At 39.6% G+C, this 72,089-nt stretch overlaps 1 protein-coding gene across 1 annotated transcript; it reads left to right on the top strand.

Moving 5' to 3' along the window:
• Window positions 1-20,241: 20,241 nt before the first annotated feature.
• Window positions 20,242-44,843, top strand: LOC132403640 (uncharacterized protein DDB_G0292642-like). The gene is made up of 7 exons (XM_059987133.1): window positions 20,242-20,261; window positions 26,719-26,846; window positions 32,263-32,352; window positions 34,729-34,826; window positions 34,922-35,095; window positions 40,539-40,954; window positions 44,753-44,843. The coding sequence occupies exons 1-7, from the start codon at window positions 20,242-20,244 to the stop codon at window positions 44,841-44,843; spliced, it is 1,017 nt and encodes a 338-aa protein (XP_059843116.1).
• The last annotated feature ends 27,246 nt before the right edge of the window (window positions 44,844-72,089 follow it).

Here is a 72,089-nt window from a genome sequence, read left to right as displayed (position 1 = left end):
GCGCGTGGGAGCAGAGTGCTGGGCTTTGGCGCAAGAGGACTTCGGTGAGAGGAAATCAGTGAGTCTGAGTATGCGCTTGCTGAGGTTCTTTTTTCATTTATTTTGACTAATCTGGGATCAGGTAATGGGGGAGACAGTTAGAGCAATGGTGTGCTCCATATGCAGTATGTGGGAGGTCAGGGACAACACAGTTGCTCCTGATGACCACACCTGCAATGGGTGCATCCAGCTGCAGCTCCTATCAGACCGATTTAGGGAATTGGAGCAGGAGCTGGATGAACTACGGATCATTCGGGAGGCAGAGGCAGAGATAGATAAGAGTTATCGGGAGGTAGTCACACTGAAAAGACAGGAGGTAGGCAAATGGGTGACAGTCAAGAGAGGCAGGGGGAGCAGACAGTGAGAGCAGAGCACCCCTGTGGCCGTTCCCATCAAAAATAAGTATACCGTTTTGGATACTGTTGGTGGGGATGACCTACCAGGAACAAGTTGCAGTGGTCCTGTCTCTGGCACTGAAGTTGGACCCTCAACTAGGAAGGAGAGGAGGGAAGAGAAGCGAGCGGTCGTGATAAGGGATTCTATAGTCAGGGGGGTGGATAGGAGATTTTGTGGGGAAGATCGGAAGTTTCGTATGGTATGTTGCTTCCCTGGTGCCGGGGTCTGAGACACCTCAGATCGGGTGCAGCTTATTCTTGAGAGGGAGGGCAAGAATCCAGATGTTGTGGTCCATGTAGGGACCAATGACGTAGGTAGGATGAGTGAGAGGGTCCTGTGTAGGGAGTTCAGGGAGTTTGGTGCGAAGTTGAAGAGCAGGACTTCCAGGGTAACAATCTCAGGTTTGCTACCTGTGCCACATGCGAGTGAGGCAAGGAACAGAAAGATTATACAGATTAATATGTGGCTGAGAGGATAGTGCAGGAGGGAGAGCTTCAGGTTTTAGATAATTGGGCTTTGTTCCAAGGAAGGTGGGATCTGTTCCGAAGGGATGGTTTACACCTGAACTGGAGTGGTACTAACATTCTTGCAGGGAAGTTTGCTAGTGCTTCTTGCGGGGGGGGGGGGGGTGGGAGGGGTTTAAACTAAATTTGCAGGGGGCGGGGATCCAGAATGTGCAAGAGGATAGTGAGAGGAAGAATAAAGGACAGGTGGGGACTACACGGTTCCAGAATATTAAGTGTGCAGTAGAGAAAGGTGAGGCGGAACAAGTGATAAGGAGGACACGTACAGAGGGATGGTCTGACGGAACATGGAGTTAAATGTGCAGAAAGAATAAGTAAATTTAGGAAGGACAACAAAATTCTAGGGGCGTATAGCCCGATGGGAGTTCGGGGAGCTGGGTTAAGCACAATAGGCAGCGATTCAAACAGAGAGAGGAGAAATGGGCTAAAAATTCTATATCTGAATGCATGATGTGTCAGAAATAAGATGGATGAACTTGAAGCTCAGGTATGAATGGGTAACTATGATGTTGTTGGATTAACGGAGACATGGATGCAGGGAGATCAGACCTGGGAAATGAATGTACAAGGGTATACGTGCTATCATAGGGACAGAAATGTGGGCAGAGGGGGTGGGGTGGCCCTGTTGGTGAGGAATGAGGTTCAGTCCTTTGCAAGGGGGGACATAGGATCAGGAGAAGTAGAGTCTGTGTGGATAGAATTGAGGAACAGTAAGGGCAAAAGGACCCTAATGGGTGTTGTCTACAGGCCACCAAACAGTAGCATGGATATTGGGTGCAAGTTGAATAGGGAGTTAACATTGGCATGTGGCAAAGGTAATGTCACGGTAGTTATGGGGGATTTCAACATGCAGGTGAACTTAGGGAATCAGGTTGGTGCTGGACCCCAGGATAGGGAGTTTGTAGAGTGCCTACGGGATGCATTCTTGGAACAGCTTGTACGAGAGCCGTCCAGGGACAAGGCTATTCTGGATTTAGTGTTATGTAATGAACAGGATTTGATAAGTGATCTTGAAGTAAAGGAGCCATTAGGAGGTAGTGAACATAATATGATAAGTTTTTATCTGCAATTTGAGAAGGATAAGGGCAGCTCGGAGGTGTCAGTGTTGCAGTTGAACAGGGGAAACTATGGAGCCATGAGGGAGGAGCTGGCCAAAGTTGACTGGACAGGTATCCTGGCAGAAAAGACAGTGGAACAGCAATGGCAGGTATTCTTGGGAATAATGTACAAGGTGCAAAATCAGTTCATCCCCTGGAGAAGGAAGGATTCAAAGGGGGGAAAGGGGCCATAGTGGTTGACAAAGGAAGTCAGAGATTGCATAGCATTAAAAAAAAGGAAGTATGACAGAGCTAAGGTGAGTGGGAGGACAGATGATTGGGAAGTTTTTAAGGAACAACAGAACTTAACTAAAAAGGCAATACGGGGAGAAAAAATGAGGTACGAACGCAAGCTAGCCAGGAATATAAAGGAGGATAGCAAAAGCTTTTTTCGGTATGTGAAGAGAAAGAAGATAGTTAAGAACAACGTTGGGCCCTTGAAGAATGAATTGGGTGAAATTGTTATGGGAAACAGAGAAATGGCAGAAGAATTTAATGTGTACTTTAGATCTGTCTTCACTAAGGAAGACACAAGCAATCTCCCAGATGTATGGATGGGCCAAGGACATAGGGTAACAGAGGAAATGAAACAGATTGGCATTAGGAAGGAAATGATGATGAGTAGAGTGATGGGACTGAAGGCTGACAAACCCCCAGGTCCAGATGGTCTGCATCCTAGGGTACTAAAGGAGGTGGCCCTGGAAATTGCGGAGGCATTGGTAATCATTTTCCAATGTTCCTTAGATTCAGGATCAGTTCCTGAGGATTGGAGAATGGCTAATGTTATCCCACTTTTTAAGAAAGGAGGGAGGGAGAAAACAGAACTATTGACCTGTCAGCCTGACATCGGTGGTGGGGAAGAAGCTAGAGCCCATTATTAAAGATGAAATAGTGGCATATCTAGATAGCAGTGATAGGATTGGCTGAGCCAGCATGGATTTACCAAGGGAAATCATGCTTGACTAATCTGTTGGGTTTTTCGAGGATGTAACCAGGAAGTTAGATGGGGGAGATCCAGTGGATGTAGTGTACCTCGATTTTCAGAAGGGATTTGATAAGGTCCCACATAGGAGATTGGTGGGTAAAATCAAAGCTCATGGCATTGGGGGCAAGACATTGACATGGATAGAAAACTGGTTGGCAGATAGAAAGCAAAGGGTAATGGTGAATGGGTGTTTCTCGGAATGGCAGGTGGTGACTAGTGGGGTGCCACAGGGCTCGGTATTGGGACCACAGCTGCTTACGATTCACGTCAATGATTTAGATGAAGGCATTGAGAATAACATCAGCAAATTTGCTGATGATACTAAGCTGGGTGGCAGTGTGACATGTGATGAGGATGTTAGGAGAATTCAGGGTGACTTGGATAGCCTGGGTGAGTGAGCAGATACTTGGCAGATGCTGTTTAATGTGAATAAGTGTGAGGTTATCCACTTTGGGAGTAAGAACAGGAAGGCAAATTATTATCTGTTAGGTAAGGGAGAAATACAAAGAGATCTAGGAGTCCTTGTTCATCAGTCACTGAAGGTGAATAAGCAAATGCAGCAGGCAGTGAAGAAGGCTAATAGAATGTTGGCTTTTATTACAAAGGGAATTGAGTACAAGAGCAAGGAAATCCTCTTGCATTTGTACAGAGCCTTGGTGAGACCACATCTGGAGTACTGTGTACAGTTTTGGTCTCCAGGGTTAAGGAAGGACATCCTGGCTGTACAGGAAAGTGCAGCGTAGATTCACGAGGTTAATTCCTGGGATGTCTGGACTGTCTTACGCAGAGACGTTAGAGAGACTGGGCTTGTACACACTGGAATTTAGGAGATTGAGAGGGGATCTGATTGAAACATATAAGATTATTAAGGGATTGGACAAGATAGAGGCAGGAAATATGTTCCAGATGCTGGGAGAGTCCAGTACCAGAGGGCATGGTTTGAGAATAAGGAGTAGGTCATTTAGGACAGAGTTAAGGAAAAACTTCTTCTCCCAGAGAGTTGTGGGGGTCTGGAATGCACTGCCTCAGAAGGCAGTGGAGGCCAGTTCTCTGGATGCTTTCAAGAAGGAGCTAGATAGGTATCTTATGGATAGGGGAATCAAGGGATATGGTGACAAGGCAGGAACCGGGTATTGATAGTAGATGATCAGCCATGATCTCAAAATGGCGGTGCAGGTTCGAAGGGCCGAATGGTCTACTTCTGCACCTATTGTCTATTGTTAATGTAATATGACCAAAACCAAAGATCTCATATATTGACTGCACAGTAATAAAGCCTAAAATTTGTTAAAGCTAAACCTCCATTCTTTTTAGCTTTTTGAAAGTGAACCTTATTTAATCAAGAATGTTTGTTTTTCCATATATACAAAGATAGAATTTAATCAAGAGAATGAAAAAGGGACTTAAGAATAAAAACGGGTAAGACCTGAAAAAGGTACATAAATTTAGGCAGGATACTCATTTTAATAGAGTTAATTCAACCAATCAATGATAAAGAGAGGGGCAACCAGTTTGATAATGCCCTTTTCACATAATACAATACAGTAAGAAAATTTTCTTTATGTCAGTGTTTATTCTTCTTAGTAAATATTACACCCAAATAGGTAAATTGATTTCTTACAATTTTAAAAGGAAGCTTAGTGTTAGTTGATACCAGATTATTCAAGGGGAAAAGTTCACTCTTATGTAAATTCAATTTATATCCTGAAAACTGGCTAAAACAGGAGAGTAAAGAAAGCATAGGAGGTAATGAGGTCTCAACATTAGAAATAAAAAGCAATAGATCATCAGCATAGAGCAAAACTTTGTGGGTAGTACCTCTCCTTAAAATATCAGTGATATCACTAGATTCTTGAAAAGCCACAGCTATGGGTTCTAAGGCCAGATCAAAGAGCAAAGGGCTCAAAGGACATCCTTGTCTGGTTCCATGTTGGAGGTTAAAAGGTTTAGAATTCTGAAAATTAGTAAGAATCTGAGTAGAAGGAGATAAATAAAGTAATTTAATCCATTGAATGAAATTGGGCCCAAAGTTAAAGTTTTCTAATGTTTTAAATAAATAATTCCATTCAACCCAACCAAAAGCCTTCTGAAAGTCGAGAGATATCATGCATGCTGATATCTCCTTAGAAGGAGAATACATAACATTCAGTAAATGACGAATATTGAAATGGGAATAGTGACAGATGGTAAAATACTTCCAAATTTACAAGCCAAAACTTTGGATAGAATTTTAGTACCAACATTAAGTAAAAAAATTGTGGGGGGGGGGGGGTGTTCCAGTGATGTCACCATCGAGAATGGCAGCTTAAGTCACTAGCTCCTCCAGAAAAATGCATATTAAGCCCTGTTAACCCATGAAATATAATATTTTTTGAAAAATATTTGAACTGAAAAGAGGGGCAAGAATGGGGAAAAGGAATGGAAATAAAAAAAGCGACACTGTGGAGCCTGCGGTCAAGAGGAGTGCAGCGAGCAGCTCTCCTACCCAACCGTGTGCTAGTGGGACGGAGGCTGGGCCTCATTCAGGCAAAGCGGTAAATATGTTTGAAATCCTGAAAGAGATAAGAGAGTTTCACAAAGAAATAAAGCAGCAGCTCTGTGATATTAAATCAGAGCTCACCAGCGTCAATCAAAAAATAACGGTGGCAGAGACTCGAATTGAGAAGGTGGAAGATCACATATAAAACGTGGAACGGATACTGCGTAAGGCAATAAAAATATTACATCACCAAGAAGGTAAACTGCTTGACCTGGAGGGAAGATCATGGTGGAAAAATATCAGAATCTACAATGTTCCAGAAGGAGCAGAGGGCTCGTCTATGATGGAGTTTGTCGGAAAGTTACTGTGGGACATGCTAGATCTTGCCGCGGCTATGAAGCTGGATGTCAAAAGAGCCCACCGCGCGCTTGTCCCAAAACCTACCCAGGATAGAAAGCCATGCTCAATAATAATTAAATTCCTTCAGTACAGCACCAAGGCAGAGATTCTACGAAGAGCCTGGGGTAAGAAGAGAGAGTTTTTAGAGGATAAGTGAATATATTTTGACCAAAATTACCCCCCCCCCCCACTGTCCTGCAGAAATGCAAAGAATACTCTGAAGTAAAGTGAATACTAAAGCAAAACAAGATTAGATTTCAAACTCCTTACCCTGCTAAACTTTGAGTGTTTTATAACAACAGGACATGGCTGTACCAGACAGTGGAAGAGGCGATTACAGACATGAAGGCCAGAGGGTTGCCTTTCAGCATGACCAAAATGAAGGAAAGCCTGGCTGAGGAATAGTCCTGCTCCACTTGGGAAATAGTGTGAGAATCGAGAAGGCAGGCGACGGGAGGAAGCCCAGAGAAATAAATCAGGATGAGACTGGGAGTTTCCCAAATACAGTCCTAACCCCCTTCAGAAGAGACATAAGGTTTGGCTAACTCTAAAAATGTTAAATGGTTAAAAAGGCTAAACGGAAGCAAAAGTACACGGTATTATACCAATCTCGAGAAATACTTATTATAATGTGGACTTTATATTACTTAGTTGTTATTCTTTATTCATTCACTTACTCCATTTTCCCCACCAAAAAGAGAATATATATATGTGTGCATATATGGGTATGTTTGTAATATGTGTGTGTATATAGATATATATATTTGTGTGTGTGTATATAATTATATATATATACTTATATATAGGACGAGTACACAGGGAAATCTTTCCTGTGTAATGGATTTGTTCACTGACTCTTATGAATACTGCAATGGGGGCCCTCAACTCACAAGTAGCAGGGGTTATCCCCCATAGCTAGACATTTCCTCTAGCTCAACACAGGGTCATCTACTAGAGACCTCAGCCTTGGAATCACACGTTCATTGCCATTTTTGTTATTATTTGCATTTCTTGGTTCTTATTTGTCCAGGGAGAAGATTGATTAAGTTTTATTCTAATTTCAATGATACATTGACAGATAAATACAGATGGCTAAGGACAAGGTAAAATTCATTTCTTTTAATGTCAATGGGCTATTAAATCAAATCAAACGTAATAGAATTTTATCTGAAATGAAAAAAAGAACAAGCCCATGTAGTATATTTACAGGAAACTCATTTAAGTGATAATGAGCATAAAAAACTAAAGAGAATGGGCTTCACTAATTTGTTTTTCTCCTCATATAAATCAGGACAGAGGAGAGGAGTTGCTATTCTTATCTCAAGTAAGCTAAATTTTGAAAAAGTATTCAAAATGGGAGATAAAGAGGGCAGATATATTCTGGTAAGGAGGAATATATATGGAAATTCAGTTACTCTATTGAATATATATGCACCCTTAGGAAGTGATATTGGTTTCTTTCAGAAAATTACTGATATTATGGTAACAGAATCAGAAGGTCTCCAGATATGTGGGGGAGACTTAAATTTACAATTACAACCAAACTTAGACTCCTCCAATAGAAAAACCTATGAAACAAAATCCTTACATAAGAAAGTTGATACACTTTTTGAGGATGTTGGTTTAATTGATATATGGAGGGACCTTTTCCCTGACAGAAGGAATTACACTCATTATTCTGCTCCCCATTCTGTATATACAAGAATAGACTATTTCATAACATTTGGAAAAGACAAAGACAAAATAAACACCTGTGGAATTGGGACAATAGATGTAAGTGACCATGCACCTCTGTATTTATCTGTTGATTTTGAACTACAACCAAAGAATACTATTTGGAAACTAAATTCAAGTCTACTCAATGATATGTACTTTAAAGAACAAATTTGAAAAAAGAAATTGGTCTCTACTTAGAATTTAATGATAATGGAGAGGTTTCACCTCCCATTTTATGGGATATTCTGAAGGCGGTCTTAAGAGTGAAAATTATAGCGATATCTTCATATAAGAAAAAAATAAGGAATAAAACAATAGAGGAATTACAAAATAGGCTGAAGGAACTAGAGAAAACTATTGATAACCCATGGGTGAAATTGACTGTGAAATTGATATGTTGGTGCAACCCATCATGTGACGCTCAATGGAAGAACATTGAGGAGCAGGTACTTCCCATCCCCATACAAGCAATTTTGGCTGATAACAACCTGCAAAGGTACATAAATACTATTGATAACCCATGGGTGAAATTGACTCTTAAAATATGGAAAAGTACTGTAAAAGAATATAATCTAGAGGGAGATATTGCTATTCTTAAATGGTGTGCATATGACTCAGATTTTACACCAAATAAATTAGATGCTAGATTTAAGGACTTGGCAGCTAAAGGAATAACAGTTTTTTGCAACATAATGAAAGAAGGAACACTGTTCAGTTTTGAAATGCTTAAAGAGAAACACTTATTAGAAAAAAACAAGATTTTTATCGGTACTTACAGATGCGACAATATGTTAATAAGACACTTAAAATATAACCAAGGCAAATACATGCATGATCGAGCTCTTTAGAAAAGCATATAATCATTTCAAGCATGTATAAGGGGTTGTCAAATCTTAAAGCACATTCGACTTCATACATTAAAACAAAATGGAAGAAGGAAGGAGGGATAATTATATCTGAGGAAGAATGGACAACAATATGGAGATATCAATTGAAGTGTACCAGTTCACAGAAATGAAGGGCGTTTGGATGGAAAAATTTGATAAGATATTTTATTACACCCTCTCAGAAATCCCATTATGATAGTAACCTCCCTGTTTGCTGGAGAAATTGTGGAAATCAAAATGCAAATCATTACGATATTTTTTGGGACTGCTCTGTTATCAAAAACTATTGGAGGGGGATACACAATGTCCTACAAGACATCTTTTAATGTGAAATACCCTTAGAGAGTACGACCATATATTTTGGATATATACCTCAGGAATGGTTGAAAAGAGATAAATATTTAATGAATATATTGTTGGTGGCTGGTAAAAAGACTCTTACTAGGAAATGGTTACCACAGGAGAGCCCAACTTTAAATACATGGATGGAAATTACAATGGACATTTACAAAATGGAGAAGATAACAGCATCTGTTAATCATAAGCTGGAACAATTTGATTCATACTGGGAAAAATGGTTTAACTACATAATGCCTGATTTTATTCTCACAAATCAATGAATCTGTTGTAAAAAAAAAGATCACTCCCTACTTGTACATAGTTCTTTCCTTTTGCTTGTTTTTTCTCTCCACTCTTTTCTATAAGTGTGTACCTCAGATAAAAACTTTGTGGAGATTTGTGATATATATGATTATAAGATATATATGTACAATGTCTGAAATACATCTTATGGAAATGTTTGATGATGAACTTCAATAAAAAAATAAATTACAAAAACAGTAAAGAAATTGGTGTCTATATGAAGAGTATTCAGTTCGGTTCTTTTTTTTAAGAATAAGTGAAATGGAAGCTTCATAAAAAGATTGTTGCAGCCTACCCAACTTAAAGGAATCTGTAAAGATAGAACATAAATGAGCAATGAAGCAATGAGGAAAAAAGCTTTGTAAAATTCTCCAGAAAATCCATCAGGACCCGGAGTCTTCCTGGATTGCAATGAACATACAGCCTTGGCAATTTCCTGATAAGAAATAGGTTGATCCAACTGCTTTCGATTATCAACAGAAAGTGCAGGGATGTTTAATTGGTCTAAAAAGTTATTCGTTACATTATTATCTTTAGGAGAGTCAGTTCTATAAAGTTTAGAATAAAATTCTCTAAAGGTATCATTTATTTCTAAATGATCAGTTGTCCTATCGTCATTAGCTTTACAAATTTCTTTACATTGTCAATTAACTATAATGATTTTTAATTGGTTAGCCAATAATTTGCCTGTTTTGTCTCCATGAATATAGAATTGACTTTTATCTTTTATGAGTTGACTTTCAATTTGATATGTTAAAAGAAGATCATATTTAGTTTTAATTTCAACACGTCTTTTATATAAAGCAGGATCTGGAGCCAACACATGTTTTTAGTCTAATTGTTTCAACTCAAGTCAAGTCAAGTCAAGTCAAGTCACTTTTATTGTCATTTCAACCATAACTGCTGGTACAGTACATAGTAAAATCGAGACAACTTTTTTCAGGACCATGGTGTTATATGACACAGTACAAAAACTAGACCAAACTACATAAAGAAAACAACACAGAGAAAGCTACATTAGACTACAGACCTACACAGGACTGCGTAAAGTGCACAAAACAGTGCAGGCATTACAATAAATAATAAACAGGACAATAGGGTAAGGTGTCAGTCCAACCTTTGAGTATTGAGGAATCTGATAGCTTGGGGGAAGAAACTGTTACATAGTCTGGCCGTGAGAGCCCGAATGCTTCAGTGCCTTTTCGCAGACAGCAGGAGGGAGAAGAGTTTGTATGAGGGGTGCATGGGGTCTGTCATAGTGCTGTTTCCTTTGTGGATGCAGCGTGTAGTGTAAATGTCCATGATGGCGGGAAGAGAGACCCCAACGATCTTCTCAGCTGACCTCACTATCCACTGCAGGGTCTTGCGATCCAAGATGGTGCAATTTTCGAACCAACAGTGGATGCAGCTGATCAGAATACTCTCAATACAAACCTTGTAGACTGCAATGAGAATGGGGAGTGGGAGATGGACTTTCCTCAGCCTTCTCAGAAAGTAGAGATGCTGCTGGGCTTTCTTTGCTATGGAGCTGGTGTTGAGAGGCCAGGTGAGATTCTCCGTCAGGTGAACACCAAGAAATTTGGTGCTCTTTACGATTTCTACCGAGGAACCGTCAATGTTCAGTGGGCAATAGTCGCTCTGTGCCCTCCTGAAGTCAACAACCATCTCTTTTGTTTTGTTCACATTAAGAAACAGTTGTTGGCTCTGCACCAGTCCGTTAGCCGCTGCACCTCCTCTCTTACAGACTCATCATTCTTGAAGATGAGACCAACCACGGTCGTGTCATCGACGAACTTGATGTTATGGTCAAGCTGTGTGTTGCAGCACAGTCGTGGGTCAGCAGAGTGAACAGCAGTGGACTGAGCACGCAGCCCTAGGGAGCCCTTGTGCTCAGTGTGATGGTGTTCGAGATGCTGCTCCCGATCTGGACTGACTGAGGTCTCCCAGTCAGGAAGTCTAGGATTCAGTTGCAGAGGGAGGTGTTCAGGCCCAATAGGCTCAGCTTTCCAATCAGTTTCTGAGGGATGATTGCATTGAATGCTGAACTAAAGTCTATGAACAACATCCAAATGTATGTGTATTTTTTGTCCGGATGGGTTAGGGCCAGGTGGAGGGTGGTGGCAATGGTGCCATCTGTTGAGCGGTTGAGCGGTTGAACTGCAGGGGGTCCAGTGAGGAGGGCAGCACGGTCTTATTATGTCTCATGATGAGCCTCTCGAAACACTTCATGATGATGGATGTATGTGCAATGGGACAGTAGTCATTTAGGCAGGACACTGAAGACTTCTTCAGCATGGGGATGATGGTGGTGGCCTTGAAGCATGTTGGAATGGTGGCACTGCTCAGGAAGATGTTGAAGATGTCAGTGAGAACATCTATACATCCTCTGAGCACTCTACCAGGGACGTTGTCTGGTCCAGCAGCCTTCCGTGGGTTGATCCTGCACAGGGTTTAACTGATCAGCTAAATCAATTCTCTCTTTATTATCTTTTTTCTTAACCCTTGCAGTATAAGAAATAATTTGTCCTCTGAGATAGGCCTTAAAAGCATTCCATGTAATAAGACTAGAAGTCTCTTCCAGCATATTCTCTTAAAAAAAGAATAATTTGTTTCTCCAAAAATGACAAGAAATCGTTAGCAAATAGCAAAGTTAGATTAAAATGTCAAAATCTACTTGTTTGCGGGAGACCAGGAAGGTTTAAAGATAAAAGCACGGGAGCATGATCTGAAATAGCAATCTCTTTATATTCAGAGGATTGAACTAATAGAATCATTTGACTATCAATAAAAAAAATCCTGGAATACGTATGGTGAACATGGGAAAAAAGACGAGTACTCCCTATCTTCTGGATGTAAAAAATGCAAAATATCAACCATACCACATTTTATATGGAAAGATTGAATAAATAAAGAGGATTTTTAAGAGTAGCTGGTTTGGAAGATGACTGATCAAAAATTGGATCTAATCAGCAATTAAAGTCTCCTCCCAAAACTAATGAATAAAGACTCAAATCTGACTAGAGTGAAAAAAGCACACTCAAAGAACCCTGGGTCATCTATATTCAGGGCATGCAGCCTAGCAAATACCATTAATTTATTATCTGATTTTCCTGACACTATAACAAAACAACCATTAATATCAGACACTAATTTATGTTGAACAAAAGGAACAGTATTATCAATAAAGATTGACCCCCCCCCCCCAGATTTAGCTCGAAAAGTGGAATGTAAATGTAGTCTTTTCCATCTGCTAACAGGCATGGATTCTCACATTTATGTACATAAGAGTTTCTTGTAAAAAAAATAATTGGGACCTGGGACCTTAAGTTTTTTAATGTAGGCAAGAATCTTATTACATTTCACAAGTGATTTAACCCTTTCATGTTAAGGCTAAGTAAATTAATAGTTTGATCCATTTTTTTCCCACTGAGGCTAGGGGAGAAAAAAAAAAGTACATGGGTTAAGGGTGAAGGGGGAAAAGTTTAAAGGGAACATTGGGGAGGGGTCTTCTTCACACAGAGAGTTGTGGGAGTGTGGAATGAGCTGCCAGATGAAGTGTTAAATATGGGCTCACTTTTAACATTTAAGAAAAACTTGGGCAGGTACATGGATGAGAGGTGTATGGAGGGATATGGACCAGGTGCAGATCAGTGGGACTAGGCAGTAAAATGGTTTGGCACAGCCAAGAAGGGCCAATAGGCCAGTTTCTGTGCTGTAATGTAATGTTCTATGGTTTTAATACTATTTAAAAGAAAGGTTAAAATAATGACCATGTTGTAATGTATGTTAACACCAGACATCGAAACTTGAGATAAGGTAACCAAGCAACAGATTTGGCTGAGAATCCAATACAGCTTCCAGAAAAAAAGCACATCCCTCCCTCCCAAACCAGAAAGCCGACCAATATATAGCCGGCAGCTACGACTAATAACGTTATCCCACCAAAAAATCCTGCTGATTTAGCTCCAATCTATATCAAGGTTAGCTGCATTCCAGCCCAGACAAAACAGCAGAGAGAAAAGAACTTAAACCTCATACCAAAAACACACAGAAATTAATTATTGTAATTCCAAAATGATAAAATAATAAATACCCATACTAAGCCTTATTAATAGAGGAAAAACCCCTCAAAATATGTATAATATAAAATATCAAAAAAAAATCAAAAATTAAAATACATGAACACTCAAGGTATTAGCTCATTAAGACATTATTCTCTTCGTAAGGTTAAAAAAAAGAGAGTTAGCTACAAAGGGTTACCAAGAGTATGAGAGGCAGATATTCATGTAGAATGATACTGAGCAATTAATATTCTGATTGCAAGAACTCTTGAGCATCTTGAACTGAATGGAACCACTTCTTTGAGCTATCTTTCAATATAATTATTTTCTAAAAAAAATTTAAATTGAATTTTCAAATAAGTTACAGAAAGAAAATTAAAATTATCAACCCTTCCCCCCTCCCCTTAACCCCATTCCCCCTAACATATCCCTATAGAAAAAAAAGAAGAAAAAAGAAAGAAAGAAAGAATGCCTGGATATCGGAAGATCCCCACATGCTCCATGGAGTTCATAATAGCTTTAATATGTATATTTATTTCTTTCCCCAGATGACCAATAATTTTATCTTTGGAGCACCTATATATTTAATCCTATTTTTTTGTAAATAAGGGCGCCAAATTTTCAGAAATATTTTACATTTATCTCTTAAATTATAAATAATTTTTTCAAGTGGAATGCAGCTAAAAATTTCATTCTTCCAACGATCTATACTTAAGTATGAATCCAATTTCCAAGTAACTGCAATAGCCTTTTTGGCTACTGCCAATGCAATTTTTATGAATTCTTTCTGATATTTATTCAATTTGGATTTCGATTTTATCACTTCAATATCGGCTAGTAAAAATAATCTTGGATTATGTGTAAGTTGTATTCCAATAATTTATTCCAGTAAAACTCTTAAATTTGTCCAAAAAGGTTGAATTTTAAAACAAGTCCAAGTAGAGTGTAAAAAAGTACCAATTTCTTGATTACATCAAACACATTGATCAGATAAATTTGAGTTTAATCTATTTTTTTGTGGTGTAATACATATTTGATGTAGAAAGTTATGTTGTACTAATCTTAGTCGAACATTTATTGTATTTGTCATACTGTCAAGACATAATCTTGACCAACTTGTTTCTTCAATTTTAATATTCAAATCAGTTTCCCATTTTTGTCTTGACTTATGAATTCCTTGTTTAATTGCGTTTTTGAATCAAATTATACATACCAGAAATAATTGTTTAAATTTTTCCTTTATGAATTAAAGTTTCAATTTCATTAGGTTTTGGCAATAACATTGTTTGATCCAGTTTATCTCTTAAATAAGCCCTTAATTGGAAATAACAGAAATGAGTGTTATTTGATATTTTATATTTATTCTTTAATTGGTCAAATGGCATTAATATACCTCCTTCAAAACAGTCTCCTATATATCTAATCCCTTTGTGAAACCAGTTATATATGTTACGTATCCCGTAACTGGATAACTCACCAGCAAAGATAGAGAGGTCCGTTGGAGTCTGATGGCACTATTTTTGAACGTTTTTATTCATAAAGGGGGGTACAAAAGTAAGGTGAATACAAACATTCAGAACATGTACATCGGCAAAACTCAATCTAAAGCGCGGGTATAGTAATAATCATCATTAAGAAATAATCTCGACTGTTGTCTGGGGGATAATATATTGTCCGTTGGAAATATAAAAGTCACTCAGAAGTCTGCAGGCTTCAGTCTTTTTGGGGAATCGCTGGGTTTCACGTGTTTCAGAGAAAGTGAGGAGAAATGACAAAACTTGCCTGGGTCTTTGATGAAGCAACTCCGTTGAATCAGGGGAGCGCTGTTTCCCTGTTATTAGTTCGATGTCCTTCTCGGTATTATCAGCCACCTGCTCCCCAGGCAGAGAAGTTACGGAGCGCACGTGGCTTTTGACTGGCTTCCAGCTATCACGGGAGCATTGAGCGATCAAGTCCTTCTGGTGCGTCTCTCTGGGGTACCGCCTTCTGCAGTCCCCTTTTATCTTGACTTGCAGAGTTGTAGATGTCCATCAAAGTAGGGTGATGCAATCCCCACCCCCACATTGCCCGAGGGTGTCCATATCCGTGGTAGCTGCCACGTAGCAGGGTCATGCACTTAGCACAGGTGTCTCTAAGAGCCCTGGCCAAAACCATTACATTGTCTCTCATTTGCCTGGGTACGAGACCCGAATTAATAGTGCTCTTGCGATTCTCCGGAAGGAGGGGGCTGCTCCCACCCCTTCGGCCCCTCAGAGCTGTGGTACATTCATAACATATAAAAGTTGATTATCCATTGTAAAAGGGATAAGTTTATTTTGAATTAAAGGTCTCTTTGCTAATAAAGATTTCTTTATCCCATCATCAACATTTATCTTATTCCATAAATCAATCAAATGTTTTAGTATAGGAGATTCTTTCTTTTCCCGTATCCATTTAGACTCCCATTTATATATAAAATCTTCTGGTATATCTTCTCCTATTTTGTCTAATTCTAGTCTAATCCATGCTGGTTTATCTTCATCAAAAAAAGATGCAATAAATCTAAGTTGATTTGCTTTATAATAATTCTTAAAGTTTGGGAGTTGTAACCCTCCTAGGTCAAATTTCCATGTCAATTTTTCCAACGATATTCTTGACATCTTACCTTTCCAAAGGAATTTCCTCACACATTTATTTATCTCTTGAAAAAATTTCTGCGGTAATTGTATTGGTTATGCTTGGAGTAAATATTGTGATCTAGGGAATATATTCATTTTTACAGCATTGACTCTACCTATTAATGTTATTGGTAACATCATCCATTTATCAAGATCCTCTTGAATTTTTTTCAATCATGGAAAATAATTTAAGTTATATAAATTCTTTATATCATTATCAACTCTTATACCTAAATACTTTATACCATTTATCGGCCATCTAAATTGAGTTATTAATCGACATTCACTATAATCTCCTTTAGTAAGGGGTAGAATTTCACTTTTATCCCAATTTATTTTGTACCCTGATATTTTCCCATATTCTTCCAATCTAGAAGATAATTTACACGAATGTAATGGGTTAGTTAGATAAATCAGAACATCATCAGCAAATAAGTTAATCTTATATTCCTCCTGATTAACTCTGAAACCCATAATATCTGAGTCAGTTCTAATTAATTCAGCTAATGGTTCTATCGCCAACACAAATAAAGCAGGTGATAATGGACAATCTTGTCTAGTTGACCTTGTTAACGGAAATGATGTTGAAATTTGGCCATTTGTCGCCACTTTAGCTGTGGGGTTAGTATTTAAGGTTTAAATCCATTTTATAAAAGATACTCCTAATCCATATTTTTCTAATACCTTAAATAAAAAATCCCATTCTAATCTATCAATTGCTTTTTCTGTATCCAAAGCAACTGCCACACTCATTTCTTCCCTCTTTTGTGCCAAATGAATTATGCTAAGCAACCAAGTTGCATTATCTGCCGATTGTCTATTTTTAATAAATCCTGTTTGTTCCATGTGTATTAATTTTGGTAAGTATTTAGATAATCTATTAGATACAATTTTTGCTATTATTTTATAGTCCGTGTTCAACAAAGAAATAGGTCTATATGATGTTGTCTTTTTTTGGCAATACTATTAAAATAGCTGTCGAAAAAGATTCTGGAAGTTTATGCGTTCTTTCTGCTTGGTTTATTAGCTCCATAAAAGGAGGAATTAATAAATCTTTAAATTTTTTTGTAAAATGCAGGCAGAAAACCATCTTTTCCTGGAGATTTATTACTCTGAAGTGATCCTAGAGCTTCTTCAACCTCTTTTAATGTAAAAGTCACATCTAATCCCTTCTGTTCTTCCGAATTCAATTTTGCGAGAGTTATTTGTGATAAAAACATTTCTATCTCAACAATATCATTTTGTGATTCTGATTGATACAATTCAGAATAAATTTTTTTAAAAATTTCATTGATTTCTAAAGGTTTATAAGTAATTTTAATTACACTTGTTCTAATTGCATTTATTGTTTTGGAAGCCTGGTCTGTTTTTAAAAGCCAAGCAAGAATCTTGAGATCTTTCACCTAGTTCATAATATCTCTGCTTAGTTCTCATAATTGCTTTCTGTTCGGTATGTCTGAAGTGTATTATATTGTAGCTTCTTATTAACAAGTTGTCTTTGTTTTTTTTTCTGTCGTATATCTTTGAGATTCTTTTTCTAATTTTGTAATCTCTTTTTCCAATTGATCTACTTCTACCATATATTCCTTCTTAACTTTAGAAGTATAACTTATTATCTGGCCTCTCAAATGTGCCCTCATCGCTTCCCATAATATAAATTTATCATCAACTGAATGTGAGATTGTATCTAAAAAAACCTGAATCTGTTTTTTCATAAAATCGCAAAAATCTTGACTTTTTAATAATATTGAATTAAATCTCCATCTGTAAATCGATTCCTCCTTATCCATCATTATCAATGTCATTATCATGGGGGAATGATCTGACAATAATCTTGCTTTATATTCCATATTTTTCACTCTGTCTTGAATATTCACTGATTGTTAGAAAAAAATCTATCCTTGAATAAGTTTTATATCTATTTGAATAAAATGAATAATCTCTTTTTCTTGGGTTAATTCTTCTCCATATATCAATCAAATTTAAATCCCTCATCAATGTTAAAGTTAATTTTGCTACTTTTGGTTTTGTAACAACCTTTGTTGACCTATCTAAAACTGCGTCTAGACAAAAGTTAAAGTCTCCACCTATTAATATTTTATCGTGTGCATCAGCCAAATTCAAAAAAGTCTCTTGTATAAATTTTACATTGTTTTCATTTGGTGCATAAATATTCATAAGAGTCCATTGTTATGAAAAGACTTGACAATGTATAATTACATTTTCTTCCCACAGAATCAATTAATACATTTTGTATTGTACTTGGTAAAGTTTTGCTGACCAAAATTGAAACTCCCCTCGCTTTTGAATTTAATGAAGCTGCTATAACGTTTCTGACCCAATCTCTCTTTAATTTCTGATGTTCTATCTCTGTTAAATGTGTTTCTTGTATAAACATTATATCTATTTTCATTTTCTTAATGTATGTTAAAATTCTTTTTCTTTTCAATGGTCTATTAAGCCCATTAACATTAGAACTTCAGAAAATCAGTATATTAGTCATTATTTTTAATGGGGTTATTCCAGTCTATAATAATACATAATATTTAAGCTCTCATAGCACCTTGGGGAATTATTTTAAAATTCTCTATGTTGCTATGTGTCTCCCCTCTGATCATCCAGGCAAAGAAAGAAAGATAAAAGAAAAATAGATTATAAAGAAAAAAAACAAAAAAATCTCCTGCTAACGTTGTGAATGAAAAAAAAACACAACATTACCCCCTTCTGTTGTGCGGGTCATGGCAAACGCAATGATTACACACGTGAATCCCGTAGTGATCGATCTGAAGTTCCCCCAGCTCCCCCGTAACATGAAAAAAGTATATATAAGAGAAGAAAAAATAATATCACTACTCTCGATTAATATTTCTCAAATTTTTACCTTTTTCCCCCTGTATCATATAATTAAAAGTATATTTAAATATTCTTCTGTCCTTAAAGTCCATCAACTCACTTCAGTGTCCCCGTCTTCATCTTTAATCTGTTTCACTTTTAAATCTTTACTGTGTCTAGCGAATATTTGGGAATTCTTGTGCAAACTCCTCTGCATCCCGATGATCAGTAAAAAGTCTTCTTTTTCCGTCATCCAAAAAAATTATCAGTGTTGCCAGGTGGCGCAATATAAATTTATAACCCTTTTCCTAAAAAACTTTTTTCGCTGGGTTAAATTCCTTCTTTTTCTTCAAAAAATCATAACTTATATCAGGATAGAAAAGAACTGCTTTCCCTTCTATCATCAATGGCCCGTTTCTCTTTCTGGCACGTTGGGCAGCCGCCTTCAGGATCTTTTCTTTATCTTGATATCTTAAGCATTTTATCAAGATTGGTCGTGGGTTTTGATCAGGTTGGGGTTTTGGTCTTAAGGCTCTGTGGACCCTTTAGATTTCAATCAACTGGGTTCCCTCTTCCATTTCCAAATTTTCCGGGATCCATTTTTGAAAAAATATTATTGGATCCTCTCCCTCTATCCCTTCTTTAAGACCAACAATTTTAATATTATTTCATCTACTAAAATTTTCAAGCACGTCTATTTTTTCTAACAGTCATTTTCTTTCTGATGTCCAGGCAAGAATATTATCTTCCATTTGATTCACTCTCTCAATAGTGTCTTCCGTTATTTCTTCCAGCTTTTTAACTTTCTTGTCCATTTTCTCCTGTTTTTTCACCATTTTATCAAACATTGTCTTAATATTTTTAATATCTTCTTTTATTATTTTTAATGTTTTTAATTATTTTAATTCATGCATTATTTGCGTCAAAGCTTCTCTTAAGTCTCCAGAATATCTTCCACCTCCAATCGCTTCTTGTTGTTCTTCTTTTACCTCCTCATCTTCATCTGTATGTTCGAGAGAATCCAAATCCACCTTGGGTTCTTTTTCACTTCCACTTCCAATCGTAGTTGGGATTTGTAGCTCAAATTGCTCATGTTTGCACATGACCTTTCCCGCGCGCATGCGCAGTTCCTGTTGTTCCTTCTTGGAGACTGTTAATGCTGCGGCCAATTTCTGTTCTGTATCGCCGGAGGTAAGATGCACTTGAATCCGAGGGTTCATCATGGAGGCAGGCTCAACTTGTACTATCTTCAAAGTAGAAGTTTTCTTCTTTGTCTGTTTAGGATGCATATCTAAGGAAAATCCTGAGTAGTTTAGATGTAGTTTTTAGAAAATATTTACTAACTTTTCTTCCTTTAAACATTAATTTATTAGTTTTTTTTACGGGAGAGCTGGATTTCCATGTCACGATCCTATGTCATCACATGACGTCCCCCCCTTTCAATATAATTCTGATCCATGCGGTATAACGAGGAGAAGGCTTGAAACCTTTGTTAAAAAGTTCGGCAATAACCTTTTTAAACTTAGCATGCTCATCCATGACCGCAGGTAAAAAATGCTCGACAATTCTAATCTTTTGGCCTTTATAATCAATCATTCCTCTTCGACGGGATTCATGAATTAACAGCTCCTTAGTTTGAAATTAATATAAACAGACTATGACCAATCTGGGTCTTTCTCCTGGAGTGGGATTAGGAACAAACTAACTATGCACTCGATTAACCATAGGCAAAGACGATAAAATTTCAGGAAATAATTGTGTCTAAACACTTGCAAAGAATTTTGTAGGCTGATCACCTCCAGTTAATTCTTCAAGGCCCGGAATTCATAGGTTGTTTCTTCTGTTTCTGTTCTCGATAATCTTCTGCATTAATTTTTCATTGGCTTTTGATTGCTTTTTACAAAGCTTTTGTAAGTCATCAATTTTTGTATCCAAAATTGTCAGAGTTGCTTCATTATCTTTGATTTGTTTATCATTTTCAACAAAGGTTTTTTGCAGAGAATCCAACTTTTGCATCCATCTGTTTAATTTCAGATCTGAGCTGCTGAAATTGTTGCTGGAACTCCTCAGGGGATTCTCTTCTCTGTCTTCGAAGCAAATCCATAATAGATTCCAAAGATGCAGGAGGATCCTTTTCTTTTCTAGTACCTTTGGCACTGCTTGTAGTCATAGTGAAGCAATATCAAGTTTAAGAATAAGGTTTCAAAACAGGTTGGAATCAGTAAAGTAAGTAAAACAGGAGCAACTTCAGAAAGCTGCTACTCCATCAGCGACCAGCAGGAAGTTGCCACCCTTTTCACCTGCCTCGGGAGTTCTCTGGGGTCATTTTGGTAGCAGTTTACATTCCAACTCAGGCTAACGTCAAGCAGGCTTTAGATGATGGGATCAACCTGCATGAAACAGTGCACCCTAACACCATGGTTCAAGCATATGAAAACGCCAGTGAACAAGTGTAAAGCAGAAGAAATAATTGTTACTGTGGATCCGATACAGTACAAAATAAACAGAATAATAAAAAGAATATAATCATTAAAAAAATCACAATAAATATAAATACCCAAGACAGCTTATATTGATTGTTTGTGTGTCATGAAGTGACGCTAGACACCAGACTACCTGTACATAAGGTTTCTTGACAGGAAATATTAAAGTAGGGTGGTGGGAGGTGTGGAAGCAATGGTTAGTGGGTGGTGCTGTTGATCAACTTTGCTGCTTGGGGAAAGTAAATGGTTTTGAGTCTGATGGTTCTGGGATGGATGATTAGTCACCTCATTCCTGTTGGGAATAGGACAAGCAATCCATGAGGAGGGTGAGTGGGATCCCTTTTCCACACCTTCCTCTGTATATATGCTTGATGGTGGGGAGGCTGATGTAGGGGATATTTTGGGCAGCTTTCTCTACCCATTGCAGAGCCTTCTTATCTGCCACATTGCAGCTTGTTTACCATGCAGTGTTGCAACATGTTAGGAAAGAACCTTCTGTGGATCTGTAGAATGACATGAATTTAGATATGTATAGTCCAGCTCTCTTCTGCCTTCTCAGAACGTCAAGGCATTGGTGAACTTTCATAATTGTGTAGGATGTTCTTACTTGCGCGCGCGCGCACACACACACACACACACACACACACACACACACACACACACACACACACACACACAGACACACACACACACACACACACACAAACATTGACCAACCCCACCCCCTACCACCCTCCGCCATTGATTCTCCCTAAAGCCACTTCTCCACAGAATAAATTATAGAAGCCAATTAAGCTTACTGCTAGTATATCCTTGGGATGGCAGAGTAAACCGGGGTGCCCCCAGGAGTCGCAAGCTGAATATACGTGGATTCTGTGAAGATATCATGAGAGGTCTTAGTCAATGACCAGTGCACTGAGCTGTGAAACAGCTGCATTACTGCTGCATCACTGCTCTCCCTCTTTCAGATTTCTTTTGATTCTGAATTCAAGTGTCTGTGATTCCAAGTCTGAGCAAACAAAGAGGTTATTTTTCTCTTTTTACTAAACATTTTATTCTTATTCTTTTTTTCTGACTACACTTCAGAAATCATTCAAGGGACTTGAGGTATACTTTCAGACTAAGACAATTACATAATCTTGTACATGGATAAAGTCAAAGATATGTTCAAAAATCATGCTGAACTCCAAGTCAAATTATATGGAGATCTATTTCTGTAAATAATATCATCTGCAAATAAAAATATACATTTCTTTTGAGTATCCTTCAGCAAAAGTCCTAAAAGAAAGCACCAAAATCTGAAATAGATATTGAAAAAACTGAAAATATTCAATAGGCTAGGAAACAGCTGTGGGGAGAAAAACAGGGCTAACATTTCAGGTTAATGAATTGTCTTGATCTGAACCATTGACTCTGTTTCTTTTTCTTCAGATGCTGCCTATTCTGAGGCTGTGTCCTCTGGTCTTAGACTCTCCACATCTTCCACATCAGAAACATCCTCTCCACATCTACTCTATCAAGGCCTTTTACCATTCGATAAGTTTTGATGAGTTCATCCCTCATTTTTCTGAATTCCAGTGAACACAGGCACAAAGCCATCAAACACTCTTCATATGACAATCCATTCGCTCCTGGAATCAGTTTTTGTGAACCTCCTTTAAACACTCCCCAGTTTCAGCACATTCTTTCTGAGATAAGATCATAAGACATAGGAGAATTAGGCTAACCGGCCCATCGAGTCTGCTCTGACAATCAACTATGGCTGATTCTTTTTTTCTCCTCCTCAAACTGAGTTCCCGGCCTTCTCTCAGTAACTTTCAATGCCATGTCCAATCAAGAACATGTCAACCACTGCCTTAAATACACCCAATGACCTGGCCACCACAGCTGCTTGTGGCAACAAATTCTACAAATTCGCCACCTTTGGCTAAAGAAATTTCTCTGCATCTCTGTTTTGAAAGGGCTCCCCTCTTTTCTGAAGCTGTGCCCCCTTGTCCTAGACTTTCCCACCATGTGAAGCATCTTTTTCACATTACTCTGTCAAGGCCTTTCAACATCTGAAAGGTTTCAATGTGATCTCCCCTCATCTTTCTGAATTCCAATGAGTACAGATACAGAGCCATCAAATGTTTCTCGTATGTTAACACTTTCATTTCTGGAATCATCCTTGTGAACCTCCTCTGGACCTGCTCCAATGCCAGCACTTTTTTTCTAAGATGAGGGGCCCAAAACTGTTTGCAATACTCAAGGTGATAATTCAGAATCAGAATCAGTTTTATTAACATTGGCATGTGATATGAAATTTGTTGAGTTAGCAGCAGCAGTTCAATGCAATACATAATCTAGCAGAGGGGAAAAATAGAAGGAAAAATAATAATAATAAATAAAGAAGTAAATCAATTACATACATTGAATAGATTAAAACAAGAATGAGCAAAAACAGAGAAACTGTACATTAAAAAAAAGTGAGGTAGTGCCCAAAGATTCAATATCCATTTAGGAATCGGATGGCAGAAGGGAAGAAGCTGTCACTGAATCGCTGAGTGTGTGCCTTCAGGCTTCTGTATCTGATGGTAACAGTGAGAAAAGGGCATTCCCTGGGTTCTGGAGGTCCTTAATAATGGATGCTGCCCTTCTGAGACACCGCTCACTAAAGATGTCTTGGGTACTTTGTAGGCTAGTACTCAAGATGGAACTGACTAGATTGTCAACCCTCTGCAGTTTCTTTTGGTCCTGTGCAGCAGCTTCTCCATACCAGACAGTGATGCAGCCTCTCAGAATGCTCTCCATGGTAAAACTATAGAAGTTTTTGAGTGTACTTGTTGACATGCCAAATCTCTTCAAACTCCTAATAAAGTATAACCACTGTCTTAACTTCCTTATCATTACATTGATATGTTGGGGCCAGGTTAGATCCTCAATCTTGACACCCAGGAACTTGAAGCTGCTCACTCTCTCCACTTCTGATTCCTCTATGAAGATTGGAATGTTTTCCTTTATCTTACTCTCTCTGAAGTCCATAATCAGCTTTTTAGTCTTACTGATGTTGCATGCCAGGTAGTTGCTGTGGTACCACTCCACTAGTTGGCATATCTCATTCCTGTACATCCTCTTGTCACCATCTGAGATTCTGCCAATAATGGCTGTATCATCAGCAAATTTGTAGATGGTATTTGAGCTATGCCTAGCCACACAGTCATGTGTATATAGAGAGTAGAGCAGTGGGCTAAGCACACACCCCTGAGGTGCGACAGTATTGACTGTCAGCAAGGAGGATATATTACCATCAATCTGCGCAGATTGTGGTCTTCCAGTTAGGAAGTCGAGGATCCAGTTTCAGAGAGAGGTACAGAGGCCCAGGTTCTGCAACTTCTCAATCAGGATAGTGGGAATGATGGTATTAAATGATGAGCTATAGTTGATGGACATCGTCATGACATTGGTGCTTGTGTTGTCCAGGTGGTCTAAAGCCATGTGGAGAGCCATTGAAATTGTATCTGCCATTGATCTATTGTGGCGATAGACAAATTGCAATTGTTCCAGGTCCTTGCTGAGGAAGGAATTCAAAGTAGTCATGACTAACCTCTCAGAGCATTTCAGTATTGTTGATGTGAGCTCTACATTCTTTAACTTACTTGGTCATGAACCTTGTTTCAAGGAATGAGTTCAGATAACCTGTGGCTCCCTGATTTTTCAATCCAACAATTTTTTTTACCTGTAATAAAATCAAGAAGAAAATGGAAAAGTTGTTTATTATCCAAATAACTTGAATTCTGTTTCAGCGTGTTCCGAAAAACAATCCTCACAATGTAAGAAGGTAGAGCAAACAGTTTTATGATAAACAGAGAGATGACAAAGCAACAGACACAAAATGCTGGAGGACCTCAGCAGGCCAGAAAAAGAGTCCTGCTGAAGGGTCTTGGCCTGAAATGTCAGCAGTCCTCTTTTCCGTTGATGTCGCCTGGCCTGCTGAGTTGATCCAACATTTTGTGTTTATTGCTTGGATTTCCAGCATCTGCAGATTTTCTCTTGTTTGTGGAAGGACAAAACAGACTTGGGTAAAAGAAGATGATATACATAGATGGGCCGACCACTCGAATTGTGCAGCTCAGTTATCCCGAATTCAACCCCAACCCAATCAGGTGACAATTTACAAAGACCAATTAACTTACCAACTGGTGTGTGAGAGTATTGGAGATGCTCCAGCAGCAACTGAAGCAGACCAGAAAAAAATGATTTTAAGCAGGAGTTTGGAAATAGAAAAATAGTACATCATTGAAAATTATTCAGAGTAAGTCGAAGCTGAGAGTTGGATTAATGACTACCAGGGTAAACAGTGAAATGAGCAGTTCCAAGTTCATTATTAGGCACTGGTGAGAGCTTACCTCGAATATTGTTAACAGTTTTCCTTGTTAAGAAAAGATGCGCTGGCATTGGAGAAGGTTCACAGGAGGTTCACAAGGATGATCCTGGCAATGAAGGCTTATCAAATGAGGATTGTTTGATAGCTCTGGGTCAGTATTTTCTGAAGGATGATGGGAGGTCTCTATAAAACCTTTTGTATCTTGAAAGGCATAGACAGAAAATATATGGAAAAGATGTTTCCCGGGTAGGAGAGTTTAGGACAAGATGACACAGCCTCATAACAGAATGGCGTCCATGTGGAGAGATTTCTGAGTGCAGCTGTGATACTTACTCTGACTAGTCATTCAACTCCCCCTCCTCTTTTAGATCCTTCTCTATCTTTCCTAAAACATTGAAACCCCAGGATATTAAGCACCCATTCCCATCCCTCTCTCAACTCAGTGTTTGTAAAGGCCACAACAGCACAGTTCCATGTACTGATCCATGCTAAAAGCGCATTCCCTTTATCCATAATACACCTAGCATTAAAATACACACATTTCACACTATCCATCCCATCTTATCTGTTACTATGATCCTGTCCATTTTCACTTACCATGACATCTCCCTCCCTCCACTTTCTGACCTGCTGCTCTTCATCCCATCCCCTGGCCTAAGCGGTATCAACCCTCTCAAGTCACATAAGGACATTGGTAGCCCTCCAGTTTACTTCCAAACTGTCCTTCTTGTACAGGTTATCACTGCCCCAGAACAAATTCCAATTGCAGTCAAAGTTTCGGGCCAAGACCCTTCATGAAGAGTCTGCTGAACTGTTAAATGTACTCTTTTCCATAGATGTTGCCTGGCCTGCTGAGTTCCTCCAGCATTTTATGTGTGTTTCCTGAATATGTGTTGGGTTTACAGTTGGATACCTGCCGGGCTCTATTTGTATAATTGGTTTCAAAAATCTATCGGGAATAAAAGTATGAAGTGTAAGTCACCCTTAATCATACATATGATACCATAAAGACAGACCTTTCGACTTTGAGCTACTGATAAGAGGAATTCTCTGGTCAGATTTATGCATGATACATTGCAGAACAGCACTCTCTCTCTCTTTCTCTCTCTGTTGTACGTAGTGACTTAATAACTTAATTTTATTGGTAATGTTTTGCAGACACAAGAAAATGATGGGCAGCAAACAGGAAAAGATGATGACAGCAGTGGCTTATCATGAAGTAAAGGGTAGGGTGGAGGTGAGGGTGAGAAGTGAATTCAAAGTCGAATGGCACCCCACAACTCAAGGTAAGGATCAGCATTTTGTGGTGGACGAAGAAATTAAAAGAACACGATCAGTAGTTATACCACATTCATATTGTAGGTGTAGGGTGTCATTTTGAAAGTTCTCAAATGATCTTCCATGCTCTTGAAGAGTTTCTGCATTCATGTAACATATTAATCCTCAGCATCACATCCCTGCTCTTATATTCTCAATGTCTTCAAATAAATGCTAACAGTACTTTCCCTTCCTCACCACCGACTCATCCTGCAAGCTAACCTTTTGTGTGTTCTGCACAAGAACTCCAAAGTCCCTTTGTATCTCAGCGTCTTGGATTTTCGCCCCATTTAGAAAATAGCATGCATATTCATTTCTACTATTGAAGTGCATGACCATGCATTTTCCAACATTGTATTTCAATTGCCACTCTCTTGCCCATTCTCCTAAACTGTAAAAGTCTTCTGCAGCATTCCTCTTTCCTCAACTCTAACTGCACATTCTCCAGTCTTTGTATCATCTGCAAACTTAGCAACAAACCCATCTATTCTGTCATCTGAATCACTGACATACAGCTTAAGAAACCATCCCAACACCAATCCCTGTGGAACACCTCTAGTCACTGACAGCCAATCAGGAAAGGATCCATTTATTCCCACTTACTGTCTCCTACCAATCAGCCAATGCTCTAAATATGTTAGTAACTTTCCTGTAATACCATAGACTCTTTACTTGGTTAGCAGCCTCATGTGTAGCACCATGTCAAAGGCCTTCTGAAAATCCTAATATACAACACCAGTACTTCCCCTTTATCTTTCCTTCTTGTAGTCTCCTCAAAGAATTCCAACAGTTTTGTCAGTCAAAATTTTCCCTTAAGAGAACCATGTTGACTTTGTCCTATTTTGTCCTGTGTCACAAAGTACTCCATAACGTCATCCTTAACAATTGACTGCAACAACTTCCAAACCACGAGGTCAGTCTAACTGATCTATAATTTCCTTTCTGCTGCCTCCCTCCTTTCTTAAAGTGTGGAGCGACATTTATAATTCTCTAGTCCTCGGGAACCATGCCAGTGTTAAATAATTCTTGAAAGATCATTACTAATGCCTCCACAATCCCTTCCACCACCTCTTTCAGAACCCTAGGCTGCAGTTCATCTGGTCCAGGTGACTTATCTACATTTAGGTCTTTCAACTTTTTGAGCACCTTTTCCCTTGTAATAGTAACTGCACTCACTTCCCTTTCCTCACATTCTTCAACACCTGGCATACTGCTAGTGTCTTCCACGGTGAAGACTGGTATACACTGTCTTATTTTTTATATACCTAATAAAGCGTTTTCTATCCACGTTGATAGTTTTGGCTCACTTTCTTTCATGCTTCATCTTTTCCCTCCTAATGATTCTTCTGGTATGTTTTTAAAAGCTTCCTAATCCTTTATCTTCCTGCTAATTCATGCTTTATTGTCTGCCCTGTCTTTTGCTTTTATATTACTGTCGACTTCCCTCAGAGCCACAGTTGTAGTATTTTCCCATTTGACTATTTCTTTGATTTGGAATGCATCCCTAGAAACTCATGTCATTGCTCCTCTGTTGTCATCCCTGCTAGTATTTCCCTCTAATTTACTTTGGCAAACTTATCTCTCATACATCTGAAATTTCCTTTACTCCACTAAAATATGGCCATGTCAGGCATCACTTTCTCCCTATCAAATTTCAAGTTGAACCCAATCATGTTGTGATCACTGCCTCCTACAGATTCCTTTACCTCAAGCTCCCTAATCACCCCCATTTCATTGCATAACACCCAGTCCAGTATGGTTGATCGCCAAGTAGGGTCAACAAACTGCTCTAAAAAAAGTTTGTGGATATTCAACAGATTCACTCTCTTGAGATCCATTGCCAACCAAATTTTCTCCATCTATCTGCAAGTTGTAGATGAGTAACATAACATTGCCCTTTTGATATGTCTTTTCCATTTCTCTTTGTAATCTGTTGTCCAGATCACAGTTACTATTTGGTGGCCTGTATATAACTGCAATCAGGGTCATTTTACCCTTGCAGTTTCAAGATGCTCTGATCTTATGTCACATCTTTCTAATGATTTCATGCCATTCTTGACAAACAGAGCCACACTACCCTCTCTGCCTACCTTCCTAACCCTTCAACGCAATGAGTAACTATGGACATTCAGCTCCCTACTACAACCTTCCTTCAGCCACGATTCAGTGACGGCCACAACATCATACCTGAAAATCTGCAATCGTGCAATGAGATCATCCACCTTATTTCTTATACTCTGTGCATTGAGATATAACACTTTGAGTACTGCATTTGCTAGCTTTTTTGATTCTGCGTTCCTAAAGCACTGATACCCTGCTGGCTGCAATTTTGTCCCATTATCTGCCTGCCCTTCCTGACAGTCTGACTGCATCCTAACTTTGCATTTTTACTGTCTGTCATATTTTTCATTCTTTTCATTTCATTTCTCATCCCCTTGCCAAATTAGCTTAAACCCTCCCCAACAGCTCTAACAAACCTGTTCATGAGAATATTGGTCCCCTTGGGTTCAAATTCAACTCATCCCTTTTGGACAGGTCATGTCTCCCCCAAAGGAGATCCCAATGATTTAAAAGCCTGAAGCCCTGACCCGCTGCACCAGATTTGCAGCCTCCAGATGTGTGGGGCTCCCACTGCTGATTATGCTGCGGAACAATACTAAATGTCCGCAAACTTTCCTCTTAAATGATCGCCGTTGATCCACGAGAAACCTTTTTGTTGTGCGCTGCTCCCACCACTGACTGCAGTCAGTCAGAATGCTCTCTTTGATACATCTCATGAACTTTGCTGGAGCCTTGGTGACATAACAAATCTCCTCAAAGTCTTAATGAAGCACAGCTGTCAACATGCTTTCTTCATGATTGTATCAATGTGTTGAGCCCAGGATAGATCCTTTGAGAAGTTGGTGCCCAGGAATTTGAAGCTGCTCATTTTTTGCACTGCTGCCACCTCAGTGAGGATCAGATTGTGATTTCAAGATTCCCCTTCCTGAAGTTCATAATGACTTCTTTGATCTGATATTGTGCAAGATTATTGCTGTGGCACCACTCGACCACCTGAACTGTCTCTCTCCTGTACATCTCCTCATCACCATCTTCCAGCCAACCATCAACAATGGGCAACAATGACAATATAGACTGAAAGATCAAGAGTTCATCTTTATTATAGAAGATGTAACCCAGTGCACAAAATATCCAGTAAACAGGATCAACTTATTTGCATTGCCTAACTTCTTTGACCACTGTTGCCCAACCAGGATTGTTTCCGAGATATTTGTCCCCTTTGCCCACTTTTCCTCCATATTACTTCTTGTCATTTTATAAATGGCCTGGAGGCTAATCCACCATGGAAGCATCCACAGAACCGGCCTTGCTGGGGTTCTCCAGCACTATGCTGGGGAACTGATGCTCAGATCTGAAACAAGATGAGAGCTGGAGTGGAATCTGAGACTTCAATCATTTCAGTGCAGGAAGTTAGGATCAAAATTAATCCTATTAGCCCAATCCTGTCAAATTGCCAGTTGCCAGACATGTTGGAACACAATGCTCAGTACCATTGAAGGAAAGGAAAACTCTTGTATCAAAAAATTGAAGATTGATATCATAAACTTGAAAAGGGAAATGGTTCAATGGTTTCATTTAATAGCAGGGAATATATATGGTGTACAACCTGAAATTCTTGCTCTGCGCAGACATCCTTGAAAACAGAAGAGAACCCCAAAGAATGAATGGCAGTAAAATGTTAGAACCCAGAGCTCCCTCTCCCCCTCCCATACACAAACAGCACCACAGCACCAACCCTCCCCCCCCCATTTATTTCAGCTGGAAACATCAGCACCCACCACCCACCAAACAAGTAATGTCACCATCTCTGAAAATGTGCAACTGTTGAAAAGAAACACAGAAAATATTCTAATTATGACATAAAACCACATTTTGTAATTTCTAAGCAAGGATTTGTACGATAAAGAAAACAGAGCACTCCACACAAACAATCTTTTCTGATTTCTTCCACCGTTCATTTCCTTCTATAGATCTCTTCCATAGATGCTGCCTGATTCGCTGCATTCTCCAACCCACCTTACACCGCATCCCCGTATGGGTCCAGATTCCACTCCTTGCGCTCTCTTCTGCACAAAGTTTTCGGTTGAACCCAATTTCTCATTACTAAGGTCAACGTAAACACAGAAGTTATACCAAGCAACACACTCAAAATAATGGAGGAACTCAGCAGGTCAGGCAGCATCTATGGAAAGGAGCAAATAGTCGACGTTTCAGGCCCAGATCCCTCAGCAGAATATAAACCAAATCTACTTTCGGAAGCATTAGCTTAAAGCCACGATAGCGTCTCATGCATTTGAATCATTTCACATGCGATATAAACACAGACCGCTGCAGTTCAATTCTTCTTCAGGGTGCATTTTCAATCTTCTATTCTGTTGCTCCTCCAACTAGTCCTATTATAACGAGTATTGTGGATTTGTCCTTGATCTGGTAATGGGAGAATGATTTCTCATTTTTCAGTTGCTTGTCGCTAAAAATAAGGCGCAGATCATCCACACTCCCGACACCTTAAAAAGAGAGAAATTGAGACAAGAGCGAACCGTTAAGCAACCCTGATTAATAAATAGTTAGTTTTTAAAAATTAAACATACTCATGTACAGAATTGACTCGAGAAAACTGAATTCGAAATTAAAGGAAACAATTCTGCCTCGATCGCCGAAGCTACATGGAATGTCTAGATGCCCATTGTCAACTTCCTCGTTAGACTTTCTAACCAATTTTCTTCTCATAAACCGATATGATATGTTATTGAAGTACCTAATAAAGATGGCATTTTAGTTATCAGCTATTTTTTAAAGTTAACAGTCTTCATCGCATTAAATTCAGCTTCCGACTCCGATATATCAACCATAATTCTTTCGCCATTGAAACCAATAACGCACACTTGATAGATCTTTCCCATTTTGGTTTCAGCAACTTCGTTTGCTGCTGTAATACCCGTGAAGGTCTGTTTAAGTGAACTGAATTTAGTTTCACTTGCTTTACGAAACTCTGGCTGAAGGGCTGGGCTGTTCGAAGTTTTGTAAACCGGATTAGGGGAACATAGTTAGCAAGTCAATGCTGGAATATGTCTGGGGAGAGGTGGGCATAAAACAGGGCAAACTTTCCTGTATTTTTAACAAAACGACAAGAAGTGAGTCCAAATAAAATGTTAAACACGGGGAAAAGGGATAATTCGGAGAAAAATTGCACCAGCAAGGAACTTAAACGAATTAACCGCCTTCTTTTCGAGGGAGTGGTCAGAGGGTTTACATTTCATTGCACTTGTTTGGCGTAACCTACAATCGTAGTTTCTGATCTACACAAACTCCCTTGTTGTGCAGGTGCATCGGACAGGAACAACTGCGGAGGAATGAGCCGCGATTCCATTGACTACAGATTGACATTTGTTAAGCGACCGGACGAGATCACAGGTAAAATATACATCACATCATGAGTAAAATGAGGACAGACCCCCAACGCCGAGTTTGGGTGGGCAAACTCCCTCTAGTGCTTGTGCACAAGTTGTTGCTGTCCCAGATTACAGTGTGGCTTGGAGCCGACAGCGTACGGGCGATTCTACGTGGGTCTTTGGCTGGTCAAGTTCCAGAATGGAAAGGGATCTCCAGTTAAGCCCGGACCTGGTTACGTAGGCTCGGATAGTGAGAGGTCGGTATGCTTGGGGGAGCTCTTACCATCCAAGGTGTTTTGTGATACGTATACTTGAACTATTTTTGGTTTGCCACGAAAAAAAATTGTTACCACAATTCCCCACTCCTATCGACCGGTGGTAATCTTTCGACCATTCGTTTGTTAAAGAACCTATTTAAGTTTGCCTTAAAATATTTAAAGATTTTGATGCCACTAAGCTTCTGTGAAGAGAATTCGAAAGACCTTGAGAAAAAAAGTAGCTTTTGTTTTCTGTCTTTAGCGGGCAACGCTTATTTTTAAATAGAACCCCCCCCCCCCCCCCGACGCCCACACCAATTCTCGATTCTCCCACAAGAGAATCCCTTCCACACCCTGTCAAGGTCTTTCAGGATTTTTTATTTTTAAATAAAATCCCTCTCACATGCTCCCCTAAACTCAGTACAGACAAACCACCGACTGTTCAACTTGTCTTCAAAAGACTATCTGCTAGCTCCGGGAATTAGTTCAATATACTGTACATTCCCTGAGTTGCTTCCATTGCATTTTTAGTCTTCTGAGCTTTGTTTCCCCTGTTAAATCCGAATTTATTATCATTGTCTTAGTGAAAGTTGATGTTTTCGCAGATCATGTTGTTCATGAACTTGAAGCCGCTACGGTACCTTAGCGGTGAGAGCGAGTTATTACAGTTTGAGGCGTCGATGATCCGAGTTCATTTCGGGCTCCCCCCTGGAAGGAGTTTGTACATTCTCCCAATAACCGCGTGGTAGTCCAATGGTTAGCAAACCCATTAATAGGTCATGTCCTCGATCAAGTATTAGGCTAACTATTGTTTACTATTATAATCATTTCTAATTTGTCTGTGTTTTATGTCTGTTACTTGTGCTTGCCGTTCAGTGGATTAGCAATCAAACATTGTTGATGTATGTTGAGTTACTCATCCCTGTTGTGTCTGCGGTAACCTACTGTACTACATCTTGTGTTCTTTCTCTCTGAATATAAAATGGAAAGCCTGTTAGATATGAAGTGTCAGTTATGGTTTGTCACAAAGTTCAAAAGTCTGTCCCTTTGAGTTGGGTGTGGCTTCTTAACTGTATGCCTCAGGCCAGGAAAGGCCCAGTCCCATATCCTACATCACAGATCTATGACACAGGATTTGCCAGGAAAGTCTGCTATATTTGATGGGAATTCAGCAATGTTGCTAAGATTTCAGTGTTCTACGAATATACTTTCAGGTAGGAATACAGCATAAAACAGCTTTGACATTCCAACCTCATGTCCCAACCATCAATACAATCCCCTCTTTCAGTGATGCAGACTTGACCTGTAGGGTTTTGGCACACTGAATGACAAGAGGACACAAACTAAATAAGATCCTGAAAGGGAAAGGGTCCCTAGATTATTATCAGGAGAGTTGTGTTTGGGTGAGGAGTGGGGTGTTGCAATATAGTCAGCATATATAGGGAAAGATATTGTGAATTCTTTGCCTAATTATGGCAGAAATAATTTGACATACCAGTCACTATTAATAATTTGAAAGGATTTTCAAATCTTAATAACCTTAATCAAATATTTCTTGCTTCTAATATTTTCACAAATATAAACAGTAAATTTAAGGAGATACTATTACACTGTCTTTGTTTAAAACCCTTGGATACTTTAGGGAGAACACAGAAATTAGTAGATTTTTTGGAATGTGCTGCATTGGAAGTGATAGAAACAGAATATAGCACCATTTCAGAAGTATTTAAACAGACCCATGAACTGGAAGAGTTTGACAGAACACAAACCCTGTGCAAGAAAATGGGATTAGTTTAACTTGGCTTCATGGTTGGTGTAGACATGATGTACCTGTGAGCCTTTTCCTGTTATGTACTTTTCTATGTTCTATAACAGAAAACAACCCAGAGCTCCTTCAAATCACCCCAGGATACACTCCAGATAAAATGAAAATAAATGTTTTGTAATTATTGGAAAATCTGTTCCTTTCTTCACTCACATTTCTGGTTGTCTCTTTACCAAACAAATCTAATCTATTGAACCATTTTATTTTATCTAAGCAAATAATTTTAATGAATGCACTGTTCAAGAAGTTGTGGTTGGTGTATACTTAAATCCTTAAACAAATTCTGTAGTAATTCCAACAAAATGTTCTATTGCAGGAGATGACGACCCAAATGTTTACAGAGTGGAAATGTCCTGTGGACACGCTGTGGATCCCATTTCACTCACGGAATGGTGTCGGATCCGTATCAGCGAGGTGGATATCACAAACAATCCTTTCTGTTATATCTCATGCTCAATTCACTTTTTAAATGGGAATGCTTTACAATATTTGTTCAATGTCTATTTCAGGGTCATTTCAAATTCCACTGCCCTGCAGTAATAGATGGGATAAATGAAGGCTGTGGAAAGGAATGGTCCTACATGGAGGTGTGCAGACATGCATTGCTCTCTGTTGAGGAACGACAGGATTTTGAAGAGAAACTTGCCACTCTCGCCGCTTCAAGTTACTGTGAATACAAACAGGTAAAGAGGACTGGTATCTAACTAACTGCTAATAAATAGGGGTCATTACTGGGTTTGTGAAAGCTGTGAAGTTTGGGATGGTGTGGGAGTCTGAAGAAATGAGGTAATATTTAGGGGAGGTGATAGGCAATGTTTTAAAAAAGACCACTCTACAACAGAAATTTCAACATAACAAGCTAGGATTCTCACAAGGGTTTCCCAGAGACTATAACAATGAACAGGTTAACTGATCATTTTTCTGCAAAGAGAACTGAGAGTTTACCTGATCAAAGGGTTTAAAATTATAAGGAGATTTGAAATGATCAATCTAGAGAAGAAATTTTCACTTGTGGAAGAATACAATTTTAGATACCTTAATACAGAGCTTTCATGCAGAAATCCTATCAGGAATCCAGGAGAGACTAGAAAAAAATACATACTAACTGAGGACAGTTGCAAAGAAGGTGAGGAAGGTGAATGACTGCATGAAGATGTAAAGATACACTAAGGGCCTGACATGAAATAAACTGACAATGAATATGTGAAAATGAATAAGCTGTCTTATTGAGGTAGCATGATAGTGTAATGGTTAGCACAACACTTTACAGTACAGGTGACCTTGGTTCAATTGAGAGCTAGGTAATGTTAGAGATCTAGAAGATTATAGGGCTAACAGGAAGGAACTTAAGAAGGGAATTAGGAGAGCCAGAAGGGGCCGTAAGAAGGCCTTGGTGGGCAGGATTAAGGAAAACCCCAAGGCACTCTACAAGTTTGTGAAGAGCAAGAGGATAAGCCGTGAAAGAATACGACCAATCAAGTGTGACAGTGGGAAGGTGTATATGGAACCGGAGGAAATAGCAGAGGCACTTAATGAATACTTTACTTCAGTATTCACTATGGAAAGGATCTTGGTGATTGTGGTGATGACCTGCAGCAGACTGAAAAGCTTGAACATGTAGATATTAAGAAAGAGGATATGCTGGAGCTTTTGGAAAGCATTAAGTCAGATAAGTCGCTGGGACCATGTGAGATATACACCAGGCTACTATGGGAGGCAAGGAAGGAGATTGCTGAGTCTCTGATGATGATCTTTGCATCATCGATGGGAAGGGAGAGGTTCTGGAGAATTAGAGGGTTGTGTATGTTGTTCCCTTATTCAAGAAATTGAGTAGAGATAGCCCAGAAAACTATAGACCAGTGAGTCTTACCTCAGTGGCTGGTAAGTTGATGGAGGTGATTCTGAACATTTGGAGAAGTATAATATGATTAGGAACAGTCAGCCTGGCTTTGTCAAGGACAGGTCTTGCCTTACGAGCCTGATTGAATTTTTTGAAGATGTGACTAAACACATTGATGAATGAAGAGCAGTATATGGATTTCAGCAAGGCATTTGATAAGGTACCCCATACAAGGCTTATTGAGAAAGTAAGGTGGGGGATGGGATCCAAGGATACATTGTTTTATGGATCCAGAGCTGGCTTACCCACAGAAGGCAAAAAGTGGTTGTAGACGGGTCATATTCTGCATGATGGTCAGTATCCAGTGCTGTACCTCAGGGATCTGTTCTGGGACCCTTACTCTTTGTGATTTTTATAAATGACCTGGATGAAGAAGTGGAGGGATGTGTTGGTAAATTTGCTGATGACACAAAGGTTGGAGGTGTTGTGGATAGTGCAGAGGGCTGTCAGAGATTACAGCAGGACATAGATAGGATACAAAACTGGGCTGAGAAGTGGCAGATGGAGTTCAACCCAGATAAGTGTGAAGTGGTTCATTTCGGTAGGTCAAATATGATGGCAGAATATAATGTTAATGGTAAGACTCTTGGCAGTGTGGAGGATCAGAGGGATTTTGGGATATGAGTTCATAGGACACTCAGAGCAACTGCACAGGTTGACTCTGTGATGATGATCATCAGTCGTGGAATTGAATTTAGCAGGCAAGAGGTATGTAGCAGCTATATAGGACCCTGGTCAGACCCCACTTGGAGTACTGTGCTCAGTTCTTGTTGCTTCACGACAGGAAGCACGTGGAAGCCATAGAAAGGGTGCAGAGGAGATTTACAAGGATATTGTCTGGATTGGGGAGCATGCCTTATGAGAATAGGTTGCGTGAACTCGGCCTTTTCTCCTTGGAGCAACGGATGATGAGGGGTGACCTGATAGAGGTGTATAAGATGATGAGAGTCACTGATCATGTGGATAGTCAGAGGCTTTTTCCCAGAGCTGAAATGGCTGCCACAAGAGGAGATGTCAGAGGTAAGTTTTTTACTCAGAGAGTGGTGAGTGTGTGGTATTGGCTGCCGGCAATGGTGGTGGAGGCAGATATGGTAGGGTCTTTTAAGAGACTTTTGGAAAGGTACATGGAGCTTAGAAAAATAGAGGGCTGTGGGTATGCCTAGTAATTTCTAAGGTAGGGACATGTTCGGCACAACTTTGTGGGACGTAGGGCCTGTATTGTGCTGCAGGTTTTCTATGTTTCTATGTCTGTGTTTCTGGCTGAGGCTCTTCTTCAGCATTGGAAAGGGAGGGGGAAGCAACCAGAAAAAAAAACATGGAGGGAGTGAAAGGAGGACTAGCTAGAAGAAGATAGGTGAACTCAGATGGGTGGAAAAGGTAAAGAGCTGGAGAAGAAGGACTTTCCCATCAAACACATAGACAAATGTTTTTTGGACTGTTGTACAAAACTATGCAGAAGGTCCTCTACCTTGCAAAGGTCAAGAGGCAGGACCCAACTCTGGTCCATCAAAAAATTGTATCCAACATCATCACTAACCTCATCAATTCTGGAAAACTCAAAGTTCCCTTACTCTGCTCTGATCATTTCTAGCCCCCACCCAAAATCCACAAATCTGAGTGTCTGAAGTAAGCCTATTGTCTCTGCCTGCTCCAGCCCCGCAGAACTCATGTCCGCATACCTCGACTCCATTCTATCCCACTTGGTTTAGTCTCATCCCAACTAACTCTGCAACACTTCACATGCTCTTGCTCTCTTCAACAGCTTTGTATTCCCTAGCCCCGCCCACCTTATTTTCACCATGGGCATCTATACACTCTACCCCAATCAAGAAGTCTTAAATATTTCTGCAAAAAAAGACCCAACCAGTTCCACTCTACCACTACACTCACCCTAAACAATTTCTTCTTTGTCTCCACTCAATCTTTCCAAACTCAAGGGGTAGCTATGGGCAACTGCATGCCTCCCAGCTATGCCTGGCTTTTCAATCCCAAAGTAGAATAGTCCATGTTCCTAGCCTTCCCTAGTAACGTTCCTCAACTCTTCCTGCAATACTTTGATGACTGCATTGGTGTGTCAAGGTCCAGTCGTTTAACTCCTTGTTTCAGTTAATTTCCTTTTCTCCATGTTTTTCCTGGCTCCTTGATTAGGGCACCTGCCCTTCATCCAAACCAGCAGAATAAAAACCCTGGCTTACAGCTACTCGGGGCTGGTTCGTCACTGTAACCTGTGCAGCTGTTCTCGTCCTGGGGCAGCTGGGAATCGTGGACTCCAAGTTGCTTTGGTGCCTGTGGATGTCTGGTGAATTCAGTTGTTTTCGTGTCCAGCTGAGTTGCCGTCCGTTTTGCCACTACACCGAGCTAGGATGCAAACTCTGTCCTTTTCATGTTCGACTGAGATTTGCTGGCCGACTGTCGCCACTTTGAGCAACTGCGAATAAAGGACTGTCTTCCGAGCCACCGCAAATTAGGAACTGTCTTCAGAGTTTCTCAGTGTTAAAATACGTTTTGTCTGTTGTTTGTTTTTGTCGTCTCGTGTTCAGCTGAGCATTGCTGGCTGTTTTGCCGCTGCTCCGAGCCAGGATGCGAGTGGTTTATTGTTGTTTGTTTTGTTGAGTTTGTGTTCCAGTCCCTTTCAAGGCTTCCTATACAGTCCAAGTCCAGGCTCTGGTTCCAGTCAAGTCAAGTTCAGTCTAGATCCAGGCTCCGAGTCCAAGTTCAGTCCAGGTCCTGGCTCTGAGTTTCAAGTCAAGTCCAAGTCTTCGTTCTGAGTTCCTAATCAAGTCCAGGTCCCATCTCTATGTCTCAAATCTAGTCCAAGTCCATCTCCATACCTGTGTCCTGCACTTGGGCCCACTCCAGCCACTCCGTACATCATGGTTCTCCTTCTGTCACCCATGCTGAGCTTGTCAATTTCATCAACTTTTCCTCCAATTTCCAGCCTGCCCTTAAATTCATGTGGTCCATTGCTGAGCCTTACCTGGTAATGCTCCCCAACTCTTCCTGCGATACTTTGACAACAGCATTGGTGCTGCTTCTCGCATCCTTGCTGACCTTGTCAATCTCATCAACTTTGCCTCCAGCTTCCAACCTGCCCTTAAATTCACTCGGTCCTTTTCTGACACCTCTCTCCTTTCTTGATCTCTCTTTCTCCATCCCTGGAAAGAAGCTACCTACTCACAACCTTTATAAACCTACCAGTTCCCACAGCTATCTTGACTATACCTCTTCTCACCCTGTCTCCCCATCTCATTATTTCCATTAGGGAGATACAAGAGCCTAACGGCACACACTCAATGATTCAGGATCAGCTTCTTGCCCTCTGCTGTTAAATTTCTCAATGAAGATTGAACCCATGAAGTCTCCCTCACTAGTTTTTCATTTTCATTTTTACACTTCTTACTTAATTTAATTATTTCAGATTCAGATTCAGTTTATTGTCATTGATAAACCACAAATACAATGCAGTTAAAAAGTGAGACAACATTCTCCAGAATGATATCCCGAAAAAGCACAAAACAGACCACACAAGAAAAATCACATAATGATTGGTAATCCCCAATCCAGAGTGCAGAGAAGCTGCTGCGTATCGTTATCGTGCTACCATCTTAGCACGTTCCCCGGAAAGGAACTACTTAATGTAATTCATGGTTTTCTCTCTGTTATTATTTATTGCATGCTACTGCTGCTGCAAGGACTACAAATTCTACAACATATGCCAGTGATATTCACCCTGATTCTGATTCTGAAATGAGATCAGTTTAGATGGATGGCTCGGTTTGCACGGAGCAGTTGGACGAAAGGGCCAGCTCACGTGCTGTTTGAATCTATGACCCTATGTCTCACAGATGTGATTCTGCTGTAAATCAATGAAAGGGGAAACACAGTCTCACTCAGTTATTGTGGTATAAACCCATATGACCAAGAAATTAATCATCAGATGAATATCACTCCAGAAATCTCTCAATGTATTTAGTACTTAGCAACTTGCTTAAATATAACACCTACAGGGGGAGGGGACTAGATATTGTTTCTGTGACAATCATTTCATGTCTAAGTTACAGCAAACTTTTGACTTTTGTGGAACATCAAAATTTATCAATACAGGAGATGCCATAACATTAATTTTCAAGAAGCACATTTGAAAGCTAAGATTACATTATTATTTACAGTGTGTTATCGGAAGTGTATGTTCTTAATTATTAACTTCATCAACTGTCTTTGTTTAGTGTCCTAGGTGTGGGAGTTACGTGGAACGGAAAGATGAGATGAACATGTCAGTGACTTGTTCAGTCTGCACAGCCAACGATGGAATCCCTTTTGAATTTTGCTGGCAATGTATGAAGGAGTGGAAAGGCCCAGCTCCGCGATCTGATAAATGTGATAATGAAGGATGCATTAATATCCAGCTGGAAACTTTGAAGAACTGTGACACAAAAATGTTACCTTACAGCAATATTCAAAATTGTCCAAAAATCCGTGCTTGTCCCACTTGTGGGTTGCTTATAGAACATAAAGATATGTGCAAATATGTTGTTTGCATCAGATGCCATGTGGAATTTTGCTTTGCCTGCCTTAACACAAAGGCAATTTGCAGTGAATCATCTGAGTATTCTCTTAATTGTGCTATACCTGTAGCCCCAAGGCAAACAAGTATTCCATTGTGGAATCGTACTCAAGTTCAGACCTCCAATTCCACCTCAGATTCCTATTCATTTGGCAGTCCAAGTCCCTCTCCAAGTCCCACCCCAAGTCCCCCTCCAAGTCCCTCTCCAAGTCCCACCCCAAGTCCAAGTCCCGCTCCAAATCGTATTCAGAATCCTATACAAAATCCCACTCGAAATCGTATTCAGAATCCTATACAAAATCCTACTCGAAATCGTATTCAGAATCCTATACAAAATCCCACTCGAAATCGTATTCAGAATCCTATACAAAATCCTACTCGAAATCGTATTCAGAATCCTATACAAAATCACACTCGAAATCGTATTCAGAATCCTATACAAAATCCCACTCGAAATCATATTCAGAATCCTATACAAAATCCCACTCGAAATCGTATTCAGAATCCTACACAAAATCCCACTCGAAATCGTATTCAGAATCCTATAAAAAATCCCACTCGAAATCGTATTCAGAATTTCTTTTTAAATTTTAATAGGCTTTCCAAGTGTAGGTGTTGCACAATTCTATAAGTAAACAATCCAGATCAGAGATTGCAGAAGGACAAAAAGTGCAGAACAGTCAGTTAAACATTGGTAGAGCGTGTTATGCAATTTGCTTGACCCTTTGTTCTTGTGACGGATTGTTTCATTCATTGTTCTGATGGTGATCTGATCTGAGAATCCATAAGTAGAATAAATAATTGTCATTTCATCTTCCATAAAACATCCAGCCCTGGTTTAAAGTGGATTAATGCATTATGTGTATATGGCGTTTAAGTGCACGATAATCATGTCTCTTCATTTCTGCAACATTCTGTGTATAATGTGAAAACATAATTGATTGTCTTTGCACTTACTGTGTTCTTCTGCATGTTCTTCCCAGTCATTGACTTGGTCGACCTCCTTGCTTTATTAAGATTAAAAGTATAAACATGTGAAGTGCATCAATATTCAAATATCCAAAAATAGGCTGGTGCATTAAGTAGTGTATCATCTTGAGTTGTAATGTCATTAAAATATATTCAACTATTTTAAAATATCTTGTAAAATAAAATTTATGTGGACAGAATTGTGCAAAAAGCAATTTGGCGCGAGTATATTTAAATTAATAAATGGAAACAAGAACAAAAGTTTTTTGTTCAAATCACAAAATACAGCCCAAACCTTCTGACATGTTACCCACTCACACCCATCAGATGTTTACTCCATAATAAAGTACTTGTAATGAGTCTTTATAATTTAAATTATTCACTATTCAAAAAAATGTTGGTTACTCACTGAGAAACACACCATCACAGGAGACGGAGAGCTTATCCTTCAGTGGTGTACACAGTCTTCAGGCATAGGTTGAAGATGTGAAGGGAAAAATCTAACAGGCACCTGAAGAGCAACTTCTTCATGCAGAAGGAGCTGAGTGTATGAAACCTGTTGCCAGAGAAATTACTTGATGAATGAGTTGGGTGAAAGGGCCTGTTCCGATGCTGAATTACACTATCACTCCATGACTGTTGCCCTTCACAATGGTTTAAAAATGTACTGTTTGCATTTAAGTATGCTGCTCATGTATTTAGTAATTCTATACACTAAAATCTCCTTACAATAATATAATTAACAAATAATAAGGGTACCAGAAGATAGTTTATAGTTATAACATTACTAAAGCCCATATCACTACTAAGATATATCTAAGAGCTGTATTTAATATTTACATCATTTTAATCAGTGGTGAACCTGATGTTAACCTGCTACCCATAAAGTTGTATGGTTAACATTTGTAATGAGAGCATTCCCACTTCCTTCTGCTAAACTGATGGCAGCAAAATGCCTTCATCTCTCTCTCCAGTCATTGCACCAGAACTTTTGCCGGCCATCTGACATGTCCATCAGCAGTGTTCTGCAGAGATCAGAAGGCCGGAAGACCAGCCTACAAGATGTATATTTAAACTTGCTGAGAAACGTTGGGTGTGGAGCACTGCCAATATTTGTACTTGACTTCTCTACTTCACAGCTTGCTCTTGTTGTAGCTCCATTGATTCGGCTGACGTTTAATGCACAGACATCAGAAAGGGTGAATGGGGGATCCAGGGAGAGAGGGAATCAGAGCTCGGCAAACCCAGACAGAGTCTCTATACTGCAATTGCGGTAAGCCGTCTTTACTCCTGCACTCATATTATTTCTCGACAAAGCAAACGTTTGTCTTCTTAATTGGAGTTTAGGGGGACGATGCGCCTAACGGCAACTCCTTTGGTTCCATCTTCAGAATCTGCTCTATTTCTATTTTTGATACCTCTTTTCTTTTTCCTTTACAAATTTCTTTTAAAAGACCCTCACCGGGAGTTACATGCTGACTCCGGTTCTTTGTGGAACCGGGACCCATCCTTAGGGCCTCATGACCAGCTGCTTTTCGATATGCCAAGGATGCGGACTGGAAGACTAGAGCACCTTCAGTGTGGCAGATTTCCGTAGCTCTGGATGTGGGCAGACTCAAGTCCGCTGCCGCTGCCTGATGCATTGTGGGAGAGGGAAGATCAAAAGTAGTGAGCTGGCTGCTGGCCTTCTGCCCAGAGACCCTAGTTATTTGGGCACAGAGCTCAGAAAATGCAATGTAACTGGCTTTTAACACCATAAATCAGCAAGTTGCTTTGTTATGCCTCTCCTCTCACTGTGAAACAGGGACATCTATTTTTCCCATATGAGGGAGAGAGATAGCCTGCGGTATGTTGAATTACCAGGTGAACGAGTCATCTTTGGGGTATTGCAAGACTGTGTCTTACTGACGCTTTGCTGCATGCTTGAGTGTTTGGTGAAGTGTACCGATGCTTTGTGCTGGTGGGGTGGGGGGGGGGTGAAGATAATTGATTTGCTGTTTATTCATGGGGGTGGGAGTTGGGGGGGCTTTGGGGTTCTAACATTTAACTGTCATTCACTCTTTCTGGTACTCCTCTTTTTGTGGATGTTTGCGAAGAAGAAGAACTTCAAGATGTGTATTGTATATATTTCTCTGACATTAAATGTACCTTTGAAATCTATTAATTACTTGTTTCACCTGCACTTTGATTGACTTTAGTGCGAGAACACCTGGGATCCTTTGAACATCAACATTATTCAATCTCTCAACATTTCAAACACTCTACTTTTCTGTATTGTGCTACATTCCTGAGCCCTCAGTCAGTTTGTCTTTATCCCACTGAAACCCCTTTTCATTCTCCTTCAGATTCTTCATCCAACCCAGTTATGTCTGGTCAGCAAACCTAGAAATACAATATGCGATCCTCTCCATCAAAATTTTGCTGTAGTCCCCGAAAGGTTGAATGCCAAGTGCTGATCCCTGCTGGGAACGATCAGACACAGCCTGATGACCTGAGTGGGACATTCATTCCTACTCTTGGGCTTCTGTCCAATTAGCAGTTCCCAGATCATGTCAGAGTATTACACCTCACTCCAACCGTCTTGACCAGGTCTTCTACGGGACTTATTGAAAGCCTCCAAAAAGTCAAACCATGTTGCCGGCTGGATCCCCATTATTTATTCTCTAGTCCAATACTCAACAACTCTACTGAAATCATGAAATATGACATTGTAGCAGTGTGCTACACGCAGCGCTGAAATAACGATGTGGAGTTGGTGAGCTGTAGTTGCAAAAGAGGTTTATTCAAACTTCACAGCCTTGATTTAAAGCCTTCCTGATCCCGCCCTCCCCGGGCGGGAATGCTGTAGTGGGCACGTATTAGCAGTCCTGTCCCACGTGTGGGCTTTTCCCCTTGCTGGTGAAGCAGACTTGGCGCCCTCTTCGGAACCGGCCTCTATGCAGGCACGCGTCGCTTTGTGAGCCGGTTCGAGTGCGCTGGGAAGTGGTTCGCCTCATAACCCGCCCCCCCCCCCCCAGAACCGGCGATACACCCCCCAATGTCCACAGTCTGGGTCTGACTCTGTTTGGGAGGTCTGCATCTGCGCCATGGTGCCTGAATTTTGACCGACTGCGCCAAATCCACATGGGCCGGTTTGAGTTAGTCCACTGTGAAAACCTCGTCTTTGCCCCCAATGTCAGCACCTGTTGTTTCTGATCACCGTAAACGGCCCCTTGTAGGTAAACGGCCCCTTGTAGGGCCACTGTAGTGGTGCCCGATGTCCGCCCCGTCATACAAAAACAAACTTACAGATTTGCAGGTCTTTGGGTACGCAGGTCGGGTCCTGCCCATGCTGCGAAGTGGGTATGGGGGCCAGGTTACCGAGCCTCTCGCGTAGTCTGCCCAGGATTGCTGCAGGTTCTTCCTCTTGCCCCCTTGGCTGTTATGAACTCCCCTGGGATGACCAGAGGTGTGCCGTACACCAACAAGTTGTGCAGATCCTCTTTGGGCGCCTTGCGGATTCTGAGCAGGACCCAGGGGAGCTCGTCCACCCAGTTGGCTCCTCTCAGGCGGGCCATGAGAGCCGACTTCAGGTGACGGTGGAAACGCTCCACTACTCTGTTCGACTGTAGGTGGTAGGCAGTTGTGTGGTGCAGCTGTGTCCCCAAAAGGCTGGCCATAGCTGACCACAGGCTGGAGGTGAACTGGGCGCCTCTGTCGGAGGTAATGTGGGCTGGTACACCAAAGCGAGATACCCAGGTGGCAATCAGTGCCCGGGCGCAGGATTCAAAGGTGGTGTCGGTGAGTGGGATTGCCTCTGGCCATCTTGTGAACCGGTCCACGATAGTCAGGAGTTGCCGCGCTCCACACGACACTGGCAGGGGGCCCACGATATCCACATGAATGTGGTTGAAACGCCGGTGGGTGGGGTGGAACTGCTAGGCAGAGCTTTGGTGTGCCGCTGCACCTTGGCTGTTTGGCAGTGCATGCACGTTTTGGCCCATTCACTGACTTGCTTGTGGAGTCCGTGCCAAACGAACCTGTTGGCTACCATCTGGACGGTTGTCCTGATGGAGGGGTGCGCTAAGTTGTGAATGGAGTCGAAAACGTGTCGCTGCCAGGCTGCCCGAACGATGGGGCGGGGTTGGCCGGTGGTGACGTCACAGAGTAGGGTCCTCTCACCTGGGCCTACGGGGAGGTCCTGGAGCTGCAAACCAGAGACTGTAGTCCTGTAACTAGGGATCTCCTCATCTGCCTGCTGTGCCAGTGCTTCATAGTCTACCCCCTGGGACAGGGCTTGGATGTTAGGGCAGGAGAGGATGTCCACCACTACATTGTCCTTTCCCGAGACATGTCGGACATCCGTCGTTCATTTGGAGATGTAGGACAGATGTCGCTGCTGGCGGGACGACCAGGTGTCGGATGCTTTCGTGAACGCAAAGGTAAGCAGTTTGTGGTCTGTGAACGCGGTGAAGGGCCTACCTTCTAAGAAGTACCTGAAATGCTGGATTGCCAGGTACAGCACCAACAGTTCCCGGTCGAAAGCACTGTATTTGAGCTTGGGTGGTCGTAGGTGTTTGCTGAAAAACGCCAGGGGTTGCCAGCAACCCTCGATGAGTTGTTCCAGCACTCCACCGACTGCCGTGTTAGATGCGTCCACTGTGAGGGCGGTAGGGACGTCTGTTCTGGGGTGCACTAGCATCGCGGCATTTGCCAAGGCTTCTTTGGTTTTAATGAGAGCAGTGGTGGACTCCTCGTCCCAGGTAATGTCCTTGCCCTTACCCGACATCAGGGCGAACAGGGGGCGCATGATTCAGGCAGCTGAAGGGAGGAAGCGGTGGTAGAAATTCACCCTACCCATGAATTCCTGAAGGCCTTTGATTGTGTTGGGTCGGGGGAAATGGCGGACTGCGTCTACCTTGGCGGGCAGAGGGGTTGCCCCGTCTTTAGTAATCCTGTGGCCCAGAAAGTCGACGGTGTCAAGGCCAAACTGGCATTTGGCCTGGTTGATTGTCAGGCTGTGTTCACTCAGTCGGGCGTAGAGTTGACGGAGGTGGGACAGATGCTCCTGATGACTGCTGCTGGCTATGAGGATGTCGTCCAGATAGATGAAAGCAAAGTCCAGGTTGCGTCCCACCACGTCCATTAACCACTGAAACGTCTGTGCAGCATTCTTCAGGCCGAACAGCATGCGGAGGAACTCGAAAAGGCCGAAAGAGGTGATGAGTGCTGTTTTGGGGATGTCATCCGGATGCATCGGGATTTGATGGTATCCCCGGACAAAGTCTACCTTGGGGAAGATCCGTGCGCCGTGCAGGTTTGCTGCAAAGTCCTGAATGTGCGGCACAGCGTAGTGGTCCGGTTTTGTAGCCTCATTCAGCCTGCGGTAGTCGCCGCATGGTCTCCAGCCCCCTGTTGCTTTGGGCACCATATGCAGGGGGGAGGCCCATGGGCTGTCAGACCGCCGTATGATCCGCAATTACTCCATCCTCTTGAACTCCTCCTTCGCCAGTTGGAGCTTGTCCGGGGGAAGCCTTCAAGCACGGGCGTGGAGGGGTGGTCCCTGGGTCGGGATGTGGTGCTGTACGCCGTGTCGGGGCATGGCTGCCGTGAACTGTGATGCCAGAACCAATGGGAAATCCGCCAGGACCCTGGTGAAGTCGTTGTCGGACAGCGTGATGGAGCCGAGGTGAGGGGCTGGCAATTGGACTGCACCCAGGGAGAACGTCTGAAAGGTCTCGGCGTGGACCAGTCTCTTCCTTGGCAGGTCGACCAGTAGGCTGTGAGCTCACAAAAAATCCACTCCCAGGAGTGGTTGGGCTGGAGCCAAACTGTAGCCGCACCGTGTGGGTGCCATAGGTCCTTACTGTGCTGCCGTTCGCAGCCCTCAGGGTGGGACCCGGTTCTCTGTTGCAGGTGTTGTAACTCGTCGGAGGTAAGACACTGATCTCGGCTCCAGTGTCGACCAAAAAGTGGTGTCCCGACTGCTTGTCCCAGACATACAGGAGGCTATCCCGATGGCCAGCCACCGTAGCCATCAGCGGTGGCTGGCCCTGGCATTTCCCGGGAACTTGCAGGTTCTGGGCTTCTGGGTGGTAGAAGCACCATTGTTTGTTGGTCTCCTCATCCCTGCCTCTGGGGTTAGCGGGCTCTGCAGCTGGGCCTGGTCTGGTTTGCTGCTGGGAGCATGGCCTGGTGGTCTGTGCAACAGACGCCCCACTCTCCTTCTTGGCTTTCCACAGCACGTCCGCCCGGGCAGCCACCTTCCAGGGGTTGCTGAAATCTGCATTGGACAGCAGTAGGCGTATGTCCTCCAGCAGCTGCTCCAGGAATACCTCCTCCAACATGAGGCAGGGCTTGTGACCTCCAGCCAGGGACAGCATCTCGTTCATCAAAGCCGATGGTGGCCTGTCCCCCAAACCATCCAGCTGCAGTAAGCGGGCAGCTCGCTCGCACCGTGAGAGTCCAAAATTCCTTGTGTGAGCCTTGGGTCCCACACCACCAAGTTCAGGGCTTTGAATTCTGTGTATTTGCCGTCCTCTGGGGGAGACTGTATGAACTCCTCAACCTGGGTGGCTGTCTCCTGGTCGAGGGAGCTCACCACGTAGTAGTAACGTGTGGCATCTGAGGTTATCTGCCAAATGTGGAATTGGGCTTCTGCTTGTTGGAACCACAGGTGATGTCGCAGCATCCAGAAGCTTGGCAGTTTTAATAAAACTGCATGAACAGATGCGGCATCGTTCATCTCTGGTCCAAATATCGTTTGGGCCGTCGGGATCACTAATTGTAGCTGTGTGCTACACACAGCGCTGAAATAATGACACGGAGTAGGTGAGCTGCAGTTGCAAAAGAGTTTTATTCAAACTTCGCAGCCTCGCTTTAAAGCCTTCCTGATCCCGCCCTCCCTGAGTGGGAATGCTGAATGGGACACGTATTCACAGTCCCGTCCCGTGCGCGGGCTTTTCCCCTTGCTGGTGAAGCAAGCTTTGTGCCCTCTTTGGGACCGGCCTCAATGCTGGCGCGCGCCGCTTTGTGAGCCGGTTCGAGTGCACTGGGAAGTGGGTCGCCACAACACCTTATTTATAAATCTCCTCAATCCTATTATTTTGTTGTTATCTTATTTCATCTTTCATTATAGGTGCCAGCATTTTCCTTGTTCATCAGGCTGTCAGATTGGTATCAAGTGTGTTCCTGAGTTGATACATGTTCGACCACAAGAGCTGTGCTGTAATACACTAGGATTGCTTAAGGGGCATAAAGCTTCTCAACCAACCATTGAATTGGGGGACATTTTTATAATGATGTACCTCAATCTCTTGATAGCCCAGCCAAATCTTTCTTTTTACAATATTTTTATTCAGAGGAAAAAAAACAAGATTTACAGAGTGCAACACATAGATACATCTCAAAATAACGTGTACATTCATATATTGTAATAAAACTGATCAAAATGTTATAGCATAACACATAAAGGTATACCACACTGTAATCAAAATTTTAAGGATAGGTCATACATCATAAAATAAATTTTTTATATAAAAAGAGTCAATCCCCTACCAACTACCAAAAAAAAGCTGATGGATGATAATGGATAATTAGGAAAAAAAACATATTCGCTTAAGAAGAGAAGATAAAAAAATATACATAAAAGTCTGTCCACTGTTAAACTTTATAAATTGGAAAAGTAATTTAGGAAAGGTCTCCAGATATCATAAATAGATGGTTTCAAATTTAAGACTGAGCAGCGGATCTTTTCTAAATTTAAATAAGACATAATATCACGTAGCCATTGAAGATGTGTAGGAGGGGTAGACTCCTTCCATTTAAGCAAGATTGCTCTTCTTGCTAAAAGAGAGGTAAAAACTAAAACCTGTAGGTTAGGAGTATTTAAAGTTATATCTTCATTTGCGATAATACCAAACAAGGCAGTAAGGGGATTTGGGTCAAATTGGACCCTAAAATGTTGTGAGAAGGTATGGAATACCTTCCCCCAAAACTTTTCAATTTTAGGGCAAAACTTCTTTTTCAGTAAATAAAATAACACATAACATAATTGTTAAGCAAACTTTAAGGATTTGGTCTCAATTTAGGAAATTTTTTGGTGTAGCGAATTTTTCATTATCATCTCCCATTCTCCTTAATTATTTTTAATCCCTTTCATGACTGACAAAGTCCTTAAGGATTGGGATGAACTAGGTATTAAGAGTTTTTGGGACCAGTTTACCTCAGGATCTCTTGCTTCATTTGACCAATTGTCAATTAAATTTGCACTCCCAAAAACATAATTTTACAGATACCTTCAAATTAGAGATTTCTTACGTTTCCAATTAACTACTTTTCCTATAGGTCCTGATAAAAATTTACTGGACAATCTTTTAAATTTAAAACCTTTTGTTAATGGCTCTATTACTAGTATTTATAACTTGTTGATTGATTCCAGACAAGACTTCTTCGATAAAATAAAAAAAAGCTTGGGAGGATGACCTAAATTGTCAGATTTCTGATGATAGATGGAATAAAATTCTTAAACAGGTTAATAAATCATCTTTTTGTGCCAGTCATTCTCTTCTACAATTTAAACTGGTTCATGGAGCTTACATTTCTAAACAGAAGCTGTCCAGTTTTTATCCGAATGTTTCTCCACTTTGTAAAAAGTGCAACTCTGCTGATGCCTCTTTAATTCATATGTTTTGGTTTTGCCCTGAAATTGAAAAATTTTGGCAGGAAGCCCAGCCAAATCCACCATCAAACTCTGGCTTCTCTTTTAATCCTTTATAAAATAGTGTGATTGCATTTCGAAACCTCTAATTTCCAACCTACTTCTACAAGAATTTTAAATTCTCTCTTTACTGGGTGTTTGTTGAGGTTCTCCCTCACTGCCCACTCTTTGTGATATCTGCTGCTCTGACCCACCCAGACTCACCACCATAGCCACAAATGCCCCACCCACCCACTATATCCCTCACCTGGTCTCACCTCTCACCTACCGGCTTGTGCTCCCCCCATCTCTCATTCTGGTTTCAGTTCCCTTCCTTTCCAGTCCTGAATTTGAGTACATTGACAGTTTACTCTCTTCCCCCAATGCTGATTTCCTTCAGCTCTTTGTGTGCGTTCAAGATTTCATACGTTTGCAGAATCTCTTGTGCTTATACCACAAGAGATTCCAGCTTCGACCAGAAGACCACAAGTTAAAGGAGCAGAAGTGGGCCATTCAGCCCATCAAGTCAGCTTCACCATTCCATCATGGCTGATCCTGAATCCCACTCAACCCCATACACTTCTTTCTCATCAGAACCTTTGATGTTCTGACTAATCAGGAAACCATCAACTTTGGCTCTAAATATACCCATGGACATGACCTCCATAGCTGTCTTTGGCAGAGAATTCCACAGGTTCACTACTATCTAGCTAAAAAATTCCTTTTTACCTCTGTTCTAGAATGTCACCTCTCAATTTTAAGGCTGTCCCCTCTACTTCTAGACACCTCCATCATAGGAAATGGCCTTTCCACATCCACCTTATCCAGTCCTTTCAGCATTTGGTGGGTTTCAATAAGATCCCCCCACATTTTTCTAAGTTCCAGTGAGTACAAGCACAAATCCGCCAAACACTCCTCAGATGTTAACCCCTTCATTCCTGGAGTCATCCTTGTGAATCTCCTTTGATCAGTCTCCAATGACCTCACGTCCTTTCTGAGGCATGGGGCCCAAAATTCTTGACAACACTCCAAGTGTGGCCTGACTAATGTCTTACAAAGCCTCAGTCTTATCTACTTGTTTTTATATTTTATACCTCTTGAAATGAAAGCCAGCATTGCATTTGCCTTCCTTACAGCAGATTCAATCTGTAAATTAACCTTCAGGGAGTCCTGCACAAGGACTCCCAACACCCTTTGCACCTCTGCTGTTTGAATTTTCTCCCCATTTAGGTAATAGTCTGCACTTTTGTTCCTTTTACCAACATCATTATTATACATTTCTGAACACTATATTCAATCGGCCGTTATTTTTCCCATTCTTCCAGCTTGTCTCAGTCTTTCTGCAATCACATTGCTTCCTCAGAACTTCTTGACCTTGTACCTATCTTCATATCATCTGAAAACTTTTCCGCATAGCCATCAACTCCATTATCCAAATCACTAACAAATAATGCAAAAAGTAGTAGTCCCAACACTGACCTCTGAGAAACACTACCAGTCACTGGCAGCCAACAAGAATAGGCCCTCTTTATTCCCTATCACTGCCTCCTACCTACCAACCATTCCTCTATCCATGCCAGTATCTTTCCTCTAATGCCATGGAATTTTACCTTGTTAAGCAGCCTCATGTGCGGCACATTATCAAATGTCTTCTGAAAATCCAAGTAAATGACATCCACTACCTCTCCTTTGTCCACCACGCTTTTTACTTCCTCGAAGTACTCTAACAGGTATGTCAGGCAAAATTTCCCTTTACAGAAACTTTGGCTGATTTTGGCTTAGACTATCATTAGTCTCCAAGTACCTCAAAACCTCATCCTTAATAGTTGAGTCCAACAATTTCCCAACCACCAATGTTAGGCTAACTGGCCTATAATTTCTTTTCTTTTGCCTTCCTCTCCTTCTAATGTGTGGAGTAACAATTGCAATTTTTCAGTCCTCTGGACCCATGCCAGAATTGAGTGATTCTTGAAAGATCATAACGAATGTATCTGCTATCTCTTCAGCAACCACTTTCAGAACTCTGGGATGTAGTCCAAATGGTCCAGGTGAATTATCCAGCTTAAGGCCTTACAGCTTGCCTAGCACTTTTTCCTTTGTAATAACAATGCACTCACTCCTGCTCCCTGATACTCACGGACCTCTGTCACACTGTTAGTGTCTTCCACAGTGAAGACTGATGCAAAATATGTATTAAGTTTATCCAGATTTCTTTGTCCCTCATTACTACTTCCCAAGCATCATTTTCCAGTGGTCCAATATCAACTATCACCTTCCCTTTATTCTTTATATAACTGAAAAAAATGTTCAGTGTCCTGCTTTATTTTATTGGCTAGCTTGTTCTAATATTTCCTCTTTTCCCTTCTTATGGCTTTTTAGTTGCATTTCGTTGGAGTAAAAAAAAACTTTCCAATCATCCAACTTCCCACTCACTTCGGCTATATTATATGCCCTTTCCTTGGCTTTTTTTGCAGTCCTTACCTTTCCTTGATAGCCACAGTTGTCTGTCTACTCTGCCTATTTGAGAACTTCTTCTTCTGTAGGACATATCTTGCCTGTGTCTTGTGAATTATTCCAAGAAACTACAGCATCTCTGCTCTGCTGTCATCTCTGCCAGTATCCCCCTCCAATCCACCTGGTCAAGCTCCTCTCTCAGGCCTCAGTAATTCCTTTTATTTCATTGTGATGCTGACAGAATGGACTTATGCTTCTCCCTCTCAAATTGCAGTATGAATTCAGTCATATTATGATCCCTGTCTCCTCAGAGTTCCTTTACCTTAAGCTCCCTAATAAAATCTGGAATATTACGCAACACCCAACCTAAGATAGACTTTCTCTGAGTAGGCTCAAGAACAAGCTGCTCTAAAGAGCCAACTCATAGGCATTCAACAAATACCCTCTCTTGCGATACAACACCAACCTAATTTTTCCAATCCCCTTGCATATTGAATTACCCCTTATAATCATGTCATTACCCTTATTACATGGCCTTTCCAGCTCTTTTTGCAATCTCAACCATACACCCTGGCTACGACGTAGAGGCCTATATATGATTCCATTATCCAAATCACTGACAAATAATGCAAACAGCAGCAGACCCAACACTAACCTCTGATTAACACTGCCAGTCACTGGCAGCCAACAAGAATAGGCCCTCTTTATTCCCAATCACTGCCTCCTGACTATCAGCTATTCCTCTATTCAGGCCAGTATCTTTCCTGTAATGCCATGGAATTCTACCCTTGCTGTTTCTAAACTCCACACACAAGGATTCGACATTCTCTGACCCATGCCAACTCTTCCTAAAGATGTAGTTCCATCTTTTACCAACAGAGCCACACCACTACCTATGCTTTCCTGCTTGTCCTTTCGATAGAAAGTATATCCTTTGATATTAAGCTCCCGGATATGACCTTCTTTTGGCCACAAATCAGTGATGCCCACAACATCAGCTTGTAGCATAGATAGGAAGAGAAAGAGAAGTGTATCCAATTGTCAGTCATTACATTGTTTACTGTAAACACTCAGCCTTGTGATGGCAGTGAATAAAGAATTCTGTTCTTGTCATTTACTACAATCCCCAGATAGGACAACTGCTCAGCCAGGCGTAATCCAGTTTCTGGCTCACCATATATGCAGATAACACAGAGAGGGACTGAGGAGACAGAAATGATGCACGTTTAAATTAATTCTGGAACAAAGGATTCCAATTACATCTGAGCCTATGTGGTACAAATATAAATACAGTTCAATTCTAATTAATGGCAAACTGTTACAAATAATTGATATTGTGATAGATCATAGATATTGCTTTAACACTACACAATTCCTGAACTCACCTTTGGGTCTGGAATTGGAGCACTCCTTTCAAAGTGTAGTGAGTTCAGGGAGTAACTTAAATCCTACACTGTACAGTGAACTGTGAGAATTGGATTAATTAAACAAAATAAATCAACACTTCAAATGCAGCTATGAGGAGATGTTGGAGGGTGTCTTCCCAATTATTTTTAAAACTGAAATTAGTTCAAGTGCAAAGTATTAATTTTTTTTGTCAATGCCACAGAGATCCTCAAGGATTAGTTTAAGTGATAGTTCCTTCAAGTTCAATGTATAATCAAAATATGCATACTACATGTCACCATAGATATGAGAGGGGAAGGGAACCAGAGTGTAGGAACAGATGTATGGGAGAAGGAAGAAAAAGAAGACAGTAAAGTTCTTTGTATTGTTAGAGATAAACAGAGAGGAAGAGGTGGAGAATTTCTTAAATGCATTTATTTTAATGCTAGAAGCATTGTAAGAAAGGTGGATGAGCTTAGAGCATGGATTTATACCTGGAAATACGATGTTGTAGCTATTAGTGAAACATGGTTGCAGGAGGGGTGTGATTGGCAACTAAATATTCCCAGATTTCTTTTCTTCAGGTGTGATAGAATCGGAGGGACAAGAGGGGGAGGTGTTGCGTTGCTTGTCAGAGAAAATATTACAGCGGTGCTCTGGCAGGATGGATTAGAGGGCTCATCTAGGGAGACTATTTGGGTGGAATTGAGGAATGGGAAATGTGTAGTAACACTTATAGGGGTGTATTATAGACCACCTAATGGGAAGCAAGAATTGGTGGAGCAAATTTGCAAGGAGATAGCAGATATTTGTAGTAAGCACAGGGCTGTGATTGTGGGAGATATTAATTTTCCACACATAGACTGGGAAACATACTGTAAAAGGGATGGATAGTTTGGAGTTTGTAAAATGTGTGCAGGATAGTTTTTTGCAGCAATACTTGGAGGTAACGACTAGAGAAGGGGCAGTGTTGGATATTCTATTAGGGAATGAAATAGGTCAGGTGATGGAGGTAGGTGTTGGGGAGCACTTCGGGTCCAGTGATCACAATGCCATTAGTTTCAATATAATTATGGAGAAGGATAGGACTGGACCCAGGGTTGAGATTTTTGAGTTGAGAAAGGCTAACTTTGAGGAGATGTGAAAGGATTTAGGAGTGGATTGGGACAATTTGTTTTATGGGAAGGATGTAATAGAGAAATGGAGGTCATTTAAAAGTGAAATTTTGAGGGTACAGAATCTTTATGTTCCTGTTAGGTTGAAAGGAAAGGTTAAAAGTTTGGGAGAGCCATGGTTTTCAAGGGATATTGGAAACTTGGTTAGGAAAAAGAGAGTTATCTACAATAAATATAGGCAGCATGGAGTAATTGAGGTGCTCAAGGAATATAAAGAATGTAAGAAGAATCTTAAGAAAGAAATTAGAAAAGCTAAAAGAAGATACGAGGTTGCTTTGGCAAGTAAAGTGAAAATGAATCCAAAGGGTTTCTACAGTTATATTAATAACAAAAGGATAGTGAGGGATAAAATTGGTCCCTTAGAGAATCAGAGTGGACAGCTATTTGTGGAGCCAAAAGAGATGGGGGAGAATTTGAACAATTTATTTTCTTCGGTATTCACTAAGGAGAAGGATATTAAATTGTGTAAGGTAAGGGAAACAGTTAGGGAGGTTATGGAAACTATGATGATTAAAGAGGAGGAAGTACTGGCGCTTTTAAGGAATATAAAAGTGGATAAATCGCTGGGTCCTGACAAGATATTCCCTAGGACCTTGAGGGAAACTAGTGCAGAAAAAGCTGGGTCTCTGACAGAAATATTTCAAATGTCATTAGAAATGGGGATGGTGCTGGAAGATTGCCGTATTGCTCATGTAGTTCCATTGTTTAAAAAGAGTTCTAAGAGTAAACCTAGCAATTATACGCCTTTCAGTTTGAAGTATGTGGTGGTTAAATTAATGGAAAGTATTCTTAGAAATGGTATATATAATTATCTGGATAGACAGGGTCCGATTAGAAATAGTCAGCATGGATTTGTGCGTGGAAGGTCATGTTTGACAAATCTGATTGAATTTTTTGAAGAGGTTGCAAGGAAAGTTGACAAGGGTAAAACTGTGGATGTTGTCTATATGGACTTCAGTAAGGCCTTTGACAAGGTTCCGCATGGAAGGTTAGTTAGGAAGGTTCAATCGTTAGGTATTAATATTGAAGTAGTAAAATGGATTCAACAGTGGCTGGATCAGAGATGCCAGAGAGTAGTGGTGGATAACTGTTTGTCAGATTGGAGGCCGGTGTCTAGTGGTGTGCCTCAGTGATCTGTACTGGGTCCAATGTTGTTTGTCATATACATTAATGATCTGGATGATGGGGTGTTAAATTGGATTAGTAAGTATGCAGGTGATACTAAGGTAGGTGGCATTGTGGATAATGAAATAGGTTTTCAAAGGTTATAGAAAGATTTAGGCCAGTTAGAAGAATGGGCTGAATGATGGCAGATGGAGTTTAATGCTGATAAGTGTGAGGTGCTACATTTTGGTAGGAATAATCCAAACAGGTCATACATCGTAAATGGTAGGGCATTGAAGAATGCAGTAGAACAGAGTGCAACATACTTATACTTTATTGTCACCATACAATTGACACTAGAGTGTACAATCATCACAGTGATATTTGTTTCTGCGCTTCGCACTCCCCAAAGTGCAAATCAAAGTATTTATAATAAAAATTTAAATTATAAATCATAATTCGAAAATAGAAAAGGGTAAGTAAGGCAGTGCAAGTCAGGTCCAGATATTTGGAAGGTACGGCCACAATCCGGGTCAGGATCTGTTCAGCAGTCTTATCACAGTTGGAAAGAAGCTGTTCCCAAATCTGGCCGTATGAATCTTCAAGCTCCTGAACCTTCTCCTGGAGGGAAGTGGGACAAAAAGTGTGTTGGCTGGCTGAGTCTTATCCTTGATTATCCTGGCAGCACTGATCTGACAGCGTGTGGTGTAAAGTGAGTCCAAGGATGGAAGATTGGTTTATGTGATGTGCTGGGCTATGTTTGTGATCTTCTGCAGCTTCTTTCAGTCTTGGACAGGACAACTTCCATACCAGGTTGTGATGCACCCTGGAAGAATACTTTCTACAGTGCACCTATAAAAATGAGTGAGGGTTTTAGGGGACAGGTCAAATTTCTTCAGCTTTCTCAGAATGTAAAGGTGCTGGTGGTCCTTCTTGGCAGTGGACTCTGCTTGGTTAGACCAAGTCAGGTCATTTGTGATATTCACCCCGAGGAACTTAAAGCTTTAGACCTGTTCCACCTGCGCACCACCGATGTAGATGGGGTCGTGCCATCCGCTACTCCTTCTGAAGTCAACAACCAATTCCTTCGTCTTGCTGACATTGAGGGACAGGTTATTGTCTTCGGACCATGCCACCAGGTTCTTCATTTCCTCTCTGTACTCAGACTCATCATTACCCAAGATACAGCCTAAAATTGTGGTGTCATCAGCATACTTATATATTGAGTTTGGTGGAAACTTGGCTACACAATCATGCATGTACAGTGAGTGTAGCAGGGGGCTGAGTACACAGCCTTGTAGGGCACCGGTGCTCAGAGTGATTGTAGAGGAGAGCTTGTTCCCTATTTTTACAGCCTGGGTCCTGTCTGTGAGGAAGTTGAAGTTCCAGCTGCAGATCTGAGTGCTAAGACCCAGGTTCTGGAGCTTAGGAATCAGTTTATTTGGAATGATGATATTAAAATAGTCGATGAAAAGGAGCCTTACATATGTGTCTTTATTCTCCAGGTGTTCTGAGGAGGAATGTAGTGCCAGAGAGATGGCATCTGCCATTGACCTGTTGCTCCGGTAGGCGATTTGCAAGGCGTCGATGTTGACCATTAGGTTATGGTTGATGTGTGCCATAACCAATCGCTCCAAACACTTCATAGCAATTGATGTCAGAGCCACAGGTCGGTAGTCATTTAGGCATGCCATCTTGCTTTTCTTTGGTACCAGGATTATCGTTGCCTTCTTAAAACACGAGGGGACCTTAGACTGAAGCAGGGAGCAGTTGAAGATGTCAGCAAACACTCCAGCTAGCTCGCTTGCACAGGCCCGGAGAACCTGTCCCTGGATGCCATCTGGACCAGTCGCCTTCCTTGGATTTATCTTCAGGAAGGCTCTTCTAACGTCTTCCTCGGTGACGATGAATCTTGATGCCATCAGGTCTGGTTTATCCAGAGGGGGCGGGACGCTCCTCTTCTGTTTGAATCTTGTGTAGAATACATTAAATTTGTCAGGAAGAGAAGCGCTACAGTTATTGATATTCCCAGACTTTTCTTTGTGCCCAGTGATCTCATTTAGACCCTGCAATAGTCTACTGGCATCCCTCTGGTTAGCCTGGGCTTCCAACTTGGCTCGATATTGCCTCTTGGCACCCTTAATGGTTTTCCGGAGTTCACGCCTGGATTCCATGTAGAGACTGGTATCTCTAAACCTAAAAACCACAGCTCTAGCCTTCAAAAGGGAGTGGATCTCATAATTCATCCAAGGTTTCTGCTTAGGAAATACCCGGATCGTCTTGCGAGACACAATCCTCTGTGCATTTCCAGATAAAGTCCGTGACAGCTGAGGCATACTCAGCGAGGTTAGCTGCCGAGTCTTTGAATACTAACCAGTCCACTGATTCAAAGCAGTCACTGAGGACCTCATCCATTTCCTCTGTCCAACGCGACACCACTTTTGACACCGTGACCTCCCGCTTCAGTTTCTGTTTGTAAGTGGGGAGGAGGAATATGGCCTGATGGTTTCAGCACCTAAGTTACAGGGAAAGGTTGAACAGTTAGGTCTTTATTATTTGGAGCATAGAAGATTGAGGGGGGACTTGATAGAAGTATTTAAAATTATGAGGAGGATAGATAGTGTTGACGTGGATAGGCTTTTTCCATTGAGAGTAGGAGAGATTCAAACAAGAGGACATGAGTTGAGAGTTAGGGGGCAAAAATTTAAGGGTAACACGAGTGGGAACTTCTTTACTCAGAGAGTGGTAGCTGTATGGACCGAGCTTCCAGTTGAAATGGTACAGGCAGGTTCGGTATTGTCATTTAAAGTAAAATTGGATAGGTATATGGGCAGGAAAAGAATGGAGGGTTATGGGATGAGTGCAGGCCAGTGGGACTAGGTGAGAGTAAGCATTTGGCACACACTAGAAGGGCCGAGATGGCCTGTTTCCATGCTGTAATTGTTATATGGTTATATGGTTATATTCTACCCTGAGATTCATTGACTTATGGGCATTCACAGTAGAAACAATGAAATACATTAGAATCAATGAAAAAGTATACAAATCTGTAAAAGACAAACTGTGCAAATACAATAAATACAAATAATAATCTAAATAAATATTTAATAAATAATATTGAAAACCTGAGTTGTAGTTTCCTTTAAAGTGAGTCCATAGGTTGCACATTGAGTTCAGTGTTCAGCTGAATGAAGCTGTCCATGCTCTTTCAAGAGTTTGATTGTTGAAGTGAAACAACTGTTCCTCAGCCTGGTCATGTTGAATCTCAGGCTCCTGTATCTCCTTCCCAATATCAGCAGTGAGAAGTGTGTGTGGCCTAAATGGTGGGAGTTCATGTTGACATGTTGAATCTCTGCAAAGTTTATTAGAGATCTATGAGAAAAGGTACAGATATAGCTTCTTTATGATAGCAGTTATATGCTGAATCAACAAAAAGTACATTAAGTCAATATGTCATTATGTACAATAAAGAATTAAACTAGCAAATAACTGATTAACAAAGCTAAGCAACATATCAATAATAATATGGAAAATAAAGTGTTAAGAATATTTTTTGAAAGAAAAAAAAGAACCCCTACTAACAGAAAAAAAAACCTACTAACTAAAAAAAAAGAAAAAATAAACCCATTGGGAGCACAACCCCGGAGCTATACTTCATACAAGCTTCCATAGAAGTAAAACATCAATCCGCCAACTCAAATCCATTTAAACAAAAATCGGAAGGAAATCATATTAATTAACTCAAATCAAATGATAGTAGCAGGCAAATGAATCCCAACTTTTCTCAAAATCATATCGAGGTTCAAAAGTTCAATTTCTGATTTTCTCCAAACTAAGACAAAGCATCACCTGAGAAAACCATTGTGTCTAAGTTGGAGCAGAAGCATCTTTCCATTTCAACAAAATAGCCCTTCTGGCCAATAATGTAACAAATGCAATTACATGTTGGTCTGATGGAGAAATACCATGAATATACTGAGGGGTTATACCAAGTAAAACTGTTAACTTATTAGGTTGTAAATTAATTTTTAAGACTTCACAAATTGTAGAGAAAATAAACTTCCAAAAATGTTTCAATACAGAACACACCCAAAACATATGTGTCAATGTGGCTGTCTTAGTTTTACATCCATCACATTGACTATCAACATTAGGGAACATTTTAGACAATCTCTCCTTTGTCAAATAATAATGATGATGTACAATTTTAAATTGAATTAAAGAGTGACTGGCACAGATTGAAGAGGAGTTAACCAACTTCAAAATCCGCAACCAATTCTTGGTCTTTATTATTACAAACAAAAAATGAAAGAATAGAGTCAAACTGATCAAAAAAACTTCTCAGTTAAGGATATTTTGAAATACATATAAAAATTTTGGTAAAATCATCATTTTAACTGCATGAATTTGGCCGGCTAACAAAAGTATGTGGATTCCATCTACAAAATAATTGCTTCATCAAATCCACTAAAGGAACCAAATTAGCTTTATAAAGATCTTTATGATTTTTAGTAAAAATACTACCTAAATATTTAAAAGAGTCCATAACTCTAAAAGGAATGTCATCATTTATAGAAGCAGAATCATTTAGGGCAAATAATGCACTTTTATGAAGGTTTAGTTTATATCCTGGAAGCTTTCCAAAATCATTTAATAGTTTCAATAAACTAGGAATAGATTCTTCAGGATTCAAAATTTAAACTAAGAGATCATCAGCATAAAGGGAGATCTTATGAACAGACCCAGTTATGAGAATTCCATGAATATCTTTAGCTTCACAAAGTGCAGTAGACAAGGGTTCCAGCAACAAATTAAATTAAAAAGGACTTAACGAACATCCTTGTCTCGTAACCTACGAAAGCCAAAAAAAGGAGAACTGCCATTATTAGTAATACCAGTTGCAATAGGGCTTTTATACATCATTCTGATCCACTTATTAAAATTAATACTGAAGCCAAATTTCTCTAAAACATTAAATAGTTATTTCAATTCAACTCTGTCAAATGTCTTTTCAGCATTGAGAGAGAAAACACATTGGAGAGTCTTAGAAATGGATGAATGTATAACATTTAACAGTTTACAAACATTAGAGAGGGAATAATGGCCCTTTACAAAACCTGTTTGGTCTTGAGAAATAATTTTAGCTCAATAATTCTCCAGCTGATTAGCCATTATTTTTGAAAGAAGTTTAGCATCCACATTTAAGAATGAAATAGGTCTATATGAGGCACAGTCAGTATGCTATTTATATTTCTTAAGAATTAAATCAATAGAAGCTTCATAAAATGTGGGAGGTAACTCCTATCAAAAAAAGAATCTTTAAGCATTTCCAACATATATGAAGAGAGCAATTTTTCAAATTTTTTATATAAAGTCCTACAGAATAACCATCCAGTCCAGGAGCTTTGCCAGAATGAATTGAAAAATAGATTTCTGAACTTTTTTTTCAGTAATATGAGCATCAAGAGTTTGTTGATCTTGAACGGAAATTTAAGGAAAATCGATCTTTTTTAAAAAGGCATTCATTTTAGAAGGATCAACTGGAAACTGAGATTTATAAAGTTCAATATAAAAGTCTTGAAATATTTTATTAATATCTTCATAATTACATGCTAAACTACCATCTCCCTTATGAACATTAAAAATTTGTCTTTTAGTTCTAGCTGCTTTTAATTGAGATGCTAATAGCTTCCTGATGAAGGGTCTCAGCCCGAAACATCGACAGTGGCTCTCCTTATAGATGCTGCCTAGCCTGCTGTGTTCCACCAGCATTTTGTGTGTGTTGCTTGAATTTCCTGCATCTGCAGATTTCCTCGTGTTTGCTAATAGCTTATTATTTTTATCACCAAACACATAAAATTGACTTTTCAATTTAAACAAATTTCTTTCAATAGGATAAATTAATAATAAATTATATTGTGATTGGAGTTCAACTCTTTGTTTGAATAAATCAATGTTTGGCGAGATTGCATAAATATTATCCAAGTCTTTAATTTGTTTGGAAGTCTTATCTAACTCTGTTTCTGTCTGTTTCGTAAGCTTAGCTGAATAGGAGATTATCTGACTACACAAATATGGTTTAAATCTATCCCATATAATCAACTTTGACACATCTTCCATATAATTAAATAATATATCTTTTATCTGAGTCTCAATAAATTTGACAAAGTCTGAACTTTGTAATAAATTTTCTTGAATACGTCACAGCAAATTTGCAATAACGACATCATTCACTTCAAAGGCTAAGCTGAAAAGCACATGATCCAAGAGAGCTATAGCATCATATTTACATTTCGGAACTTAGGACAAAAATCATGTATCAGCTATAAAATAATCGATTCTTGAACATTTTTTATGAACATGTGAATAAAAAGAATAATCTCTATCATTAGGATATAAATGTATCCAAATTTTAACCAGGCCAATATCAATTTTAAAAGTTAATAAGTGATGTAGAACAACTCGGAAGCCACTGATTGGTTGAACTCGTGTCAATCAAAGGATTTAAACAACAATTGAAATCACCACCCATTAATAACATATATACATTTAAATCCAGCAATAAAGCAAATACATTTTTTTAAAAAAGAAGGATAAAATACATTAGATCCATATAGGTTAACCAGAACAATTTTTTCTATTACAAATTATTCCTTTAACAATTAAAAATCTACCATTAATATCTGACACAATGTCTTCTTGGATGAATAAAATATTAGATTTAATAAAAATAGATACTCCCTTTTTTATTTTGACAAGTAGAGTGAAATTGAAGATCCTCCAACTTTTTGAAAAATGTTTTTTGATCGCCCGTTTTGATATGCATTTCTTGAGCAAAAAGTATATCCGGTTGGAATCAATTAATGATTTTTAAATTCTTCTTTCGCATGTGGATGATTCCAACCATATATGTTCTAACTTATAGTCTATATCTGTTTAGTTACCATAAAATTTTTATTTAACACGTAAAACTGTTTTTAGAAATAAAACTAAGTATCTATCTACTAGCTGCTCCCAACAATGTATATATAAGAAAAATTCCTTATGAACTATGGAAACTATCACTTAATTAATGAAAAAAGGAGGATAGAAATAATTAATTAAACAATCTGTCCAAACAGATTTCAGAAAAGATGTAAATTCATCATTTACATCAAAAAGTTCATATCTTCTTTAAATAGTCGATTGATCAAAGGACATTTTAAGCAAATCAGAAATCTTCAAAGCTTTTCTTCTTTCCGAAATAACAATTATTCAGCAGACAGAAAACCATTCAAACCTTGGCTACAACCGAAGTAGAGTTAACCTAGTCCAGTGCTACTTTGGGGTCCAGAGAAACACATGGAATCGGATCTTTTGGAAATATTTTAATCCGGCTGGATATTGAAGTGATGAGAATAATCCCTTCTTATAGGCTATCTTCATGGTTGGAATGAATTTAGACTGCAGGTCTGTAACTTCCCATGGATAATCTTCATAAAAACAAATCTCAGAACCCTTAAATTTAAAAGCACTGTGTCTCCTTGCATATTTTATGATGTGGTCTTTAACTTTGAAACGAAGGAAGCAGAACAAAACTGACCTTAGTTTACTTGGATCCTGAGATTCTGAAGTGAAAATTCTGTGCGCTCTTTCGATATTGGGAGGTTGAGGTAAAATATCCGGAAACAGAGATTGAAAAAAGTTAGCAAAATAGTCCAATAAATCCCCACTCTCAGATCCTTCCTTCAGTCCAACAATTTGAATATTATTCCGACGAGATCTTGCTTCCAAATCAGTGTTGAGACTTTTCCAAGTGGCTGAGATATCCACTATCTGACACTTCATCTCTTTAACTTCAGAATTCATGGAAGTAATACTTTCCTGCACAAATCGAACACTCTCTCCTATCGAATTCATCTCAGAAGAGGTAGCATCAAGTTTTACCATGTTGTTGTCTATTTTCCTGTTGAGAACCATCAGTGAATGTTCTGAACGCTCAGCCCAAGCCAGTATATCCTCTGATTTTTCCCCTTTCCCATTGCTGGATTCAGGTAGCTGATTTCCACTTCTTAAAGATTGTGACATAATAACAACTATCCCCCTCTAAGATCTGACAAATAAGTTAAAAATTCAAAGTTTAAACTGGGGAAAGGGAAGAGTTAATTGCAGCCACATGAACTGTGTGTTGTTGCATTAGACAGTAGGCGGAATTATTAATGGAGAGCCATTATCAAAAGGTTTCAAGTTAGTAATTACATCTATTATGTTCTTATCTGGGCTGGTAGGAAATATATGTAGCTTAGATCTTAAAAAATCTCTAATCTGTAGGTATCAAAAAAGTGGGTATTTGATGGTTTATATTTCACTGAGAGCTGCTCAAAAGAAGAAGGATTCCCTCCAACAAACATTTCCTGGAATCGTTTAATGCCTAATCTATCCCATTCTCTAAAAAAAAACAGATCGGTCATAGATGGTTTAAAAAATTAGAAAAAATAGGACTAGGAAGGGAAAATCTCAATAAACCAAAATGTTTTCTAAACTGTAGCCAGATACTCAAAGTGTGTTTAACCATCAAACTGACAGTTAGTTTATTTAAAGGTAAAGGAAGAGTGGATCCAAGAAGAGAAATAATAGAAAATTTCATAACAGAGCTGGCTTCCAAAAAGACCCATATTCGACAATCCACACGACTAATATAACCAGGACATAAGATTTTGTATGTTAGTTGCCCAATAGTGTAAACTAAAATTGGGTACAACAAGGCCTCATTTCTTCTTCATTTTTTGAAGGTGAGCTTTATTTAATCGGGGTTTTCTGTTCTTCTATATATAGGAAGAAAGAATTGAATCTAAAGAATGAAAATAAGACTTAGGAATAAAAACAGGTATGGCTTGAGAAAGGTATATAAATTTAGATAAAATATTCATTTTAATAGAGTTGATTCGACCAATCAATGGTAAAAACAGAGGCAACCAATTAGAAAGTGTCTTCTTCACATAATTCATTAAGGTTAGAAAATTTTCTTTGAATAGATCTTTATAATTCTTTGTGATCGTTACACCCAAAAATGTAAATTGTTTTCTTACAATTTTAGAAGGAAGGTTAATATCAGTTCATATCAAATTATTTAAAGGAAACAATTTACTCTTGTGTAAATTCAATTTATGCCATGAAAACGGACTAAATTTAGTCAGTAAAAGAAACATAGACGGTAAAGATGTTGTAACATTAGCTATATAAAGCAATAGGTCATCAGCATAAAATAAGTCTTTATGAATAGTACCTTTCCTTAAGATACCGGTGACACTCAAAAGACAATTGCTAAAGGTTCTAATACCAAATCAAAAAGCAAAGGGCTCAATGGACGTCCTTGTCTTGTTCCATGTTGGAGTTTAATTGGTTTAGACATCTGAAAATTAGTAAGGACACAAGCAGAGGGAGGTAAGTAAAGTAATTTAATCCATTGAATAAAATTGGGCCCAAAATTAAATTCTTCTAAGTTTTTAAATAGGTAATTCCATTCAACTCGAGCAAAAGCCTTCTCTGTATCCCGAGAAATCACACATTCTGATATTTCCTTGGATGGAGAATGCATTCCATTTACCAGTTGCAGTATGTTAAAATGGAAATATCGATTTTTAATAAATCCTGTCTGATCATCAGATATTATAGAATGTATAATACTTTTGAGCCTAAGTGCCAAAACTTTAGATAGATAGCATCAAAATTAAGTAAAGAATTTGGTCTATATGAAGAGGATTCAGTGGGATTTTTATTCTTTTTAAGAATAAGTGAAATGGAAGCTTCATAAAAAGACTATGGTAACCTACCCACCTTGAAGGAATCAGTAAGGGTAGAACATAAATAAGGTATAAGCAGTGAAGTAAAAGCCTTATAAAATTCTCCAGAGAATCCGTCAGCTCCTGGAGATTTCCCAGAATGCAATGAACGTATAGCCTCAGTGATTTCCTCCTGACACCTAGATTGATCCAACGGTATTCGATTATCAACGGAAAGTCCAGGTATATTTAATTGGTCTAAAAATTATTTTCTTTAACAGAATTAGCACAATACAATTTAGAATAAAATTCTCTAAAGGTGTCATTTATTTCAAAATGGTCAGTTGTCATATCACCATTGGTTTTACAAATTCCTTTAATTTGTCATTTAGCTATAGCAGTCTTCAATTGATTAGCCAATATGTTAACCAGTTTTTTTCTCCATGTATATAGAACTTGCTTCTATCTTTTAAAAGTTGGCTTTCAATTGGATACATTATAAGAAGATCATATTTAGTTTTAATTTCAATACATCTTTTGTATAGTTCAGGGCCTGGTGCCAAAGCATTTTTCTAGTATAATTGTTTTAATTAAATAACTATATCTGTTCTCTCTTTATTAGATTTTTACTTAATATATGCAGCATAGGAGATAATTTGTCCTCTAATATATGCCTTAAATATATACGCATCATTGGAGCATCCCTGCCCTCTATTGTGGACCTGTACTCTTCCAGGTTGAAGAAGAGGGCGGAGAACATCATAAAGGACTCCTTCCATCCTGCGCACGGACTGTCTGAACTGCTTCCGTCTGGTAGGCTCTTCAGATCCCTCCAGACTAAGACTAATAGGCACTGGAGAAGTTTTTTCCCTACTGCGGTCACTTTGGTGAACAGTTAACTGCCGGTTAACTGTCGGCTAACTATTACTTGGATTGCATTACTTGTATGTATAATCTATATTTTCATTTATATTTATCATTATTATTGTTATGAGCAGAGAGACAAAATCTGCTGGAAGTAAATTCCTTGTATGTGTACAGGTACTTGGCAATTAAAGTCTGATTCTGATTCTGATTCTGAAAAGCATCCCAAATGATAAGACTAGAAGTCTCTTCCAACACATTTTGTAAAAAAAAGTAATTAGATTCTCCAGAAAATTTAGAAAATCCTTATCAGATAGCAAAGTTAAATTAAAATGCTAGGATCTGTTCATATGAGTGAAACCAGGAAAATTTAAAGAGAAATACATAAGAATGGTCATATACAGCTATTTCTTTATATTCAATGGATTGAACTAATGGAATCATTTGACTATCAATAAAAAATAATCAATACTGGTATTGGAATGATGGACATGAGAGAAGAATGAATACTTCTTTTCTGCTAGGTATAAAAAACACCAGACATCAACAATATCACACTTCGTTAGAAAGGACTGAATAAATAAAACAGGTTTATTAGGTGTGGCTGATTTAAGAGAAGAACAATCTAATACTGGGTCTAGACAATAATTAAAATTTCCTCCCCATCACTAAAGAATAAAAACTCAAATTTGGCAGGAATGATAAGAAACACTCTAAAAATCCTGGATCATCCACATTGGGAGCATATACATTAGCAAATACAGTTAATTTATTATCTAGTTTCACTGACACTATGACAAATTACCCATTAGGGTCAGAGACAACTTTATGTTGAATAAAAGAAATTGTATTATCTATAAAAATTTAACTCCTGGAGGTTCCGGTGACATCATCATCGAGAATGGCAGCTTAAGTCACTAGCTCCTCCAGAGAAATGAGTATTAAGCCCCATTAACCCATCAAAATAGTATTTTTCAAAAAATATATGAACTGAAAAGAGGGGCAAGAATGGGGAAAAAGAATGGAAATAAAAAAGCGACACTATGGAACCTGTGGCTGAGAGGAGTGCAGCGAGATGCTCTCCTACCCGACCACGGGCTAGTGAGGTGGACGTTGGGCCTAGTTCAGGCGAAGTGGTGAATATGATTGAAATTCTGAAAGAGATAAGGGAGTTCCAGAAAGAAATAAAGCAACAGCAACATGATATTACGTCAGAGCTTGCCAACATCAATCAAAAAATTGTGGTGGCAGAGACTCGAATTGAGAAGGTAAAAGATTGCATTCAAAATGTGGAATGGATACTGAGTAAGACAATAAAAATATTAAATCACCAAGAAGGTAAACTGCTTGATCTGGAGGGAAGATCACCGCGGAAAAATATCAGAATATATAATGTTCCCAAAGAAGTGGAGGGCTCGTCTATGACAGAGTTTGTCGGAAAGTTGCTGTGGGATGCGCTGGAGCTTCCCTTGACTATGGAGCTGAAAATCGAATGAACGCACTGCGTGCTCGTCCCGAAGTCTACCCAAGATAAGCCACGCTCAATAATAATCAAGTTCCTTCAGTACAGTACCAAGGCGGAGATTCTACAAAGGGCCTGGGGTAAGAAGAGGGTGTTATTAGGCGATAAATTAATATATCTTGACCAAGATTACCCCCCCCCATGATCCTGCAGAAACGTAAAGAATATTCTGAAGTAAAGCAAGTAGTAATGCAAAAAAAGATTAGATTTCAAACACTGTACTCTGCTAAACTTCGAATGTTTTATGACGATGTGAAGTGGTTGTACCAGACAGTGGAGGAGGTGACTACAGACATGAAGGCCAGAGCTTTGCCCGTCAGCGTGATCAAACCAAGAGAAAGCCTGGCGGAGGAATTATCACACTCCACTTGGGAAATAGTGCGAGAATCGAGAAGGCAGGAGACGGGAGGAGGCTATGAGAAGTATATCAGGAAGAAACTGGGAGTTTCCCAAAGACAGTCCTCACCCCCTCCAGAACAGCCATTAGGTTTGGTTAATTTTAAAAATGCTGAGAAGCTAAACGGAAGCAAAAGTAGACAGTGATTTACCTATCTGGAGAAGTACTTATTATAATGTGGATTTTATATTACTTAGTCGTTATTCTTTATTTGCTCACTTATTCCTTTTTCCCCACCAAAATGAGAATATATATATGTGTGCATATATGTGTATGTATGTAATATATATGCGTGTGTGTGTGTGTGTATATATAGGACGAGTACACAGGGAACTCTTTTCTGTGTAATGGATTTGTTCACTGATTTTTATGAATACTGCAATGGGGGCCCTCAACTCACAAGTAGGAGGGGTTATCCCCCATAGCTAGACATTTCCTCTAGCTCAGCACAGGGTCATCTACTAGAGACCTCAGCCTTGGAATCTCATGTTCATTGCCATTTTTGTTATTATTTGCATTTCTTGGTTCTCATTTGTTCAGGGAGTAGATCGGTTAAGTTTTATTCTGCTAATTTCAATGACACTTTGACAGATATATACAGATGGCTAAGGACAAAGTAAAGTTCATTTTTTTAATGTCAATGGGCTATTAAATCAAATCAAACGTAATAGTATTTTATCCAAAATGAAAAAAAGAACAAGCCCATGTAGTATATTTACAGGAAACTCATTGAAGTGATAATGAGCATAGAAAACCGAAGAGAATGGGCTTCACTAATTTGCTTTTCTCCTCATATAAATCAGGACTTAGGAGAGCAGTTGCTATTCTTATCTCAAGTAAGCTAAATTTTGAAAAAGTATTCGAAATGGGAGTTAAAGAGGGCAGATATATTCTGGTAACAGGGAATATAGACAGCAATTCAGTTACTCTATTGAACATATATGCACCCCCAGGAAGTGATATTGGTTTCTTTCAGAAAATTACTGATATTATGGTAGCAGAAACAGAAGTTCTCCTGATATGTGGGGCAGACTTAAATTTACAATTACAACTAAACTTAGACTCTTCCAATAGAAAAACATATGAAACAAAATCCTTTCATAAGGAAGTTAATACACTTTTTGAGGATGTTGGTTTAATTGATATATGGAGGGACCTTTCCCCTGACAGAAGGAATTACACTCATTATTCTGCTCCCCATTCTGTATATACAAGAATAGACTATTTCATAACATTTGGAAAAGGCAAAGACAAAATAAACACCTGTGGAATTGGGACAATAGATGTCAGTGACCGTGCACCTATATATTTATCTGTTGATTTTGACCTACAACCAAAGAATACTAACTGGAAACTAAATTCAAGACAACTCAATGATCCATACTTTAAAGAACAAATTAAATTGGTCTCTATTTAGAATTTAATGATAATGGAGAGGTTTCACATCCCTTTTTATGTGATTCTCTGAAGGCAGTCTTAGGAGGGAAAATAATAGTGATATCTTCATATAAGAAAAAATAAGGAATAAAACATCAGAGGAATTACAAAATTGGCTGAAGGAACTAGAGAAAAAACAGAAATTGAATTTGGTGCAGGATACATTAGGGGACATTAAAAGGATTAGGAATAAATTAATAGCTTGGCTACACAAGAAATCAGGAAAAATTTCATGTTTCTGAAACAGAGACATTATGAAAGTGGATCAAAATCTATGAAAATACTGGCGTGGAAACTGAAAAAAAAAAGCTAGCTGAAAATACAATTCATAGAATTAGGGACCCAAGAACAAAAATGATAAAAGATAAGCTAAATAAAATTCAAGGAACTTTTGAAGTGTTTTACAAAACTCTATATTCCAAAGTTCCAGGGGGAAGCATAATAGAAATTAACACCTTCTTGAATTCTCTAGAGTTACCCACTTTAAGTGAAGAACAAAATAGAATGATGACTGCTGACATAACAGAAGTTGAATTAAAAGCTGCAATTAGAAGGCTTATATTAAACAAGTCACCAGGATTAGATGGGTATACTGCAGAGTGGTACAAAGAATTTAAAAATGAGTTAATTCCTGTTTTACTCCCCACACTGAACTGGGCTCTAAAAAAGGCACAAAAGCCACCCAGTTGGAAGGAAGCGATAATCTCAGCTATACTGAAAGAAGGCAAGGATAAAATGGAATGCAGGACATTTAGACCAATATCCATTCTTAATGTAGATTATAGATTAGTTACCTCTATCATGGCCAAACGATTAGAGGAGTTTCTACCCATACTGATACGTAACAATCAGACAGGTTTTCTACGACAATGCCAGACACAAGACAATATACGAAGGACATTTCACATTATGGATCATATACAAAAAAATAAAATGAAAGGAATAGTGATAAGCATGGATGCTGAAAAGGCATTTGATGGGTTCATTGGAATTTTCTTTACAGAGTGTTACATAGATTTGGTTTCCAAGACACAATTATTAAAACTACACAGACACTATATGACAACTCTACTGCTAGGATTAAAATCAATGGATATTTATCAAATAGTCTTACTCTAGAAAGGGGCACGAGACAGAGTTGTGCATGGTCACCACTACTCTTCACATTATATCTGGAACCATTAGCTCAATACATCAGACAAAATGAAGATATCAGGGGAATTACTATCAAAGGGACAGAGCATAAATTGGCTTGTTACATGGATGACATTTTGATCTATCTAGGGCAACCAACATACTCTTTACCTAAATTGATGCAATCCTTTGGTCCTGGTCAATATGGTCAATTATCAGGATACCATTTTTATAGCATTTATTCAACCTATCAATGACATCGACATAGGTGACCATTTAGAAAGTGCCTGTTGAGTATATTCAACTAAAGGGAAGAAATTATACCTATACCTA

This window comes from Hypanus sabinus, chromosome 2, assembly GCF_030144855.1.
Source record: "Hypanus sabinus isolate sHypSab1 chromosome 2, sHypSab1.hap1, whole genome shotgun sequence".
Lineage (NCBI taxonomy): Eukaryota > Metazoa > Chordata > Chondrichthyes > Myliobatiformes > Dasyatidae > Hypanus > Hypanus sabinus.
This window is presented reverse-complemented; position numbering and strand designations above follow the sequence as displayed.

What these genes read in the sequence shown, in the direction of transcription:
- LOC132403640 (XM_059987133.1), top strand. Translation starts at nt 20,242, where the DNA reads ATGCTCATCCATGACCGCAG. An exon ending in ATGGCACCCCACAACTCAAG is followed by an intron (nt 26,847 to 32,262) that starts GTAAGGATCAGC and finishes CTTGTTGTGCAG; the next exon opens with GTGCATCGGACAGGAACAAC. An exon ending in GTCGGATCCGTATCAGCGAG is followed by an intron (nt 34,827 to 34,921) that starts GTGGATATCACA and finishes TGTCTATTTCAG; the next exon opens with GGTCATTTCAAATTCCACTG.